This window comes from Schistocerca cancellata, chromosome 2 (genome assembly GCF_023864275.1).
Source record: "Schistocerca cancellata isolate TAMUIC-IGC-003103 chromosome 2, iqSchCanc2.1, whole genome shotgun sequence".
Taxonomy (NCBI): Eukaryota; Metazoa; Arthropoda; class Insecta; order Orthoptera; family Acrididae; genus Schistocerca; species Schistocerca cancellata.
Window position 1 is genome coordinate 641,055,915 of NC_064627.1, and position 72,089 is coordinate 641,128,003.

Consider the following 72,089-nt stretch of genomic DNA (forward strand, 5'->3'; position numbering starts at 1 on the left):
GAAGAAATTTCGCTGTTAGGTTACAACAACATGGGACTAGCGTCACAAAATAAAAGACAAAACACGAAGTTGAAGACAATGGAAAACCTTTTTTCATAATTTCACCTTTCCTCATACGTAATCTCGAAATGTTTAAATGATCGGTACAAGAATTATTTGTGTGCAGCTGGGAGTAGGTTGCCATTGATGTGGCGTCCTACCTTGAATTGCTAATTTCTGACACTGCCTCGCTGGATTCGGGATATGGTTTGCAGCTATATCATCCATCAAAGAAACTAGATTTGCATCATAGATAGGACTGATAATCCCGTCAGTGAGCGTGTGTAACTGTAAACGCCTCTGCTACTGCAAGGACAGAATTTGGGAAGTGGAGCAGGAGGCTAACGCCGATTATCGCAGGTGTAACAGAAAGAGACAGCATGGCACTTGCCCCCCGCCCCCCTTTCCCAGTGGCCAAAAAGTGACGTGGGTGAAACCTAAAAAAGAGGACTGGTAGGTCTTAACGTCCCATTGACGAGTTCATAAGAGAGGGAGCACAAGATCTGAACAGATCCGGAAGGGAAAGAAAACCTAACGGGTCCTTTACAAGTACACACCGAGACATTCGCCTTAAGAGAATCAGTTAAGCATTGAAAAATCGATGTCTGCGTACGTGACAGGGATTTGAGCCCCGATATTTACGAGTGTGAGTCTCTTGTTGCATCCACTGTGCCATCTCGAAGGATGGGCATCAATAAGGATCGTCGTCACTCCACAAGGAAGTCCAGGTTGTTGGCGGAACTGGTGGTTATAGCTCTGTCGTTAAGAAGATGAGGCGTGACCGTGAGAAGCCGATTAAGAATTTCAGTGCTAGTATTGGTCTTGTACAAAAATGACTCCTCAAAATAATATTGGACTTCTTATTGAAAATTTAAAGTGATATATATATATATATACCCCTGTATCTATATTATTCCGTGATTTATTCAGTTTTCAAATTTATACTGGCTTTTTGATCACCCGATATATACACCGTGAGTCACCTAACCTTACCGCTGGATATATTTCGTAAACCACATCAAATACTGACGAACCGATTCCACAGACCGAACGTGAGGAGAGGGGCTAGTGTAATTGATTAATACAAATCATTAAAAAATGTACGGAAGTATGTTTTTTTACACAAACCTAGGTTTTTTTTAATGGAACCCCGTTAGTTTGGATAGCACATCTGAACATATAAACAAATACGTAATCAGTGCCGTTTGTTGCATTATAAAATGTTAATTACATCCGGAAATATTGTAACCTAAAGATGACGCTTGAGTACCATTCCTCCACTGTTCGATCGTGTGTATCGGAGAGCACCGAATTACGTACGGATCCAAAGGGAACGGTGATGGACCTTAGGTACAGAAGAGACTGGAACAGCACATTACGTCCACATGCTAACACCTTTTTATTGGTCTTTTTCACTGACGCACGTGTACATTACCATGAGGGGTGAGGTACACGTACACACTTGATTGACGTTTTCAATTACAGAGTGGAATAGTGTGTGTCCCGACACGTCAGGCCAACAGATGTTCAATGTGGTGGCTATCATTTGCTGCACACAATTGCAATCTCTGGCGTTATGAATGTCGTACATGCCGCAGCACATCTGGTGTATTGTCGCCGCCGGCTGCCACAATACGTTGTTTCATATCCTCTGGGGTTGTAGGCCCATCACAGTACACATTCTCCTTTAACGTACCCCACAGAAAGAAGTCCAGAGCTGTAAGATCAGGAGAACGGGCTGGCCAATTTATGCGTCCTCCACGTCCTATGAAACGCCCATCGAACATCCTGTCAAGGGTCAGCCTAGTGTTAATTGCGGAATGTGCAGGTGCACCATCATGCTGATACCACACACGTCGACGCGTTTCCAGTGGGACATTTTCGAGAAACATTGGCAGATCATTCTGTTGCAGCTGTTTGGGCCCCTGCAATGAAGTGAGGACCAATGAGGTGGTCGCCAATGAGTCCGCACCATACATTTACAGTCCACGGTCGCTGTCGCTCTACGTGTTTGAGCCAGCGAGGATTGTCCACGGACCAGTAATTCGTGTTCCGTAGATTCCCTGCCCCGTGGTTGGTGAAACCCGCTTCATCGGTAAACAGGTAGAACTGCAACGCATTCTCTGTTAATGCCCATTGACAGAATTGCACTCGATGATTAATGTCATCACCATATAACTGCTGATGTAGCGACACATGAAACGGGTGAAAGCGGTGACGATGCAGTATGCGCATGACACTACTTTGACTCAGTCCACCGGCTCTCGCAATGTCCCGTGTACTCATGTGTGGGTTCACAACAACTAACACACCAACTGCACCCGCTTCTCCTGTGACGGGCCTGTTACGGACCCGTTTGCGTGCTGCGACCATACCTGTTGCATACAGTTGGCGATAGATGTTTTGCAATGTGCGGCACGTTGGATGGTCTCTGTCCGGGTACCGTTCTGCATACACCCTGCAGGCTTCAGCTGCGTTTCGTCGACACTCGCCATAGATGAGTATCATCTCCGCCTTTTCAGAGTTCGAATACACCATGGTCACAGTTCCTACAACACTACACTATCACAGACGTGTGGTAACACTGTAAACTCCCCCTCACTTATCGACCTTAATGACAGTGAAAAATTAAACCGCGTGTACCTAATGGAAATTTGGGAAAAGCAATCGTCACCGAAGTTAATTTGTCGGGAAAGAGGGAGGAAAGGGTTACATCTAAATGAAAGGAAAAATGCTAATTAAACTGGTGGAAATTAATTTTGAAAAGGGGTAAAGTTAATAAAGAATGTAAATGTGCGGCCGTTACGTTAACAATTAACTATCGGTAATTAGATATTTGAGATTTGGGGAAAATTACGGTCGCCAGTCCTAAGGACAATTAGTATAGTAACTGAAAAAGAAAGGTTATTACACATATAATTAGGACTAGAAGCGTGGCAACTGAAGGTTGACACGAGTAGTGTGAAAACTGAAAGTTTGTCAGACGTAATAAATTTCGCTACACTTTGAATTAATTTAGCAAAAGAATTAATAAAACAGGAAAATCGAAAGTTAATTTAGTGACTGAAGTTAATAGTGAGCTTTCTTTCTGAAGCACATCGAAATTCAGTAAAATACGGTTAGTCTTGGACTACCTCAACAATCATTTCAAATGCTACTTGAATCTACGCAATTTAGAAAGAAGAGATTTAACTTTGAACTTGAATTAAATGATTCTGAACAATTAACAATAGTAAAATTTAGTACGTACGAAGCTGAGCTGCAGTCACAGGTAAGCTAAAATACTGTAACAAAACTCGCACTCTTAATTTGTGCTTGTGTAATCTAAATACTGTAGCCAGCTATGTATACCTTAACTGAACTTTGAAATTAAAGCATTGAAATAAAATGATGCTAGCGTTTGAATTTCAACGACACTCAGGTTCATTCCGGAAAAGGAAGGGACCCTGCTTGGTAATGCAACTGGGACAATGAGCAACAAAGGTTCATGCTAAGTTGCTGTAATTTTGCGAAACAATTTTAAAAGTTTGAAAAGCTGAGGTCTACCATACAGTTCTAACACTTTACGTGCTTCCAGTCTTCTTTGATGGTTGATGGAAGGTTTGAAGCCGTCGATCGAGGAGGTGGCGACAGTCACTCATTGCCGGCCGTCGCTGTTGCAGAAGCTGGATGTTGGCGCGCCTTCTTCTCGACACGGTGACCAGGCGAAACGGGGTCTTGATGTGCGCCATCTAATGCTTCCCGTCCGCGACACCATGTCAGAAACTATCATCGCAAGTCGAGCGCAATTACATGCTGCCAAACTCCGGAAGCGCGGCAACTCCCGGGAGCTTCACACCACCCTGCTCCACTCGCTACTCCCGCCAGACTCTCTCTGCCTGCGCTCCACGCGGCAGAGTTAACACTACCAAAGATCCTACACACTTTGATTCTTCACAAGACCTATCGATGGAATCGTTCGATAGCAGTTTTCCCTAGGCAAGACCCAGCGTAAAAATACAAATAATATTTACGAAACAAACCAATCATACATCGACATAAATGCATAAATATATATATATATATATATATATATATATATATATATATATATATATATATATATATATATATATATATATATATATATATACAAATAGTAAAACAATTACAATATATAAAGACACAGAAACGTCATATATTCAGGTAACAAAAATAAGGAAAAAAATTATAGTAAAATAGATGGAAATAGGAGGATATGCATTTCCGGCGGTACAACACGGTGTACTACAGTTGGTTTGCGTGCGGAGACGAATGCGGAAAAACAATAGCAGCAAGCGCTACATGCGGACACTGGGACAGCTAGACCAAACCACAACAGTGCACTACAGCCACACTCGTAAATACGGTCGTCATCGTAAACATGTCCCCGCAGATGCTGCTCGCCGACCGTGGCCAGTGTTTGTTACAACACGCAACTGAACGTCGGAGGTTTTAAGCGTCAACTTTACAATATCTCCGGATGTAATTAACATTTTACAATGCAACAAACGGCACTGATTATGTATTTGTTTATATGTTCAGATGTGCTAACAAAACTAACGGGGTTTCATTTAAAAAAAACGTAGGTTTGTGTTAAGAAACATACTTCCGTGCATTTTTTGTGGTATGTATTAACCAATTACACTAGCCCCTCTCCTGACGTTCGGTCTGTGGAATCGATTCATCAGTATTTGATGTTGTTTACGAAATATATCCAGCGGTAAGGTTAGGTGACTCACCCTGTATATATATATATATGCCTGTGTGTTTACATATATAACGAAATGACACTTCACATGTTGATTGAGATTAAATGTTATGTTATTTCCGTGATTACAACTCTGGCCTGGATGCATGCACTGATTCCACTGGGAAGGGTGTCATAAAGCCGTTGTATGCTCTCCTGAAGGAAATAAAGTGCTTCTTCGGCTCCATATTTTGTGAGAATGAGCAGCTATCTCTTTCACACAGTATTTCTTTTCTATATGTTTACAGTTTTGTAGTTCATCACACTTAATGTAGAACACATTCTAAGAGGTTCCTGAGTAATTTTAACAATCTATGAGGCACTGATGTTAATAAAAACAATATTAAGAAAGAGATGCACAAAATTTTCTGAAATACTTCTTCAAATGCAGGTATTGATCAATCCAATAATACTTGTGGAAGGAGGCCGAAATTTTTACCAGGTATGTACACGTTGGCTGAGACAGTAGATCTGTTTAATTCAACGCATGAAGTGTATTAACCAGAATGAAATTTATTAAATATTATGTTTTAATGTTTATAAAATTTTTCGAAGCTAAAAATTATTTCTCTATAATGTACTTGAACTTTTAATAATGGTTAGGTCCAGTACACTGGTGTGCGCAATTACAAGTTGCGGAAATATATTTAGTGCATTGCTTTATAAAATGGAGGAGTTACGTTTAGATCTGAAAAGTACAACGTGCAGTAAATTGTGTGTTATAATTTCAGTGATATTAAAATGTGCCTGAGAACATTGCTGATGCCTAGTCTTCATCGTGTTGTATTTCTTCATTTCCAATTTAGTACTTATTGGTTCACTGATGTATGTATATTAGGCCTATTATACGTATTTTTATCCACAGTCTACAACCAAAATAACTACTAAATTCGTTTTGTAGCATGAGGTTACTAGGGAGATAAATGGATATACTTAAAAATAATTATAACTCCCTTGCAATAGAATTCTACGTATAATTCACCGCCATCTGTAAAATTCTGTGGGAAGGATCTACAGTATATTTTGTAACCAGTTATTGATTGTAAAGCATCATCTTTGATTAAGGAAATGGCGAAATGTAAACAAGGGATAGTTTAGATTGCCTGAAAGTAACAAACTAGTATAAATTATTTAGTATCCATTACAACCAGGATCATAATTAACAAAAAATCTGAATCATCCATGAAAAACTGACACATAGGTACCTCTCAAGAGTATAGACTACCCTGTTTCCAAACTAGTTACCCTGGAATCTTCTTTTATCGAATTTCTTGAGGTGTGGTAATTTTAGTATTTATAGCTTGCTAATTAACAACTAGACTCACAAACATCTCCAGCACTTATGCAGTAAACTTCAAGTAGGACGAAAACAAAACACTTCACCAAAGCGAAAATAAACTACAGCTAAAACTGTCATTTGCAGACGCTGGAAACCAGCAGTGTTACCAATATGAACAATTACATCCCAAACGGAATCGCTGAAAGCAAACATTTACCACTTGTTTCTCGAGGTACTAACAGTTGAATATAATTTAAATAGCGGCGGCGAGGGTAGAATACACGAAGGTAACTCTATAATTTAGTATATATAGCAGTCATTTTTCACTCTTAACACAGTAACGTATTTATCAACGTTATCAGGAAAGTCACTAGAATTTAATTACGCAATAAAGAAAATTCTATTTTTCCAACATTCAGAAGTAGCCTTCGTCGTTGTATTCTCTTCCAAATGAAGGTGGTCCACAATATTTCTAACGGGACCATGATATCCTGTATACTGGCAATGGAACAGAGTTGACGATCGAGGACATATCTCGGAATTTTTATGATCAGAGAAGAACCTCGAGAATACGCAGTCAGTTCATAAAGCGACGTGCCGTGTGTGGAAGAGCATTGTTCAGCTGAAAATTCGCCCCACGGTTCCGTCGCATGAGCGGTATATCACGAGGATACAGGATGTCCGTGACGTACCGTTGTATCGTCAGAGTTCGACCAATCAGTACCCAATGTCTCTCCAAACGATGACGCTAGGAGGAACTGTATTACGCACATCAGAAACGTTGTAAGAATGGGACCCCTCCCCCCCCCCCCACGGCCCCTCCCACCACCACCTAACTTGTCATCAACGACGATAATTAGCCGCAGAAGTGCAGAAACGCGGTGCATAGCATTTGTCTTGTAACTGAGCGAAATGTGCTGGAACCGAGGGTGGGATACATAATTTAATATTTCGAGCGATATATCACAAACAAAAATTGGAAGCCTACAGTCTGCTTCGAAGTAGTTGGCTTCTGACATTTAAAGGCCACTGTCTGTAGGCAAATGTCTGCTCTCCGTGGTGATGGAAAATCACTTTGAAGTTTTTATCTTCTACAGACGTGATGTGAAAAATCTGAAAGTGCATATGATATAGGGATGGCAAAATCTACCGGTTAAAATTGATACACGTAATTTAGTTTGGAATATCCGTTATTTTACGGATTTTGTTTGTTCTCGGTTATAACGGGTGCTTTTTCTATTTTTTACTGGCAACCTGGTAAAACAACTAAGGATCGATTAGTCATAAGACCAGCACAAAATTTTTTGGTTTTTAAATAAAGTATTCTTTTTAAATGAGGAACCTTTATTCGTAAACTTCCCATTGCTTTGAAATATTGCCTTATTACAAAAAATGGGATGAGCGATCAATGCTATTTTAATAAAAATGCCGAAAAAACGAGCAGCAATTACATGGCATAAAAACTGGTACAGCATTGCTGCGTCAATAATGTACTTGTTACCATGTGGCGTGGTCTATTAGATGGTATGTGTGAACATGCTGTGTGTAAGACTTGTCCCATACGTTCTCCACGGTAGTTTGCCGCTGTCGTCGTTGGGCAATACCTGTGCTACAGAATGGTACCCACGAACTGCTACATTTGTTGCAAAAAAATAAAAGCGGGAGAAGGCCACAACAAACTTCCGACATCATATGAGGAGAAAACTTAAAAATTAACAAATTCATTCACAGTTTACCAGAAAAATACAAAGTATCTGATCTGCTGCGTGTACATGCTTTTATCTACATGCAGTTCTTGAAAATGGCAAAAACAGAGTTATTCCATCTCAGTTTTCATCCTTTAGCACTGACTATATGTAATGTCCAAATAGTGGCATGATTCCAGATTAGAACACACGTTGTGAGCAGAGTTTAAGAAAATATGAATTAACAGAACACTACCGCTAATTTTTAGTGCCGTTCAACCACTTTTCAGTTATGGAGAAAAGTACAAAACAGGGGACCGATTTAGTATTAATTTACTTGTTTATTTAATTTAATAGTTTGATTCTATGTATCTTGAAACTGAGGGAGTTAAAATTTTTCAGTCGTTCTTAGATTTCTGCTTTTCTTCTTCTCGTTTTAAAGCCCCATTGGACCACTTCAGTAAATCATTTTCTGGTCGTCTTCTTCAGTAAATTCTCTTTACGAATTTCCCAGTACCTTTTCATTTGTTCTGATCTTTTTTATCATTCATCATCTGTAAATACCATTCTTATTGTACATCGGTTGTCTATTTTTGGTTTATATTTTATTTTTATAGTTTTCAGTTTCTTTAAATTCATCCGTTTTATTTTGAAAATTGTCCAAAGTTAATTCTAGCCCTTTCATATCCTTCCTGATTTCCTTTATCCAGTCTGCTTGTTACATCATGGTCCCAAGTTCATCTATGATTTTTCTTGGTAAACTTGTTTCTGGTGTCTTCATGTAACCAAGAAAGAGATCCTTTCTTTCCATATAGTATCTATAATGTGCTGCAGTTCGTTTTACGCCACTTCACTTGACAGTATCCATCACTCTCCATCTTTTTGATATTTGATATTTATGCATTTTCTAGCTTTTAGAATTTTGTCGATCCTATTTCTTTGAGTGTCTTTGAAAAGTCATCTCTGGTTGAACAATCATCTTATAATATTGTAATTTAGATCTTTCTTTATTTAACGTAGACCACACTAATTTTTGAGCTTTTATCATTTTTTAGGTATTTTCTTGTCATTCAAGTTTTTCATCCGAGTTATAGTTTCTCCTAATCATATTAACTGTTTCACTATGTTATTTTCCTGTTACTTATTGTTATGTGGGCCTGCCATCATTATATCAGTCTTTTCGAATCGTATCATAAGTCCTATTTTTTGTGCTGTATTTTGTGGGCTTGATATTTGATATCAAGTGTTTGAGTGTTATTAAGTAGTAACACGACTCTATTTTAAATATGTTTGATCTTTCTTGGTTCCAGTTCTTATTCCCTCATCACGTAATCCAGATAGCAATAAACCATCTCCCTGTCTTAACTGAGCTTTGATTGTAAACAGCTCAGATATTTCTCCTCTGAACTTAAGTACCAACCTGGCTTTTGTTAGTTGTTTTTATTGATTTGGGATGGAATCTGGAACTCCTCACTGCCTTTTCATTGATGATCTGTGGGTACAATCATCAGCTTTCTTGAGGCCTACAAAGGTTTTCACATGTTGTCTGATTTTGTAATAATCCATTACCAATTTCAAAGTGGTTTTCTGTTTTGGGCAGCTTTTCCAGAGCCAAAATCGCTTATGGTGTTCTCCTAATTCTATTTCAAATTGATCTTTACAAAGATTGTGTGTAATTCTTAACATCACTTTATATGTGGCATCGAAAAGGGAATTTAGTCTGAAGCTGTTTTGGTTTGATGATTCTTCAGTTTTATGTTGTCCAGTGTTGTGGTAGTTCTTTTATAATCAAGATGCATTGCTGCAAATGATACCTTTGCTGGTTCTGCTGAATATTTTCAAAGTTCTGCTACTTTCGAACATTGGCAGCCTTGTACGGAGCAAACTTCGAGTTATCATCTTACGGTTGTTAACCTTGTTTCAATACCTATTACATGAATTAGTAGCAACAAAAAACTGAAAATCAGTTATTTCAGGAACAGTTTATTTTTGGGACGTTTTCCCAGATGGCACGGGTGTTGAAAAAAAACGTTATAACCGAAAACCGGTTGTTTCAGCGATAAGCATCATCCCTAATGTGGTAAAAAATTCTATGGAGTCCCTAGGTCTGTCAAAATCTGTTTTCGTGTCCTTGATTTTCACGAAATGCAGAGTTTTTTATGGAAGGGTAAAACTTTTCCGCCCGTAAACAAGACAAAATTTGTCACGTCATATCTCAAAAACTATAGCAGTCACTGAAATATCTTTGTTCAGGTGATTGGCAAATTATCTCGCTCGAAAACGGATATTTCGACAGCTATGAATGACATTGCGTTTCACCTATACAGGCTGGATCACCTAAAACTTGCACCACAAATATATCGGAAATGGGAAGTGCTACTGATGTTCGGTTTTCACAGAATTGATTAGTAGTCAGGGAGTCGTATTTTTAACTAATAAACCGATTCAGTAACACTTAGAAACAGTGTTTTTGTGCAAACATACAATTTCCTAAATAGAACAATGCCTACTGACACCAACAAACTGAAAGTAGGGTAAATTAGAATGTCAGTGGTATTTGTTGCACGATTCATGTGCGAGTCGTTGATAAGTTATGGTATTTTCAAAAGTTCCCACACTGATTCTCGTACAACACTTGAGGTAGCATACACTAAAGAACGATACAACTGCATACAGTAATTACGTGGAATCTGACTAGTAACAAGAGAATTGACTATCACAGATTGTGTTGAAAATGGCCACTGCACTCTTCCATTGTGGTATGAAACGACTGTTGCGTACGTGCCAGCATTTCACCGAAAATGTCCGAGCAGCCTGCAGTAATACTTCGTTACATATCGTCGAGTGTAGTTGGTGTGACCTTGTACACGGTGTCTTTCAGCTTTCCTTACAGAAAGAAGTCCACAGGCATCAAATCTGCGGAACAGGTCGGCCAGGGTCCTCTGTATGCAGTCCAATTATTTGGAAACAATCCATGAAGATATCATGTAGTACTTCGTGCACTATGGGCTGGACAGTCCTCATGTTTTGTACCACAAGTGCCTCCTTGTCTGGAGAGGAACCTTTTCTAGCATCTGTGCAAGATGGTCTGTTAGGAAGCTGCGATATTTGGGCGCGTTCAGTGTTCCGTCTCTGGAAGATGAGCGTACGAGCTGATGGTTCACTATCCCACACCACACGCTTACACTCCATGGACATTGACGTTCCACTTGACGAAGGTCACAGGGATTGTCAATAGACCATTTGTGCATGTTTCGGTGTTTACCTGGCTATGATCGGTAAATGTGGCTTCATCACAAAACAAGATACATGATACATCTGGAGTTGTTGCTGTTGTGGTCTTCATTCCGAAGACTGGTTTGATGCAGCTCTCCATGCTGCTCTATCGAGTGCAAGCCTCTTCATCCCCCATCTAACGATGTTAAATCGATTCTTGCGATCGCTTTCACGCAGCTCTTGATGGAGAGAGATGTGATAGGGATAGAACCTATGCGTAGGTACTTACCTGGATCTTTTCCTTGTGGGATTGCGCGGTGGCTAACTTGCGGATCAACTGCAGCAGCAGCGAGAACTTTATTTTCCCCTTATGTCGTCACTTGTTTCCTTCTGTTACATTTCTAGGTCTTGCACTATCACTTTCCCCTAACTAGTTGAAGAGGATGACAGATTATTGCCGAAATGGTTGCGCATGCATCGTACAAGAACGAACTGCGTTCTTCCTGCAGCCTCATACCACGAGCATGTTGGCTTTTTCTGAATTGGTAAATCTCATCGTCTTCTCACGACCTAGTGCAAGGACTGCCGCACAACGTCTGATTAGTAAGTCGCAATACAATCAAGGAACACACAAGTGAACCGTAAGCAGACATAACAACATCGTGCATAGCAACTACGCAGATTAAATGGCACTAACAAGTGTCGGTGTGGAAACTATTGATAATACGATATCTCCTAAATCGACTAGCACCAGAATCTTGAAATAAACACCAGTGACTGTAATTTACCCAACTTTTAGTCTGTTGATAACAAGAGGCATTGTTCAGTTTAAAAAAGTGTACTTTTGTATAAAAAAATACACTCCCTAAGTATTATTACAACCTGCACATTGGCCACAAATATGACCCCCGACTACCAATCCATTCCTTAACCGCACGTCAATAGCATTTTCTATTTCCGCAATATTTGCAGCTCAAGTCTTAGGTGATCCAATCCTGTATTAGCTTCGGAAAATAGCGTTTCCTTTCATTTGTTTCAATATTTAACTAGCAACGAATGTTATTCTTAAAATCTCTATCTAATACGAAAATATCCTAAATATTCTGAAATTCAATCTCTATAGTGTCAGTCTTTAACAGTCTTCAATCTGCCCCCCTTTCGACTAGTTTCATCGCACATCGTAATTCCTCTGTCAAGCTAAACACCATCAATTGTTTGCTGAAACTGGCAGCGACAGTGCTTTGAGCACCGGAGGTGACAAATCAGTCGAAGCCGACAATGCGAGGACTCAATTGTTGTATTGCTCGTGGGGATACAATAGCCCGTTGTCAAAGGACAACTTGTTTAAATAAGACTATAGTGAATGAAAATGTAATCGTAGACGATTGTACAGGGTAAATCCATTGAATCATTCCACATTCCCAGTATTTTTCGACATATCTACCCCCTCTTCCCCCTCCCCCCACCCCACACATTTACGTAAGAACGCAAGAATATCGGAGCTGCGGTAAGGGTGAGATTAAGCTATGCGGACGGTCGTCCACACTACTTCTGATGAACTCCATATCACCAGGCCTGAGTAGCTCGTCATACTTCTGGAGGTAGTTCACAGATTGATGTACGTTAGCTACAAAAATTATCTTTGATTCATTTTTATATTTCTTTCTGTGCAATTAATAATGTTTGCTCTTTTTCAGTTAAGTTGTCGCTAGTCCAAAAAGCGGCGTTCGTTGTGTTAGCGTGCGTAAAGTAACCGGTGCGTCTCTCTTGCTGTTTCTTCTGCCACCAACCGCTGGAACCAATAACAGCGACAGTTCACTCTCTTAAACGCTCTGTATCTCGTCTTTCTACAAATAAAGTAAATTAATATGTAACATGCACAGATTTCTGCATTAACAACAACATTATGGACATAGAACGAACGCAGGGGTAACACGACTGTGCCTCGCCAAAACGCTGGAAGAATGGCAGCTCTTCCCGAGTTGCCACCACAGCCGCCAACGAATGTCGACGGGAATAGTAATTTAAAATATGAATCATGGCTAACTTTTGCGTAAAACGTATCTCAATCCGTAACAAACCTACTGACGAAGAAATTAAAGATGCGTAACTACGTAAATGGACACTTCACAAAGTGACTCGTAAATGTCGTCGTTGCCCATGCAGATAATTGATATGAAATATAGAAGTAAAAACATCAGCAGCGAAGATCGGTAATTATTATTAGATTATTCGATTTTTTATGACCGCTTTCGGCAAATCTAAGTTGTCATCATCCGAACTTAGGCAAATACATCTCAATACATCTGTATCGTATGTACAACACATGGTGTCAAGTCGTGACACGTCTATTATGTGTAATCTACCTATGACAGCGACGTATTGAGACTTACCGATGATGGCGGCTTAGGTTTGTCGAAACCGCTCATCAAAAATAAAATTATAGTCATCGATCTCTGCTGATTAAGTTTTTACTTCTATATTTCATATTGTACCCTATATCGCCTTCACTCTTGACCCATGTCAAGCGTATGTAAGATAACTGAAGTCAAATCGACGTATTGACACGCCGATGAACGGGGAAGAAGGAGGCGGCATCCCATCTCTCTGTGAAGAACCGGGAATAGCAAGTGAAGTGGTGGTCTTGTTTCCGCAGACCAGTCTGTCACAATCGAGATGACAATGGAAAACGTGAAACTCATGGATCGTTTTTCAACGTCTTCGAAGACCTTCTGAACATGGAAAAGGTTGCTTGACCTGGGTCAAGCGGTTACTCACGTCATTTCATGAAACTCGTCGAAGTGAAGGAGTAGCGGAAATTAGCAACTGTGTGTCATGCCATTCCAAGTTACTTCTTTTGGTCACTATTCGCCGTGGACAAGGGTTTATAATTGTGATATCAACACGAAGGAACAAAGAAAATAGTGGAAACACGTGGATTTACAGCAGTCAAAAAAATGGTTCAAATGGCTCTGAGCACTATGGGACTCAACTGCTGAGGTCATTAGTCCCCTAGAACTTAGAACTAGTTAAACTAACTAACCTAAGGACATCACAAACATCCATGCCCGAGGCAGGATTCGAACCTGCGACCGTAGCGGTCTTGCGGTTCCAGACTGCAGCGCCTTTAACCGCACGGCCACTTCGGCCGGCTTTTACAGCAGTCGAAACATAGGCTAGGCGACGCTCAGTGTTTCTTGGGTCTACCACGGTTATGGTGCAACAGATTATGCTCGTAAGGGGTATGCCGCCACACAAGGAAAGCATGGAAATCTCAGGAACTTATGATAGGATATAAAGACGGAGTGTCGTGGGTAGCTGTCCAAGGAGGTAAAAACTCCATAACAACGACTGGTTGATATAAAAAAACACAGTCACACGTGCTGCTTTTCTGGGCTATCAAATTTTGCGTCAGAGCCGTATTCCCTTGACATGACACCTAGTAGCTTCTTCCACCTGCGCCCGATAAAGAGCCGTTGTGTGGCGGGAATTTCTTAAGTGACGACGAGGTGATTTTCGAAGTGGGAGGTTTCCTAAACGGCAAAATACAACACTCAGTTTTTTAGCTGGCCTTCTTCTTTCGACAACCTCAATTCTCTTTTTATCTAAACTGTTTATTGTCCATGTTTCAGTTCAATACGTGGCTTCACTCCAGACAAATACCTTCAGTAAAGTCTCCCTAACAATTAAATCTATATTCGATATTAACAGATTTCTCTTCTTCATAAATGCTGTTCTTGCCGTTGGTGGTCTGCATTTCATACTCGCTCTATTGCGGCGACCACTAATTATTTGGCTCCCCAAACAGCAACACTCATCTACTACTTTAAGTGTATCGTTTCCTAATCCGATTCCCTTAGTATCATCCGATTTTATTCGACTACATTTTACTATCATTTTTTGCTGTTGTTGATGTTCATCTTATACCCTCGTTTAAAAACATTGTCCATTCCGTTCAACTGCTCTTCCAGAACTGCTCTCTAACAGAATTATAAAGACGTCGTCAAACCTGGAAGTTTTTATTTCTTCTCCCTGGACTTTAATTCCTGCTCCATATTTTTCTTTGGTTTCACTTACTGTTTCTTCAATGTACAAGGAGTAGGCTACAACCACTGAGACGTGGTACTTTGTGAAAGGCAGATTTCGGTGTGGCCGGGGCCTTACTCAGTTACTGTTGGTTGCTTAGTTTTTTTTTTTTAAGTCACGTACACTTTATTTGGAACCAATTGCATATAAGGATGACAATAAGGAACAATTATCAAATTTGACTGTTAAGACAATATCTAATTAAAAATTCTTTAGACAAATTGCTTTCGTGGCTGAAGGTCTTATTGGCCAGAAATTAAACTTATTTGTCGGCTGAAGGCCCCAATAGTAATTACTCAAAACAATTCGACATCTGAAGACCAAGATAGCAAATTCATACTAAAATACTGTAAAAAAAGAAGACAATCATATTAAGAGACAATGTCTAATTAAAAATTGAGACGCCCTGCTAAACCAGCAGGACAGGACAGGTAGTTTAAATTGTGGAAAGGGCCCAAAATAAGCGGTTGTCAGTTACACTCGAGCACACAAATTAAAAAGAAACACAGTATTAATTTTTGGAACTTAATTTACCAGCTGAATGCGCCATACAATCTCAAGCCTTAAGGGCAAGACCTCTTTAATTGAAAATCGGCTAAAAGCCAATAACTTAAGACTCAAACCAAAATCAGAAGTGTAAAAGGCAGAAGGCCTTATCTTACATAAGTTCTTTCAAATAGGCTGAAGGCCGAAACAATCTGACACCTTAAGAGCAAAACAAAATTAATTTAAAAATCGCATCAAGGCCCATCACTTAAGATTGAAACCAAAATAAATTTTTAAAAGACCAAAGGCCTTACCTTATATCAGTTCTTCAAATTAGGCTGAAGGTCCGAACAATCTTACGCCTTAAGTGCAAAACAACCTTAATTTAAAAATCGGCTAGAATCCATACAAATACAAAAAACAAGAACAAATAATAAAAGCAGTACACCCAACGACGCTCAGAAGTTTTCGAGGGTCGGCCGGGAATTCAAACATTAACGCTCGCTTAGGTGGGACAGTCAGTCGGCCCAACCATTTTCGATGTCACGGCAACCCAGCCGACAGACAGTCAACTGACTCACCGAGAAGATAACATCCGCTCCACTCGACCAGCACACAATATGGAATTCAATGGAACAACGTAGAAGGTATTGGCGCCCACAACCAATTATACATTGAGCTGTCAAATTACACACTGTGCTGGACAGCCACAACATGATGAGAAAAATTCACTGCGTGAATTTACGTCAACAACCAGGGCACGTAACCGGAGCGTTAACGGCCACAATGCAGAAGATTCCACTGGTTCAATTCAAAATAACCAAGTACAGTTAAACTCCACCGGAGGGTGGCTAAAATTTGCCAACTTGAAAACAAACGTTGTTCCTCGTGGTAATGTCCCAACAGCCGACAGCGAAATCGAAACGACACAATGTGAACAGTTGTCACCTGCTGGTAGATTAAGTCAAAACTAAACCTTCTTGTCCAGGATCAGTGAGCCACGGACCTCGTAGCAATGGGAACAGTCCCACACCCTCCGACAGCGCGTGGACGCCGCCAGCGACGTCGGCCAAACCGACCAACTCTTGGCACAAAGCACAGCCGGAACTATAAGCGCCAGGCCAAAGATAGTACAAGGTGCGAATATCGATACACACCGCTGCTGCCACTTGCGGAGAGAGAGGATAACAGCATAATCATGATTACCGCGGGAGACTAAACACAAAATAGCAACCAAGGTTTAATCCAATGCATAACATGAGCCAGCCATGGCTCAAAATTCTTAAGACAAATTGCATTCATGACTGAAGGTCTTATTGAGAAGAAATTCAAATTATTTGTTGGATGAAGGCCCCAATAGTAATTACTCAAAACAATTCGAATTAAAAGGTTGAATTCCTATTGGACGTCATAATATTCCTAGTTCAATTGTTGGTTCTAGTCTTCTTCTAAAGAAGGCTCAGAAGAATGATACAAAGAATACAGCTGAAAGCCAAGATAGCAAATTCGTTCTAAAATACTATAAAAAAGAAGACAATCATATTAAGAGACAATATATAATTAAAAATTCTTAAGACAATCGTCACAATCTGACCAAATCAAGAGAGAAGTGGGCCTCAGACAATGTTGCAAGGATCGGCATGGGAAAAGTCGCTCACCTTCGTAACCTAGGAAACAGGCAGCCAAGAGTTGTAATCATTTAACCGGATGGCAACTCGAACTATTGGCAGTTTAAACGCAGACCAACACAATTGCAAAATCTACCTAACTTGTGGTAACCAACAAAATGATGGAATAACCTAGGCGAGGCTGAACCGGCGGAAAACACTGCGTCTTCAGAATTCGGTGTTTAGAACATCCAGAAGCAGAAGGAACCACTACAACCAAGGTAGTCCAAATGAACAAAATATGCGAACCACAATCAAGGAGGCTGTCGAACTACACGGCTTACCAGACAGCGGCCGGTAGGCGAGGAAAAGTACACTGCCCGCGAAATACGCTAACCTCCAGGGCAGGTAACTGGGGCGTTAGCCGCCACAAGGCAGAAAAATACCGCTGGTAGAACTTCATCAATAAACACAAGGAATTCAATGATTAATAATAAGAAATGGAGGACGGCTAATTAATTTTGCCAACTCCAAACACTCCACTCGTTGCTCTTCGACTCAGCGACCGTGCGAGCAGCAACGAGCGAACAAACGGCGTGATCTCAAAATAGTGGACGTTTCACTACTGGGTTAATGTTCACTCAACTCAAACGTCCTGAGTCCGGTGGAGAACGACGTTGTTGCCCTCCCAACTACAGCCCCTCGATCGGGCAGTGGGTGCGTGCAACCAGCGATCCCAGCATGTCCTCGCGCTGCCGGACCTCCCCCCAGCTCCGACCCAACCGGACTATCGACACATCCGGTCACGAAAACATTTGACGTCCGGAAAACACTTGACGTCCTTCCAAAGATAGTACCACCGTACTAGATATCGATAAACGCTGCTGCTGCGACTCACGGGCAGAAAACGCTAGCAAACGTAGCGGCGCCAGTAAAAGAAAACGAGACACTACTAGCTAATTTACACGATGCCAACCTACCAACGGCACCAACGGGAGCCGCACACGGCTCAACCACTGCTTCTCTTTCATGCCCCTCGACCCATATTACTGCCGTCTGGCTTCTGTACAACTTGTAAATCGTCTATCCTTCCCTGTATTTTACCCCTGATACCTTCAGAATTTCAAAAAGTATTTTCCTGTCAACGTTTTTAAAATCTTTCTACAAATGCTATAAATGTAGGTTGCCTATCTTATCTTCCTTCTGAGATGAGCCGTAGGGTCAGTATTGCCTCGCGTGTTCCTACAGTTCTCTGGATTTCAAGCTCATCTTCCCCTGGCCTGCTTCTACCAGTTTCTTCTATAAAGAATTCATGTTAGCATCTTCCAACCGTAACTTATTAGTCTGATAATTTGCTAATATTCACAGATCTCATCAACTGCTTTCTTTAGATTTGGAATTACCATTTCTTCTTGAAGTTTGTTTCATACACCTTGCACGTAAGAGGGAAAAGTTTTGTCATGGCTGGTTCCCCCACGGCAATCAGTAGTTCTGATGAAATGTCGGCTTCTCCCGGGTCCCTGTTTCGACTTCCCTGTTTCGACTAAGATTTTTCTGAGCTTTGTCTAATTCTGCTCGCAGTATCATATCTCCCGTCTCAATTTCGTCTATGTCCACTGCCCTCTCCATAATACTGCTTTCATCTCCCTTGTATAGACCATATAGTCCTTCCACGTTTCAGCTTTCTCTTCTTTGCTTAGGACTGGTTTAATACCTGAGCTCTTGGTATCCATACTGCTGCTTCTCTTTTCCCCAAAGGCCTCTTTAATTTTCCTGTAGGTGGTACCTATCTTTCTCATAATTAAGTATGCTTCTAAATCCTTACATTTGTCCTCCAGCCGTTCCTGCTTCGCAATTTGGCACTCTCAATGAATCTCATTTCTTAGACTTTGTGTTCCCCTTCTCTCGCTTCATTTACTGAAATTTTACATTTTTCCTTTCACCAATTAAATTCAATGTCTCTTGTGTTATCCAGGGATTCATACAAGGACTTTCTATCTATTTGATCATCTCCTGCTATCACTATTTCATCTCTTAAAGCTACCCATTCGTCATCTACTGTATTTCGTTTGCCTGTTCTAGTCAAACGTTGCCTGATACTCCCCTGAAGCTCTCAATAACCTCCGGCTCTATCAACTTATCCAGGTCCCATCTCTTTAATTAACTACTTTTTCCAAATTTCTTTAGTTTTAATCTACAGTTTATAACCAATAAATTGTGTTCAGAGTCCACATCTGCCCTTGAAATGTCAAATTTAAAATCTGGTTCCTAAATCTCTGTCTAACCATTACGTAATCAATTTGAAACCTGACGGTGTCTGAAGGCCTTTTCCATGTATACAACCTTCTTCACCCAAGTGTTAGTGATGATTAAATTACACTCTGTGCAAAACTCTCCCAGATGGCTCTCCCTCTTTCATTCCTTCCCTCTCGCCCCCCCCCCCCCCCAGTAGGTATTCAATTCACCTACTATTTTTCCTTTTCTTCCTTTTCCTTATTATCGTATTCCAGCCCCCATCACAATTCAATTTGTCTCCTTTAACTATCTGAATAATTTCTCATCATAGATATCTTCAGGATCATCTGCGAAGCCAGTTGGCATGTAAACTGGTACTATTGTGGTAGGCTTACGTCTCCATCTTGGCTACGATAATGCGTTGGCTATGCTGTTCATAGCAGCTTACCTAAATTCCATTTTCTTATTAATTTTTAAACCCACTCCCTCACTACCTCTATTTATATTTATAGCCCTGTAATCAACCGATCAGAAGTCCTTTTCCTCCTGCCACCAAACCTCACTAATTCCCACTATATCTAACTTCAACCTATCCATTTCCCATTTTAAAGTTTCTAACCTACCTGCCCGATTAATGGATTTAAATTCCACTCTATGATCTGTGGAATGCCAGTTTTATATCTCCTGATGACGACAGCCTCATGAGTTGTCTCCGCCTGGAGATCCGAATGGCGGATTATTTTGCCTCCGGAGTATTTTACCCATCATCCTTTAACCATACAGTAGAACGCATGCCGTCGGAAAAAATCACGGCTGTAGGTTCCCCTGGTTTCAGACGTTCGCAGTACCAGCACAGTAAAACCGTTTTGGTTGAAGATACAAGGCCTGTTCAGTTAATTATCCAGATTGTTGCCCCTGCAACTAATGAAAAGGCTGCTGCCCCTCTTCAGGAACAATACCGCTCCACTGTCGTTGTACATACGGTACGGCTATCAGTGTCACTGAGGCACGCAAGCTACTCCACCGACGGCACGGTCCATAACAAACATACAAATAAAACAATAACAAAAAGTTGTTAATGAAGCAAAATATGAAGCTTATGTAATAATTCTCACCAAGCAGGAAGTATTGAAGTAAGGAAAAGTTAAAAACGCACATTAACATGAAAGAGAGGAGCCTGCAGGCAGGCAGGTGTTTGGCTAGCTGGTACATCAAACTATAAACGATGAAGTAAGCCTAAAGAAGAGTACTGCAACACATACAGATTATATCAGAAGTACATTCATTTTAATCAGAACAACCAAAACAACATGATGGTTAATGGTACAGTACATGACGAGTGTTGGTTTTCACGAGCCTACACTCTTATTATTTGACATGGTTATATTGTTTATATTGTTCACCTGTAGCTCTTATGCCTTGATAATACCCAATATAGTGTTTTGGTATAATCATTGACATCCATAATCGAATTTTAACACTTACTCATGGAGGAACCGACTGATATATTATATATTGGGTTGTATACAGGTACTTGTCTGATGACATAGAAGAAGAAGCAGGAGTCAATAAAGAAGAGATAGGGGATGCAGTATTAGAAACAGAGTTTAAAAGATCTTTGGAAGACTTTAGTTCGAATAACGCAGAAGAGATAGATAACATTCCTTCAGAATTTCTAAAGTCATTGGGGGGAAGTGGCAACAAAACGGCTGTTCACATTGGTGTGTGGAATGTGTGAGTCTGACGATATACCATCGGACGTTCTGGAAAACATCATCCAGACAATTCCAAAGATCGCAAGAGCTGACAACTGTGAGAATTATTGCACAATCAGCTTAACAGCTCATGCATCCAACTTGCTAATAAGAATAATGTGCAGACGAATGGAAAAGAAAGCTGAGGAAGCGTCAGATGACGATCGGTTTCGCTTTAGGGAAGTAAAGGCACCAGATACGCCGTTTTGACGTTGCAGCTGATAATGAAAGCAAACCTAAAGAAAAAGCAAGATACTTTCATATGATTCATCTACCGGGAAAAGCCTTCGACTGTGTCCAATGGGGCAAGATGTTTGGAATTTTGAGGAAAAAAGAGCAAGCTATAGGGAAAGACAGGTAATATACAATATGCACGAGAGCAAAGAGGAAACAATATGAGTGGAAGACCAAGAACGATGCGCTCGGATTAAAAAGGGTGTAAGACAGGGCTGCAGCTGTAGCGTCAAATTGAATTTGTTGTATACTTGACGTTGTCCTATTGTTGTGCAATTTTGTGTTTGATTATTCTCGTTCTACCTACGTTTTTTGGGCTACAGTGAAGTATATTTCTTTTACAGTAAGTGTGTTCTGTTTTGCTAATAGAAAAATTTTGATGCTAAATAAATTAACGTTCAATTGAGGACAACGACTGCACAACCAATAGACCGAACCCCACTCCACGTAACCCGACGCTACAAGGGTCAGTAGAGCGATAAGCTTGTGGTCAAAATAGGCACCGCATTGCAAACTGTATTTCAACGTAACATAGCCTACGCTTTCCACGTATTCTGCCTAACCATTCATGCGTATTATATATATTGGAGTTTCCGAAAGGTTTCCGACACATTTCCAAATCGTAGTTTACTGCAGACGATGTAAGGAATTTGATGTCTTGCTAGGGTTCTAAACGAAAGTTTAAATTATTATGATATTGTTATGGAGAATTATTAGAATACATCTTTCAACAAACTGTAATCCACACTACACATTCCCTAAACTTACGCTAGTAGATGACGTTACCGTCATTTTTAAGCCATATCATTCAGGAGATCATTAAGAGATAAGGTTACTTGCCAGTTTTGATACTCGTTTAGTAACAGCCACGGGATACGTGCAGCTTAAGGTATTCTGCGGGCTCGAGGATATGAAGCCGTTTAAGCCATTGAATAAAGCTTTTAGAAAGAGACATCCTAAACGAAATTGGTTCAACGATCCATGAAATTACTCTCATCGCACAAACAGTTGTGATACTCAACAGAAGCTGTATAGAGCAAGTACTTGCTTAACCACACACATAGAAGCTGAATTTCAACAACGGCTTAAACCATCTATGACTCTTGTGATCTTACAGCTGTCTATGATACAGTATCGAAACGAGGATTTCTATACAAACTCACAAGTGTTGTACAATAATGAGACTCATAAACAACAATTATGTTACCTGAGAAATACTTCCTAGTGGTTTTAGGTGATACGTAGCGCCGTTGGCGCCAGTCGCTTCTCTGTAATGATGTAAGATCTCTGCGATCGACTCTTTGTGCGTGGCCTCGGTTTTCCTCTTTGGTCGCTTCTCGGCTATTTAAGCGCATGGTGCTTTGGGGAGAGGGCTGGTTTTGGTCGGTTGGTTGGCGCCTCGGTGTGCAGTATGGTTATCGGCGGTCGCTCTTTGCGCATGCTCTGCTCTTTCTGTCCCGTGGGCAGTGGAGCTGGGGACGGAGTCGTGCGTGCGGTTGGGAGTGTGTACTGCGTCTAGTGAGAGGGCGCTGGTCTCGTCTGTGCTGCTTAACAATGTGAACACGTGAATGTGGCTCTGGAATGTATCTGCCTGCAACCGAATACAGAATCAAACGGTGGGAATTATTCAGGTTCTCAAAATCCTGCTGTATATGTATGTTGAATTTCGTGCTGTTTGCAGTTAACGGCTCTCCCAGTGTTTGGACGCCCATGTTATCTGTCGACCACTAGTGGAGAACTTATTGAACAGTGGTTACCCGTGTAAATAAGGTTGCCTCTGTTTGGACGCAAGGAGTGTATATCTAAGTGCGCTTCTGTGCACTCCGTAATAACCACAGGTTCGATTTTCTGGCACATATTCTGCTTTTGCTGTTAAGTGTAATCCACCTATAGTAGCATTCTTTTGTAAAATTAAGATATTTATGACATTGTTATTCTTCTTGTATGTAATTATTATTTAGGATTATGAGACAGAGTATGTGTTCCGGTTTCTTCACATTCTCTATTGTTCTCATCGTGAATTCTTATGTATCTTGGTTCCTGTGCAAAGGGAGTGTGAACTGTTGAAGACAGTGATTGCAAGAGATTTAATTCGGTTCCAAAGAGTAATTTTATTCCTGTTTTCAAATGTTTCTAATGTTTTAAGGATTGTGTTACTCTGGACACTCCCCAGTTGCTGTGGGGTTTTGAGTTTTTTCAGTGGTGTAATCAGCGGTGCGCTTCGTCCGTTGTAGCTGGTCATTCAACAGGGGGACGACGCCTTGCGGGCGGCCAGCTGGAATTGTAACCGATAGCGCGGTCGCTGTGTTTATCAACAGACTCCAGTTCTCCGGCCAATTTGAGTATTTTATTATGTGTTCCTGTTGACGCCTAGGCGTCCTTCGTTCCTTCTTCACCGTTCCTTTCAGCTGTCATTCAGGCTATATCTGAGTTGTAGTTTCCGCGCACCTCTGATGTGCCATTACTTGTCACTGAAATTTCGTAATACCTTAAAGATGCCTTTCATTGTACTAGATTGTTAATATTTTATTCAGAAAGAGAAATTGTGTGTGTATGTGGATTCCTAAGGGGCCAACCTTCTGAGGTCATCAGTTCCTAGACTTATACACTACTTAAACTATCTTAAACTAACTCATGCTAAGAACAACACACACACACCCTTGCCCGAGGAAGCACTCCAACCTCCGGCTGGAGGGGCCGCGCAATCCGTGACATGGTGCCTCTAACCGCGAGGCCACTCCGCGCGGCGAGAAATGGTGAATTGTTTCTGCTATTATATCTTAACACGTGTCCTGCTTTGAGTTTTCCTCAGTAAACCATTTCCTGTTTGTATGGTTCTGAAGAATTATGTAAAGAGGGCTTTAAATTTATTTATTGTTTGGGGTGGACTTTGACGCCCGTAGACATTTTGTCTGTTCAGTAATGTTTCAAATTCTACGACTGTTATGTACATTATTCTGGAGTAACAGCAGTTTGCTGTTGGCATACAATTGCTAAATAAAATCTGCTGTAAATCAAATGCCTTAGTTAGCGTTTGACTGGTAATTATTGTCTTGTCCTTATTGAACTGAAGTATCTTTGAGGGTGTGTCGCACGTCTCACTCGGCAATCGAGTAAGCAGAGAGACGAAATGTTCTTCACCAGGGTTCAGTTCTGACACCAGTCCTGTTCAATTTATCTACATCTCATGTTCCTCAAACAAAATCAAAGAAATTCATTTATGTGAGAATCTGGCTTTGGTCTCTCAAAACACAAGCCTTGAAACTGGTGGAAAGATAATCTCTACAATGCATGAATGCATCGAAAAGTGGAGACCATCACCAAATTTATCGAAGACCGAAGTTAGATTCCTTTTACATCTACGAGGTGCATTCAAGTTCTAAGGCCTCCGATTTTTTTTTTCTAATTAACTACTCACCCGAAATCGATGAAACTGGCGTTACTTCTCGACGTAATCGCCCTGCAGACGTACACATTTTTCACAACGCTGACGCCATGATTCCATGCCAGCGGCGAAGACTTCTTTAGGAGTCTGTTTTGACCACTGGAAAATCGTTGTTGAGGCAATAGCAGCACGGCTGGTGAATGTGCGGCCACGGAAAGTGTCTTTCATTGTTGGAAAAAGCCAAAAGTCACTAGGAGCCAGGTCAGGTGAGTAGGGAGCATGAGGAATCACTTCAAAGTTGTTATCACGAAGAAACTGTTGTGTAACGTTAGCTCGATGTGCGGGTGCATTGTCTTGGTGAAACAGCACACACGCAGCCCTTCCCGGACGTTTTTGTTGCAGTGCAGGAAGGAATTTGTTCTTCAAAACATTTTCGTAGGATGCACCTGTGACCGTAGTGCCCTTTGGAACGCAATGGGTAAGGATTACGCCCTCGCTGTCCCAGAACATGGACACCATCATTTTTTCAGCACTGGCGGTTACCTGAAATTTTTTTGGTAGCGGTGAATCTGTGTGCTTCCATTGAGCTGACTGGCGCTTTGTTTCTGGATTGAAAAATGGCATCCACGTCTCATCCATTGTCACAACCGACGAAAAGGAAGTCCCATTCATGCTGTCGTTGCGCATCAACATTGCTTGGCAACATGCCACACGTGCAGCCGTGTGGTCGTCTGTCAGCATTCGTGGCACCCACCTGGATGACACTTTTCGCATTTTCAGGTCGTCATGCAGGATTGTGTGCACAGAACTCACAGAAACGCCAACTCTGGAGGCGATCTATTCAACAGTCATTCGGCGATCCCCCAAAACAATTCTCTCCACTTTCTCGATCATATCGTCAGACCGGCTTGTGCGAGCCCGAGGTTGTTTCGGTTTGTTGTCACACGATGTTCTTGGTTGGTTGGCTTGGGAAAGGAGACCAGAGAGCGAGGTCATCGGTCTCATCGGGTTAGGGAAGGATGGGGAAGGAAGTCGGCCATGCCCTTTGAAAGGAACCATCCCGGCATTTGCCTGGAGCGATTTAGGGAAATCACACACACGATGTTCTGCCTTCACTAAACTGTCGCACCCACGAACGCACTTTCGACACATCCATAACTCCATCACCACATGTCTCCTTCAACTGTCGATGAATTTCAATTGGTTTCACACCACGCAAATTAAGAAAACGAATGATTGCACGCTGTTCAAGTAAGGAAAACGTCGCCATTTTAAGTATTTAAAACAGTTCTCATTCTTGCCGCTGGCGGTAAAATTCCATCTGCCGTACGGTGCTGCCGTCTCTGGGACGTGTTGACAATGAACGCGGCCTCATTTTAAAACAATGCGCATGTTTCTATCTCTTTCCAGTCCTGAGAATAAAAATCGGAGGCCTTGGAACTTGAATGCACCTCGTACATCTACATAAATATTCCGGAAGCCACCGTAAGGTACAAGGCGTTGGGTCCCCTGTACCAGTACCAGTCATATCCTTTTCTATTCCACTCGCAAATACAGCAAGGCAAAGACGAATATCTCTATGCCTCAATATGAGCCGTAATTTCTCGTATCTTGAATTCGTTTTCCTCGCACAAAATGTACAACACTGTCAGAAGAATGATCCTGCAGTTAGCTTCAACTTCCGGTTGACTAAATTTTTTAGTGGTGTTTCGCGAAAAGAATTCGTCTTCGTTCTAGTGATTTTCGTTTGAGTTACTGAAGCATCATTGAAATACTAACATGTTGTTCAAACCTACCGGTAACAAACCTAACAGCCAATTGCTTCGATGTCTTCCTTTAATCCGACCTGGTGCTGGTCCAAATCTCTTGAGCAGAGCTACAATGTAAGTCGCACTAGCGCTCTATATACGATCTCCTTTATAGATGATCAGCATTTTCCCAAAGTTCTCCCAATAAACCGAGGTCGTTCATGCGCCTTCCCTAACACAAGCTCCACGTGCCCGTTCCATTTCATATCATTTTTTAATGTTAAACCCAGATATTTAAAACAACGCGACTGTGTCAAGTAATCCTGTATTCAAACAGTACGGGTTTGCTTTTCCTATTCATCTGCATTAACATACTTTTTTTTTAACGTTTACAGCTAGTTGTCTTCTTCACACCAACTAGAAATATTGTAGAACTCATCTGGTGTCCTCGTACAGTCGCTCAACGAGGCCACCTTACCGCACACCACTGCACCATCAGCAAAAAGCCGCAGATTGCTGCCAACCCTGTCCGCCAGATAATTTATGTGTATAGAAAATAATAGCGGTCCTATCAGTCTTCCCTTAGGTACCCCTGACAATATCCTTGTCTCCGGTGAACAGTCGCCGTCTAGGACAACGTACCGGTTTCTATTACTTAAGAAATATTCGAGCCACGCGTTCATCTTAAGAATGTAATTGCCAATACAAAGCTACATCTCACGATACCAACACCAAGACTTCCAAATATATGTAGGAGTAACTCCTGATAGAACCTTGTCCTACAAGAAACACACAGAAAACATCGCAGCAAAGCTGAGATCGTGAAAAATTCAGAACTTATGTGGTATCTCTTTGGACGAACGAGCTACAACACTACCGTGTTCGTTCTTAAAACACCTGTATTGCGTTGGGCAATATTGAGCTCCGGTGTGTCTCAATAATTCGCATGTGAAAAAAATCGAAATTCAGCTACATGCAGCAATGAAGACAATAACGGTTTGCATAAAATCTGCACCTCTTCGCTGGTTACCACGTCTAAGTCGCATTTCGCTACCACAGCTTCGGATATAGAATTCGATTTTCAAGGAATATGAAAAGTTAATTCAAATTCCTCAGTTGTCCATCCTCCAATTTGATGAGCAGATTAAAATCCAGTCAGTCACGTATAGTATTGGCAGAAGTTCAACATGAGGAGTAAGTGGCCAGAGTATTACCTATGAGGTACAGGGTGGTTATAATTAAACATTCCCTGTTTAACTCGATATAACACGAAACTTATTACCGTACTAGTACCAAACTTCTTGCCATTTATGTCAAAGGCATGGATAGAGAAATGGTGCAGAATCAATTCAATTGAAACATTTTAATGTGCTGCTACGATACCATTACATACCGGTACCATTACTGCTCCAAAAGGGGCTCAATATGGCGCCCATTTGTGTCCAGAAGAAAGTGCAGGATTGCATTCTGCACAGCGTGTGTTTCGGACAAGCAGGTGAACTTACAGAGGGATATGCGATGGAGCCCCATTTTGTATGAAAACTGTTGAGTTCAATGCATGTCTCTCCCGTAGGGCGGATGTGGCATGCTGGCGAAGCGTATCGCAGTAACACTGGCCAGTCACACTACACGTCTTTTTTGTTCCTTGAGCGCCAAACTGTTAAAAAAAGAATGGGTCAATGATGAACGTAGCTGAGAAGATACTCCATACGGTGACACGTTCACCATACAGAGGAACTTCATGCACAGCGACTGAAGTTGATATCCTCACACTCGGCAATTCTCCGTGTTCACCTCATCTGTAAGAGGAAAATGAGCTTCTTCTGTCCATAGGATGGTCCAAGGCCAGACCTCATCAACTTCAATCACAGCGAGAAAGTGGAGAGCGAAGTCAACACGTCGCTGTGCGTCCTGTTGTGCAAGCGACTGTACGATATGAATCTTGTTGGGATATGATTTGAGAATGTTTCGAAACACCTTCCGTATAGTGGGCCACAGGATGTTCAACTGTCGTGACACACCATGTGCACTACCTGACCATCGGTAACTGCGAGCAGTATTGTCTGCCATAGCAACAGCGATTTCATCAACCACCTATGATGCAATCGGTCGGCGGCCTCTTCCCGGACGCCCAGTTCTCCAGTTGATTCGCACTTCTTCATCATGCTCCTCCCAGCAGGTGGAGAAAGAGGACCCTTTCGAAACCCTTTCAGCCGGCTATATTCTCGAAGTGCAGCTGCAGAAATACTGTTGTTTCGATAATACAGCTTCACCAAAAACGCCCTGTCCCTTTTATCCAAGCTCATGTTGACACGTCAACTGACTGTCACTAATCACGGCATCTGGTCGCCATAGTTGGAACTGGACGGTGGGGCTGTGACACATGGAAATCATACACCCCTTACTCTGGACATTAATACTACCAAATTTGGTACTTGTACGGTAATTAGTTTTCGTGTTATAATGCGTGAAACAGCGAGAGTTTAATTACAACCACCCGGTACATCAATCCCTCATATGACCTGGAATAGGACCATTCGGCACTGAATTACCACGATGTGCACGGGAAACAATGAGTAGGGCTAGTACAGGACAATCCATCGCTGTAGAAATCCTTCATCAATGGTGAAGGACTTCATCTTCTCGATGTGAATGTGGCAATGAACACCACACCTTAAAACAAATTGTGGCAAGCTATAGCAAGCGAGCCTACCCTGGAAATCTACAACATCTCTTAGACAAAAGCAGCCCCTAAATTTATTGAAAATTTTGATAATAGCTTGTAGATTTAGTTGTTCAGTTCTATTTATTTTGCAAGACTGTGCAATTCATGTATGTTAGTTGCAGTTCATCTTGTCTTACTATGCACTAGATAAATAAATAAATAAATAGGCGAGATTGACTACAAAGTGTACATTTATTTAACGGTATCGAGATTTCGCAGAAAGAAGCACTGTGACTTCGTAAGTGAGAAAATATTACTAAATAACAAACAGTGACGTCCACTGAATAAGTATCGTACAACTGAACGAGTTTGCTTTTCAATGTGTGATGTCAAAGTACCTTGCAAAACGAGACGTGGCAATGAGGTGGAAAATAGTGCAATTAATATGCCACAGTAATTATACCGTTACGAAGAACCAATGCTAATCTGCTCTTCAATTTCGAAGAAGTTTTTTCTCGATAGGTCAGGGCGATAAATCTGCTCAACACAAAGCCATCGTCCGTATTTGGTAAGGGCGTCTATGTACTGAGTAAATATGCTGTAATCGTACTCGAAAGCCTGAATATCTACCATTTGCAGCGAGACGTATTGGAATGTACCGACAGGGATACTGAGCCATGTTGATTCCACTGCCGTGGTCAATTACGCTAGGTTTCTCGGCTGAGGGTCTTTGGTACAAACAGCCCCATCGAGGCGTCCCCACAGAATTTTTATGGGGTTTATACCCAGGCAACCTGGTGGTCAGGGGAGTACGATAAACTGATCTTGGTGCCATTCGAACTAGGCAACAACATTTCTAGATGTATGACACGCCGCCGGCCGGAGTGGCCGAGCGGTTGTAGGCGTTACAGTCTGGAACCGCGCGACCGCTACGGTCGCAGGTTCGAATCCTCCCTTGGGCATGGAAGTGTGTGATATCCTTAGGTTGGTTAGGTTTAAGTAGTTCTAAGTTCTAGGGGACTGATGACCTCAGAAGTTAAGTTCCATAGCGCTCGGAGCCATTTGAACCATTTTGTATGACACGTCGTATAGTTCTGCTGGTAGATGGAATTGCGCAGAGGAGAAACAAATTGCATTTATGTTTGGAAAAGGTTTCAAAAACAGATGCATACTTATGTCGATCCATTGTGCCTTCTAGAATGACGAGATACCCATTCAATGCCCTCCGGCCTGGACCCTTCCGACGATTATTGCAGATTGTCTTCTTTTAGACATTTCACACCGTACACGCCAACGGCTACCTGTCCCGCGGAACATGATACGTGATTCATCTGAAAAGATCACTTATCGGCACTCTGTGAATGTTCAGTTGTTGTATTGGCGAGAAAATCTAGCCTTTGTCGGCGATGAACAGCAGTCAACATGGGTGCCTGAACAAGCACCTGCTGCGGAGGCCCATACGCAGCAACGTTTGCTGAATGGTCGTTGCGGAGACACTGATGGTAGCCCCTTGTTTCATATGGGAGATGAGTTGCTCCTTTAACTATGGCGGTACACAAATCATCTACAAAATTAGCCGTTTTGGAAACACCTCCATCATTGGTCTGAAAGCCAATGTTCATGGCATTTTGGGCGTCCCATAAACCATAAATCGTTCCGTTTCTGCATCAAGAGAACGACTCTATTACTTTCCTTCCCCCCCCCCCCCCCCCCATCCACATCTTTGATGTACCCTCCACTGCTAGTGCTGCCACCTGTAGTGTGTGAGTGGCCATTGCTTGTTGACGTCGAAGATAGGCAGTTGTCACACTGAAGAGACTTGATAGTGTGCTTCTGTTTGTTCAGAAATGATATTTGCACATTTTCTAAAACCCTTGAGGAGAATTGTGTTTCATCGGCATACACTAGTACACCAAAGTATTTCGATTTTTGGAAGAATGCTAACTGACGTCCCTATTTCTGGAGGATGTGCAAAATACACAAATGGAAGTCTTAAGCAAGACTTAAAATTTGTCGAAAACAATTTCGCCGCAGTCTGATCGCTGCAGGTCGTTGATGCACTGATCACCGATGGCTCCTCAGTAGTGGAGCGCGTCCGGCTGCGGTATCCTGTGCAGTAAGTGTATTTCTCGGCCGCTTTGTTAGTTTACTTTTCAGAGTGCACGTAATCTAGTGGAAGGGCCCAACTTCTTCTAGGAATTTCTTAAATAGTGTTTATTTTCCAGAACAGTATATTGTGAGCACGACGTTAGACATTCTACTGCAAGGATTACTACAAGCGTTGTATAAAAGTATACGAACTACTTTCTACAAATTGTCCACTCTGGGAACATTTTTCTGATTAATCTGTAAACTGCAATATTGCATTTCATTTCTCTGTTGCTGAAGATCATCACGGGAAATGTTCAGTAATAGCAGTACGTCCGTCACTGCGTACATGGGTCCTTAGGTGACGAAAGTCATTGGACAGCAGTATGCAGATGGCGGTAGTACAGCGTACAAAAGGTATAAAAGGGCAGTGCATTGGCTGAGCTGTCATTTGTACTCAGATAATTCATGTGAAAAGGTTTCCGACATGATTACGGCCGCACGACGGAATTGTACACGGAATTGTAAATGGGGACATTCCACTTCGGAAATTAGGCAATTAAGTATTCCGAGATCCACAGTGTCAAGAGTGTGCCGACATTACCTCTCACCACTGACAACATTATGTTACATTACATCTACATCTACATCTACATCTACATTACACTAATACCGTACCCGACGGCATTCATTTAACAGCCGAGAGTAGCGGCTTTTGCTTAGAGTTTACAGTGCTAACAGACAAGCAACACTGCCTGAAATAACTGTAGAAATCAATATGGGACTACAACGAACGTATCCGTTAGGACAGCGCGACAAAATTCGGCTGTAAGGAGCTATGGAAGTAGACGACAGACGCGAGTACCTCTGCTAATAGCACGACATCGCCTGCAGTGCCTCTCATGGGCTCACGATCATGTCGGTTGGATCCTAGACCACCGGAATTACGCGGCCTGATCACATGAGTTCCGACTGCAGATGGTAGGAGCTGATGGTTGGGTTAGACTGTGGCGCAGACCCCACGAATCCATGGACTCAGTTGTCAACAAGACACTGTGCAAGCTGACGTTGGCCCCATAATGGTGTGGTTTGTGTTTATATGAAACAGGATGGGTCCTTTGTTCCAATTGGACCAATCATTGACAGTAAATTGTTATGTTCCGCTGGCTGCAGGCCATTTTCTATCATTCATGGACTTCATGAAACAACGATGAAATTTTTATGGAAGCCAATGCGCCATGTCACTGGGCCACAGTTGTTTGCTATTCGTTTGAAGACCATTCTGGACAATTCGAGGGAATGATTCGGTCACCCACCGAACATTTATGGATCATAATCCTGCACCGACATCTCTTTTGTAATTACGGACGACTATAGGCAACATAGCTCAAAATTTCTGCAGCGGATTTTTAGTGACTTCTTGAGTCCAAGAACGTAGAGTTGCTGCATTACACAGGGCAAAAGGACATCCGACGATCTACTTGGAGGTATTCCTTGACTTCCGTTGCCTCAGTGCCTTCGCCAGCACATACTTTCAACGACGGGAAATTGTAGCGTCCGTTTAGGTGGTGCATCGGCGACGACAGTTGTAAATTGGTATTCTGTATTTCGAGCAACTATATAGTGTAGAGTACATTGGTAAAATTTCTTTGGTAAACATAGCAACAGAATAAATAGTAAACATACTGACTTAAGTGAAAGAGTGTTAAAGCTAACCACAAGTACCATTCTGTGAAGTGACGGGTTTAATGTTAGAAAACATTCATTTCACGTAGAAGGAATATTGATTTTGTGACATCCAATTAAACATTTTCCTTTTTCTGACAGACACACGTCCAGATCGTCCGCTCTCAAAACTCTTGCATCTCTCTCCCCACGTCCAACTGCCCAACGCTACGCGCTGTTCATATCCAACCGCCCAACACTACACAAGTGAATATTCCAACAATGAGTCCAACCAGCCACCGACTGCACACAGCGCACTCAGCAATTTTGATACAGAGCACTACATGACATTACCAACACAAAAACCTAAACAGCCTACTCAAAGGGGCAATAAAATAAGTTTTCTCATTGTACACGATATATTACACAGCCCAGTTTACTTGGGCGACGGTTTTAACGTGTTTTTTAGACCCGAGATTATGTTATTAATTTCGCGATCAACAAGCTATCTTAATGCCTCCCATTGTTTTCTTTATTCCATGAACATATGACTCTATGAAAAGATGTACTGGAGATTTAGGTGAAATCTTTCCGGTTCAATGTGATTATAAGACTTTTACTTTTCGTGTGAACAGAGTAACTTCTCAAACACATGCACCACGATCTTGAGAAAGGGCGCTGGTGGCCATGCTGTTCAGCGCTCAACTATTTTAAATCAGTCCATGCTTTCTGGTGTATTTTAAAAGCGACAACCATTTCCCTCTAGACTGTTATTAATTATATGTATTCTGACCTGCCATTTCTGCTTATCATGGTATTTTCAAGTGATAGCTCACTATGAAGTGCGTCAGGATATATAATAAGTATTTTGCAGAGGACAGTCTACTCGCTTCAACAAAGGTTATACTCCATTAGCACAAATCGTATTACATAAAGTATGTAAATGACGGAGACTTCTGTCTCATTATACATATGGAACATGCAAACATGGCACGAGTACAGTGTCCTCTTGAAAGGAGCGATTACTCATTTTGATGGACTTCACCTGTCACTTGAGAAGTAATAGGACAAAATCGCTGTTTTGACTGAACACAGCGAATAACAGCTGAGACCGGTGCTGTTATTCTTATTATGTTCTAGCTTTCTTCAAAATCATATTGAATCGCTACGTCTCTTTGAGTGTCGGAGAAGGGTAGTAGTTCAGTTAGCCGCGCTCTGTTGTTGCTTTTTGTTCACTTCTTGCAGGAGGACGTCGCCTCTCCTACTACCACTACCACACCTGAAGATGTCGAACATGAGATGGTTGATCACGTGAGACAAATAACACATCCTTCCTCGGCTAACCATTCCCACATATTACTTGCATCGAAGCATTGTAATTAGCACTGAGAAAATTATTTAGATCTTCTTACTTTCGTCCGGATGTCTTAAGAAGCTGAACGGTTGTACTGCGAGTAATGGTCTAAAATCCCATTGATCAATGTTCATAGTTTACAGCTTTCAATCGTACGACAATTTTGAGTGATTAGGATGTCAAACGTGCCCTAATGTCATATAACAGGAGGGCGTGCTGGAAAGTAATGTCACCGAAATAATTATGTGAAATCTCTTAAAAATATCTTAAATAAAACAAAATGTAACACGCCCAGGGGTACAAATGGAGGGGTCCCTTAATTGGTTCTAGCTTCTACCGTGCGCCCTGTCCACACCACGTACCTGATAGTCCCGCGGCGGTCGTATTGTTCTGCTCCACACTGCTGCTGGCTTGCCGGAAATGATGTATCTAAATATGCAAGCGGGTTTAGGGGAGCAACTCAACGTTAAGCACAACACTGTCCTACGTCTGGCATGAACAACTATATGAACAAAACGTTCTCGGTTTTCCAGCCGCGTCAATTCAAATAAAATGGTCGAGCTTTCGATGGCCATCTCCGCCATCGTCGTCAGGAGTTCACTGACAGTCAGTGAACTCCTGACGACGATAGCGGAGATGGCCATCGAAAGCTCGAGCATTTTATTTGAATTGACGCGGCTGGAAAACCGAGAACGTTTTATTCATGTATGCCGTCGCGAAAGACTCCGAGGACACATGAACAACTATAATCCGAGACGATAAGAAAATCGTAGGTTGCACTGTTTACATTCTGTCATAAGTATTTATGCCAATTAACATTTTATGATTATCTGTCACACAATATCACTTGGACGAACATATGCGTAACCGATACCAGGCGGGTGATTTTTGATGATGCGGAAGCCGAAAATCGAACGGAAGTTCTTACTATCGTCACGCGTACACGATATCTGGTACCAGTTCTCCTTGACATTAGTAATACTATTACATTGTTCATAAAGTTAAATTTTCAGTTCTCGGTTGTCACTTGTATGAGCGTGCGCATAACCGTTACGGCGCGGCTGATTGTCGAGATGTGGAATGCGATGACCGAACGCAGGTTCTCACGTTCGCTGCAAGACACTGGCACTTGAATGCTCTTTTTTGTGGTAAACTATTTTATTGATTCACATTAGTTCATTCTGGGAGACCGAACATGATGCGGACGATTTATGCTGTACTGTACGACACGCAACGAGCGGACACACAAATACATTGTCGGCGGCACTGCTCATATTAAATTACATCTTTGCGACCCTTTTTACTGAACTCACCTCCATATCTCATTGCTTTGCTGTAATAGCACGTGTAACATTACTTGAACTTCCACAATAAGCCTACGACATGCAGAGCTACCCACAGCACAACATAACAGCAACATAACGTAACTCTGCAAAAACGCGGCAGCCCGCAAAGATACTTAGCAACCAACCCAGTGATATGACAATACGCTTACATTCCCACACGAAAAAGTTTTCGAATTGTCGAAGAGAATATCGAAATCTAGATAATTCCCTCTCACAGGAGATTAAAGAGATTTTTTTTTTGGGGAGGGGGGGGGGGGTGTATACTGCCCACCCCACAGGTATAGACCCATTGCCACATTGTGGACCAGACATGACTTACAATCATAGATACAAACGGAACATTAAACCGTTGTCCATAGAGAAAAAATACAATAAAATAATCCTACCTACACTGCAACCTGTATAGCAAAACTCAGTTACAATACAGAGGATAAACGAAGAGTTAATACAATAATACACAGGAATATTAAGTCCCTTATATAGAGAGGTTTACAAATACAAGACGTTAGATATGATAGACAGGTGCCTGAAAGAAAGAGAAAAAATGAAATAGTAGAAAAAACACGCGTTCACTGCTGCTTCAGAAAGACATTACCACTGGTGACACTATTAGGCATTAAAAAAAAAAAAAACTGGAAAACCCCCATCAGCACAGGGCCGTCAAAACACAGAAAAAAAATTATTTCACTGCTCAGAAAACTGCGTACAAGGTAGCATTCCTTACACTGAAATGGGGTGGGGAGCTGCTGCAGCATCGATGCTGCGCTGGCAGGCAGATGTGCAGTATATTCGTCTGCTCCCCACTTTCGTCTCGCGTAATCCGTCAGTTGGCGTACATGAAACAGCTTAATGACGCTCTCAGTGTTGTCCTAACAATGCCTATTCAACTTACTCATAGTCTGTTACTACTACAGAGGATATTAAAATGTTCTGTCTGACATAATAAACACATAGGCTAATGAAAAAAATATATAGAACTCCTCTAAGTTAAATTCAGTTAATGAGGGAATAATACAAAAAATAATAGTGGGGGCACAATCATTAAGCATGAGCAGTAAGAAACTTTTAAATGAAAAGCTTTTTGTGTAGCACAACCTATAGATACTAGTAATCACTCAAACCTTATCACTGTATGGGCAAAAAAGGGAAACATAATAAATAATTATAGTCTCGAATGACCAGATAAAAAGTGAAAAGAAAAAAAAATTGTTTATGTTGGTAACACATCCTAGTTCAATCTCACTCGATTAAGTGTCCACATAAAACCTCTTAATAATCAGAAATGAATGTTTGTACTTAAGGACAATAACAGTTGACATATATACAGATTCAGACGCTTCACATGTAACAATCAGTCATTAATCTTGCTCACTCTGATATGGTTTAATGTTTTCCACGTGGTGTTTGCCCTCATGTCTACCCGACTTCACACGAACCAGTTCAACAGTATTAGGACATTTGATATCAATAATGATATGGACCTTGGTATTCCTGATGGAACTTCTTAATTTCTTCATCCAGATTGCTAGAAAGTGTGTGTGGTTTGATTAACACAAGGGCACCAACTTCATATTTAAATGTTCGCATGATCTTATCATGTCTTTCTTTCCACCGTTCAGCCTCATCAAGTAAATGCTCCATGGCCAATTCAACTTTCCTGTCCCACGATTGATCCACAGTGGGAGAATCATTCAAGATGTTGGAAACTATGCTCTCAGGAGGTTGGTTCAGCAGGATTTCACATGGTGCAAAAGTTGTCGCGGCCAGAGGTGCGCTATTGATTACACCCTCAAAATCTGTTATATGATCATCCCATTTGCTGTGTTTCCAACTGCAGAATGTCCTGCACATGCGGTTCACCTCTCACATGACTCTCGCAGCTGGATTTGAGGTTGGTCTATGTATGGCCAACAGAACCTGTTCCACACAATGCCTCTGCAACTTCTCCTTCCATTCCTTTGATGTGAATTGCGATCCATTGTCTGATAGCACTTGCTTTGGCTTGCACATGTGCATAAAGTAGCCTTTTTCAATTTTGGCCGATATTGCCTTCCCGGTTGCCTTCCTTAGGGGGTAGAGCTTTACATATTTTGAACACATTTCTAACACCACCATGAGCTGCGTGAAATTGGCACTGGACGTAGGCAGTGGACCAAGTAAATCGATGGCCACAATGTCTTTGATTTCATCAGGAATTATGGGGAGCATAGGTCCCTCATGGCTAACAGTAGTTGTCTTAGTCTTCTGGCACTTATGACAGGTCCGTAATATCTTCCTAATATTTTTGCTTATGCCAAAGAAAATACACTCCTTCCATAGATTTTCTAGACATTTGTTTGCGCCAAAGTGGGCATGACTGAAATGCGTGTACCACACCAGCTTCTCAATAGAATGTTCCGGAATGTACAACTTCCAGTCCTGCAACGAGTCATCCACACGACGGTATAGTATGTTTCGATGAATTAAATAATATTTTCACAATTTATCTTCTCCAGCACACCCGTATCTCATCTTCACACTCTTCAATGCAGGTTCTTCATTTTGCTCTCGTCGGATATCCTGGATCAAATTAATGCTGAATTCCTACCCTTGTGGTCCATTAACATTTACATCATAAACGCCAGGTGGCATCCTCGAATGTGCATCAGGTATGATGTTTTGGTTTCCAGTTCGGTAGACAACACTACATTGATCTTCTTGTAAGGCAAGCGCCCATCTGATGAGACGTCTATGGTATAATTTTCTGTCAAGTAGAAAGGTCAATGCCTTATGGTCTGTGACTACCATGATGGTTCTACCAGCCAGGTAATATCTGAATTTTGTGAAACCCCCACAGGATAGCTAGTGCCTCTCTCTCCCTGTGACTGTATATTGCCGTTCCCATTTAGTCAGAGCCCTGCTTGCAAATGCGATTGTTTTAACATCATCCAAGTCCATTTCATCCAACTAGTATGTAAGTGCACTCCTAATCCACAGTTTGAGCTGTCACAAGCCAAGTAAAACTCATTGCTCAAGTCTGGGTGCGAAAGAACCTTAGAATCGCACAGCGCAAAGCGTTTTAACAAGCTCTTCCCAGTCTGCAGTTGCTATCAGGATGTCGTCAACCTACCCAGTGACCTTCTTAATCAAATGCTCACCTAATACCATATCCAATGCTCTAAAAAAGGCAGAGTATGAAAAATTAAATCCAAATGGTAGTACAGGATACTGGTAGCTTCTTCCTCCAAAGAGGAATGCAGTGAAGGGTCTTGAATCCCTATGTAGGGGACGTACCAGTACCCCGATCTGAGGTCAGTACTACTGAATACTCTTGCCCCATGAAATTTTTGGGCTAACTCTTCAAAATTCTCAGGTCTGTCTCTTTCTGGAATAATAATTTTATTCACTGGACGTGCATTCAATACTACTCTGACATCGCCATTCCTTTTGTTGTGGCGTAGCAAGACAGCCACGCCACTCGGAAGTAGCCGAAATGCACTCGTACACACACGCCGGCTGGCGTGAGGTCTGAAACAGGATACGATATGAATGCTATAAAGAAAAGTACGTAGCTGCGGTAATACTTAACTTTACTCCATCATTTGTATACAGCATTCTTGATGATACAAGTGAGACTCTCTATAGAAATGGTTAATGGCGCCTTGCTAGGTCGTTGCCATGGACTTAGCTGAAGGCTATTCTAACTGTCTCTCGGCAAATGAGAGAAAGGCTTCGTCAGTGTAGTCGCTAGCAAAGTCGTCGTACAACTGGGCCGAGTACTAGTACGTCTCTCTATACCTGCCGTGTGGTGGCGCTCGGACTGCAATTACTGACAGTGGCGACACTCGGGTCCAACATGTACTAATGGACCGCGGCCGATTTAAAGCTACCACCTAGCAAGTGTGGTGTCTGGCGGTGACACCACACCTTTTCTCCACAACGAACAACGGGCTGTTATGTTGGCTAGTAGACCTTTCTACACTCCTGGAAATTGAAATAAGAACACCAGGAATTCATTGTCCCAGGAAGGGGAAACTTAATTGACACATTCCTGGGGTCAGATACATCACATGATCACATTGACAGAACCACAGGCACATAGACACAGGCAACAGAGCATGCACAATGTCGGCACTAGTACAGTGTATATCCACCTTTCGCAGCAATGCAGGCTGCTATTCTCCCATGGAGACGATCGTAGAGATGCTGGATGTAGTCCTGTGGAACGGCTTGCCATGCCATTTCCACCTGGCGCCTCAGTTGGACCAGCGTTCGTGCTGGACGTGCAGACCGCGTGAGACGACGCTTCATCCAGTCCCAAACATGCTCAATGGGGGACAGATCCGGAGATCTTGCTGGCCAGGGTAGTTGACTTACACCTTCTAGAGCACGTTGGGTGGCACGGGATACATGCGGACGTGCATTGTCCTGTTGGAACAGCAAGTTCCCTTGCCGGTCTAGGAATGGTAGAACGATGGGTTCGATGACGGTTTGGATGTACCGTGAACTATTCAGTGTCCCCTCTACGATCACCAGTGGTGTACGGCCAGTGCAGGAGATCGCTCCCCACACCATGATGCCGGGTGTTGACCTTGTGTGCCTCGGTCGTATGCAGTCCTGATTGTGGCGCTCACCTGCACGGCGCCAAACACGCATACGACCATCATTGGCACCAAGGCAGAAGCGACTCTCATCGCTGAAGACGACACGTCTCCATTCGTCCCTCAATTCACGCCTGTCGCAACACCACTGGAGGCGGGCTGCACGATGTTGGGGCGTGAGCGGAAGACGGCCTAACGGTGTGCGGGACCGTAGCCCAGCTTCATGCAGACGGTTGCGAATGGTCCTCGCCGATACCCCAGGAGCAACAGTGTCCCTAATTTGCTGGGAAGTGGCGGTGCTGTCCCCTACGGCACTGCGTAGGATCCTACGGTCTTGGCGTGCATCCGTGCGTCGCTGCGGTCCGGTCCCAGGTCGACGGGCACGTGCACCTTCCGCCGACCACTGGCGACAACGTCGATGTACTGTGGAGACCTCACGCCCCCCGTGTTGAGCATTTCGGCGGTACGTCCACCCGGCCTCCCGCATGCCCACTATACGCCCTCGCTCAAAGTCCGTAAACTGCACATACGGTTCACGTCCACGCTGTCGCGGCATGCTACCAGTGTTAAAGACTGCGATGGAGCTCCGTATGCCACGGCAAACTGGCTGACACTGACGGCGGCGGTGCACAAATGCTGCGCAGCTAGCGCCATTCGACGGCCAACACCGCGGTTCCTGGTGTGTCCGCTGTGCCGTGCGTGTGAGCATTGCTTGTACAGCCCTCTCGCAGTGTCCGGAGCAAGTATGGTGGGTCTGACACACCGGTGTCAATGTGTTCTTTTTTCCATTTCCAGGAGTGTATTATTCCCATTCGGAACATTCTCTGGAGCTCTTCTTCCACTGCTTCACGTTTCGATTGCGGTTTTGCATAAGGCCGTACAAAAAATATCTCATGCTCCTTCGCTTGTAGTTTTCACTCAACTGTCTTGATTGTACCAGGTTCACTTGAAAAAAACCTGCCTGTACCTTCACAGGACCCTTATCAATTTTTCTATGATCTCACGGTCTTGATGTTCTAACAACTGGAGTTTCCGTTCGAATACAAGTTCAATGTCTTCTGTGCTGGTCTTGCCTTCCCATCTCCACTGCTTCTTGCTCAGAGCTCTCGAATCTCCTTTCATCACGTATCGTTAGTCTCAGATCGATATCACAGCATATCTTAGTCGTTGCAACTACTTCTTTGACACTGATCCTCTCTTTAAAGGCAATAAAAACTTCCGTTCCTCCTTTCTGTACTTCCACACATCCTTTTCCAACAAAACGTTATTAACATTCTGAACCTTTATTGTTCATGTCTACATATTTACTTCTCAGCATAGTCATCCTGGCGACGAACACGTTTCTCCTAACGAGAGACTAGTTTGTCGATACCGTCACTGTCGAATGCTTGACTATGTTGAAGGATGCAATCTCGTCTCTGCTTGCTCACCTTCGTCACTTTCAAAGTGAGGTCCTGTAAGGTGTTCCTTTAGTTCTGGAAATACATTATGTCGTATGGGACCATTTCGGCAGTGCACGGGGGATGATCAAAGATGATGAACACAAGACGTCGGATTGTTGCAGATGTCGAAACTCTCGTGTATGGTCTGGCATTGTTATGTTGAAGGAGGGGGGGGGTGTTCCTTGTGTGGACGAACTCTTAGAATCCAGAACTCGCTTACAGCACCCTGTTTCTCATGTACCAACACAGTTACGTTACAGATCGTCATGTTACGGGTTACAGTGGGAGCCCTTTAGTGATAGAGGGCTCCAAATACGTGGACATGAAGGATAAAGCTGTAAAATGTTAATAATACTTGTTTTACTTAAAACGATTTAAGGGTTTTGACATAAAAAATCGAGGCATTACTTTTCAGCACGCCCTCGCATGTTTGACACATGCATATGGATAGCTTTTCTATATTATCTACCGGGTGATCAAAAAGTCAGTATAAATTTGAAAACTTAATAAACCACGGAATAATGTAGATAGAGAGGTAAAAATTGACACACATGCTTGTAATGACATGGAGTTTTATTAGAACCAAAAAAAAGTTCACAAAATGTCCGACGGATGGCGCTGGACAGCAAAACGTCAGCGACTGCGCATGACAATCGTGTATAAAAGAAGCTGTAATGAGAGAGAGAATCTGATACCCCAGCAGTCGCAGCATGTTGAAGTTACCTGAGAAGGTGCTTTTAGTGAAGCTGTATTATCAGAATTGGGAATGTGCTAGTTCAGCGTTACAATCCTATAGCCCTAGGAAGGGGATTCGATCGGGTAAAGGTCCGTTGACAAATGCAGCTGTGGCGAGAATGATTTCGAAGTTCGAAGCCAAGGGTTGTTTAGACGATAGAGCCCCTAGTGGCCGACCGAGCATAAGGCATAATGCTGCTGAGACAGTTCAGGAAGAAATGGAGACTGTAGTGGGTTCGTCTATGCACGGGGAAGTCAGCGCTCGTGCAGTCGCACGTCGCACCGACATTCCATACACTACAGTTTGGTTGGCACTGAGGCGTACCCTCCGATGCTATCTGTATAAAATCTATCGGCATCATGAACTGTTACCTGGCGATTTAGTGAAGCGGAGGGCACATGACGTGCGGGCGTTTCAAAAGATGGCGGATGATGACGATTAGTTGAGTAACGTGATCTGGACCGACGAAGCTCATTTCACGCTCCGAGGGTCTGTCAACGCCCACAACTGCAGAATTTAGGCTACCGAAAATCCTAGAACTGTCGTGGAAACTCCACTGCACGACGAGAAAGTCACGGTATGGGTTGGATTTACCACATTTATCGTTATCGGGCCTTTTTTCTTCGAGGAAATTCGTGATTCTGGTTTTGTAACTGCTACGGTGACGGGTGAGAGGTACGCCGATATGTTACAGAATCGCATCATCCCCAACCTGGCTGATAAACACCTGCTGGAACGTACGATGTTCATGCAGGATGGCGCTCCACCCCATATTGCTAGATGCGTGAAAGATCTCTTGCGCGCGTCGTTTGGTGATGACCGTGTGCTCAGCCGCCACTTTCGTCATGCTTGGCCTCCCAGGTCCCCAGACCTCAGTCCGTGCGAGTATTGGCTTTGGAGTTAGCTGATGTCGCAAGTGTATCGTGATCGACCGACATCTCTAGGGATGCCGAAAGACAACATCCGACGCCAATGCCTCACCATAGCTCCGGACATGCTTTACAGTGCTGTTCACAACATTATGCCTCGACTACAGCTATTGTTGAGGAAAGATGGTAGACATATTGAGCATTTCCAGTAAAGAACATCATCTTTGCTTTGTCTTACTTTGTTATGCTAATTATTGCTATTCTGATCAGATGAAGCTCCATCTGTCGGACATTTTTAAACTTTTGTATTTTTTTGGTTCTAATACAACCTTATGTCATTCCAAGCATGTGTGTCAATTTGTACCTCTGTATCTACATCATTCCGTGATTTATTCAATTTTCAAATTTATACTGACTTTTTGATCACCTGGTATATTCCTCAGTTCCAGTAATTACGTAAGGGTATCGCAAAGAATTTCGAAACTTTTAATTTACTTGCCCTGTGCAAGGTCCCAACAAGATTCCATAGAATTTTGCTACAGCGCTAACGACGGCCTAAGAGCACGCAAAACCTATGTAAGTGACCAGGCAGGGTTCCCTGCGGTAACATTCGCTATCGGGAGACCGCGATGATGAGATCGCACGACATAGTGCAGGAGGACACGCCTCGGTCGGCCAGAGTCGGTGTCGCTCGGTATGGGGCAGCGGCGGCAGCGACGCCTGCGGGGGCGGGCCGTGGCGGCGCTCGGCGCCGACCGCCAGTGTGGCGTCGGACGTGGCCGTGTGCGCCACGCGGAGCGGACCTCCTGCCGGCCGGTGAGTAGACGCCAGAGGCGGGAGCGCGCAGTAGACGCTGGTGCGTCGCGGGCAGCCGACTCGCAGGCGCCGCTGCTCTCGATGCACTGTCTACAATAACTGTGGACTGCCACAGATCTTGGCGCCTATTTGTTTTCTCCCTTTTTAGCCTTTTTATTACTTTCTGTGAATACAAACAATACCAATGCAGTTCTCAAATCGTGTTTCCAGTGTCGTAGTCGATTAGAAATTTCATGTAATTAACATTTGCCCAAAGCATACATATTTTTAAATTAACAACGCAGAGTCGGCACTAAAATACTGCTGAAACTTAGTGCTATTGTTAATTAAAATTTTGAGCAAGTGGATGAAAGGTTACCTTTTAAACAACTGATTTGTGTTGAAATGAGTGACTAAGCCTAGTTACATATTTTATCATATGTACTGTGTAACACCAGTATAGAGGGAGGAGTTCCAACTTACAGGAAATAACTTCTTACTCAACAGTTATGATGGGTTAACCAAAGCAGTTACGTAGTTATCCCCTGCAGTAAACAATTACTATGGTAATGTCCATCATTGCTTTGCTTTAATTCTACCTCTTGTTTCTGTAGTATGGGAGGCATTACATCAGTTGTACTACAATGAAAGTATTCTGTCAGCATATTACAATAATGAAATGTAGTATATCTTTCTTTACTTAATTTTCTGTTTGGAAGTACCGTATAAGTTTCCATTACGGTCCTTAGATACAGGAATTTCACCTTATACTTTGAGCAAATTCAATGTTTAATAATTTTGTGTGAACTGTTATGTAGAAATAACATATAAAGCTCACGCCATCGCAAATTTAATAATGCCTGAAACGCACATAATTGGTCTATAAGCTTTATAAATGAAGGGTATAGTTCAAACTGAATAGCTTAAATACATATACTTAACACGTGCACTATTGTGTGAAGGACACAGTAATTAATTTTTGAAATTATTTAGGTGCTCTTTGATAGAGTAAGTGAAAAATTTGATGAACTACAGTGAAAGCCATTTGACAGTACCTGTATTTCACTCAGTTTTCTCCTTTTTCTCATTGTTTGAAATACTGTCAGTGTTAATGAAATTAACAAGTCGATAACAGACAACATTTGACTGATTCTATTATGAACTTAACAATTTTAAAATTTTATTCGCAATAGTCCCTACTACGCACTGTTACAACCTCGATTATTTACCTCTACAACAGTTCTTTAAAAAATCTGATTACCGTATATCAATTAACCAATACACTTGTTTCGAATCCGAGTGAGATGTATTAATAGTAAGATATTTGATAGACATCACCACGCAGGGCGTCCATGAAAGAAAATTTGATTAATTACCTGCACTTTTAACGAGAACTATCAGCAATGATATATCACAGTGGAACAAATATTTTCCGTTCGTAGCGCTCGGGTTAGTCATAATGGATCCTGCGTTAAGGACTTGTGACTAATTCTTGCCTTCAGCGGTCGTTGTTGCTGTTTCATTTTGATTATAATTTGACAGCGTTTTCCACCAATCTATAATTTTCTAGAAAACTAAGAGCGTTCCCCATTTGAAGAATCATGTCTCTCATTCATAGAACACTGTCTTTTGATGGACGTCTAGTGCCTGCTGACGGAGTAAAACGCTAACCGTGCACCAAGCGGATAATGCTATCCAAGCGACTCGCTCTAAATCACGTAGACACTCTTTAAATTAAATAATTAAGGCCAGAATTTAATAGTTGACTGCTGGAGCATTATGCCTTCGTCATCCGTAAGACAGATATTGCATTCGGTGCGTTTAGAAAATTGCATTTATGCATTACAGAAATTTCTGTAAGAAACAACAGAACATGTAAGGTGTTCTTTCCGTCATCTTAGAACAATTATTCAAATGGTTCATGATTCGTAACTCGGAAATACAGATGGCTGATTTACACACTCAAGTTAACCTCAGAACTGACCGTACGCCATGTGGAAGAGCTGCTTTACCTGTTGCGAATTCAAATGAGAGCCGTTGTCATTTATAACTGCACACAATATGGAGCTTTAAGAAGATGATACCATATTACGAGTATTTATTATGCACACAGGTCACGGGGCTCCGTTAATGAATAAAACAAAAATTATTTGAACTTTGAATATATTTCCCATCAGCAAACGACACATAATATTTCATTCTAGTGACATTGTCACTTACAGTGGTAGCATTCCATAATTCCTCTATTTAACTCCTAAAAAATAGAATTTAGTGCATAGAACATGTGATTTATCACGTTATTAACGTCACTAACTTTTAAGCGTGGACTGAAATAGTAAAAATGAAGAGGACTCAAATTTTTGGTAACACTTGTGTATTACCATGTCTGTGGAAAACAGTTCTCTTGTAACTGTAAGATACTTTATTGTCCTACATTTTCATTGAGTGGGCTATTTACTAGCGAAATATTCGCTCAATGGAAGTTCAGAGTCGGTACATTTTTTAAGTACCGCATATGATCTGCTTATAAACGTTTTTGCGTCATTTTACTGAATCCCACACTGAAAAATTGTTGCAGTTACAAATTAAAGTCCTTACATACTAATCAGCACTTCCAACGAGCTAGTTTTCATCTTCCTTTTTATCAATAATGAAATGAATCACTCTGCAAAGGGACATTACGCAGAGTTGGTGCTTCGTCACACGTTCTGATTCCGTTTCAGCGCTGAGGAACGTGTTACAGAGCAAGAGAACGCCGTCTCTCTCTCATTTACTACTTCAGCGAAAACGGTTGACCGAGAAGTCACTGTATATTATTTTCGAATATACACACACATAAAGGGCATAAAATTACTTTCCTGTAACAGACTTTCAGTTGCTAAGCCATTCTTTCTTCATAACAGCTGATTGTCTAGAAAACAGAAACGCACAATTTTTCATCGTGAAAAGACTTACACCAATTACGAATTTCTGTTTGAAATTGTCTTTAGCAACAGAAGTGTATGGGTAGTTTACCTGTATGAATTTAAAATCTAGCACATCATCTCATTCTATCGGCAGCACAGCAGTGTGTAGTCAATGAATTTTCCACTGAAACTACAAAGTCATACGCGACAATTTACCGTCTCCATTGAATGGGAAACGTCGGGCGTCCATCCTTCAAACAAAACGTCCTGTCACTCGGTAACAAATAAGATGTTCCCCCAAAAACTTCTCTTTTAAATACGATAGCATACCGCATATTTAAAATTCTCTCCGTAAGGTACTTTCTGATAATTCGTTCATTACTACAGGTTTCCACTCAAAATGAAATCGGATTGACGCTTCATGTTCGAGGAAGAGCGATAAATAAGACTGAATGTGAAATCAATGCATCTCTCTTACTGTTGGAACGGCAAAAAGTATCCATAGACCAACATGTTTTGCTACACAGTCACAAAATACTGGAGAGTGATGTGTTGCTCATAAGTGCTATTTTTGGGGTCACGTCGTAGACATAAGCTGATCAGCCTTAAAAACCATTCAGAGTTTAGAAGGAAGAGTATAAAAAATTTCGAGTATTTCACTGTATTTAAGGCAGATGAAGTATTCCAGAATCCAAGCTGAAAGCACAGTGTTAGCTCCAGGTTATATCTGCTTATGCTACGTTTACTGAGATGACTTAGCGCTATGGATTCAGCTTGGTCTCTTCCTGCTAAGCCGTCTTCTAGTTAAGCCCTCTTCCCAATTGGTTTGGCAAAACATTTGCACTAAAAATATTAATAAATGTTGTAATGCTGCCCTTTTGTTTCCATGTGATCTGAAAAACCATTATGGTCATAAATTATCTGCAGCCAGTATGTGTATTTGGAACAGACCTACTTAATATATCCGCGTTATTATTGTCTTTCTTCTTCATTTCTAAATAATCTATATTTTTTTCTGAAAGATTTCATGATTTATTGTCTATCAGTTAATAAAAATACAATAGTCAAGATCGGACAGTGATGGAAGGAGTATGTGGCCTAAATTTCTTCACTGGATACTCTCCCATTCCCTTCAATTGCTTCGAAAATCCAAATCAACATAGTCGCATCACCTTTTGCGGAAAAAACAAATCCACTCGAAATGAAAAAGTGTTTTCCTTGTTAAATATTTTCTGTACACATTTCTCCGTTAAGCTCTTCACCACCTTGTACAAGTACCGTCAATCCTATGAAACAGCGACCAAGAAGATGCATAGACTAGCTAGTTGTTTGGTCATCTCACCTCAATTATCCCGTAGTTTATTCAGTTCACTACGTCAATATTGAATTCTATTCCCTCAAGGCAGTTTGACAGGCAAAGCAAATTGAGCTGTTCCTCTTCACTATAACATCACTGATCACAAATATTGTGATTAAACCGACGTAATGGCTTTATCAAAGTTATATACGTCATAAGAGGCTGCGCATCAGATGGACATATTGTATGACAAGCAATAACTGATAATCAAACAGTACATTATCCCTCTCATTTCCCCTAATAACTCTAATCGTGGTTCCCAATCGTTCTATCCTTCAAACTGTGGTAACCTTATTATAATACCGCACTTGTGGAGGACGTACTGTGTAAAGTGGAATCTGAAATTTGGTGTAATTTCGACTATCGCTTAAACTACTGTCGGAATTCTCGTTAAGTAAATCAAGGACATTGAAAACTAACCGAAGACAGAATTACAAATCTTTGGAAATTTTATGTGATACTTACTCACGGAGAAATGAGACAAGTAAAGAAAAGAGACAAGTCACTTTGTAGGTGAGATTGTTCTTGTAATTTTCACCATTTATATCTTTAGACTGTCATCTTTCTTATTTTTGCTGAGTTTATTCACATCACATGCTACACTACTCACAAAGATCGGAACGTTTACTTTGAAAGTTCTGTAAGCATCGCGATAATTACACCCGAATCTCAAGCTAAGATGACCCGAAATGGAGAAAAGAAATTCTGTTGGTTTTTCGAAGTGCAAAAAGCAACAAATCATAATTTGGTCTATCGTGGAATGAAGATCAGTTTGTAAAACTAAGCAGGTAGATTCGAGAGCGACACACTGAGTTGCATACACAGAAGCGATCAACATTCAGTAGTTTCGTTTCCAAAACGACACAAGGCACTTTCCAACACACTCGAAGCTTGTTTGCCAGTGGTTGTCTCACAACTTCTTTTTCCCGTCTCAGAGATTGATCTTGTTGGTTTTCACTATTTAAATATGTAGACTTTTATCGTCTTGCTGAGTTTATACAGATAACAAGCCTCACTACTCCCCTTTAGCGCGATAGAAGGTAGAGCTATGGAGTTCAGTTGTTTCAATCTCTCATAATTTTCACCCTCATCTTTATACCTTCTGTTATAAGCGCCATTACAGCTGCATCTGCTGCTAAAACAATAACAACAAAACAGTGACATATACGAGTAGGCCCTGTTACTACCAGCTCAAACAAGGATTTTCTGCTGAAACTAAATTTATGTTACAAGTACTTGCTACCAATTCTAGTGTTTCAGCTACGATTACTTATAAAAATATTAGGGTCTTTAACCCTCGGAGTACAGTGTAAAGACCTGTGCAATTCGTCCTTGTAATAGTCTGAGATAAATGCACAAACTTTACGAAAATTGGAATGCAATTACTTTGACCACGCCCGATCGTCCGTGCTGTAGGATCCGGCAATATCTTATTGCTTCCAGATAACATGTCGACTGTACCATCGGAGCAAGCGATCGTTCAGCTATCGGCCTTCGTTCTCTTACTCTAGACTCGTCTATTGGATCTGATTGTCTTTGCTAAATATAGTTACGTCTTGCTTTTTCTGGCGCAACATCAGCCTGTGAAACTCTTCTTTTGCTCTAAATTATGTTGTAAACAGATTTACCTCTTAAAGCCTGCCTAACGGTCCCTGCAATATCTTGAACTAGAAAACATTCCCATAGGACATGCTGCGGTGTGTTCTTACTTCGCCACAGTAACAGCTGGTCGCTGTCTTCTTATATATTATGTTCAGATATATCACCTATACATTCTACAGATCAAAGAGAGAAAGAATGTTTAATATTGTACTTGAAAAGTAAATACCTTACAGCATTATGTTGTAAACGTAATTAATAAAATTCTTTCTCCAGGGAAACTTTTGCGTGGACATTTGTATATTTGTGATTCACTTTGTGATTGTAGTAAATCTTCTTATGTAAATTCCGAAGAAAAGGAAGTGCTGAGTCGTCACCTATCAATGGAGACTGAGGACAGTTTTTAGTATCGAACGAACAAAAATAAACGCTTTCACTTTGAAAAGCAGTAGATGAATGCTTATAAGAGAAGTTGCTTTCGTTTCCTAAAGTAACTGACGAGTTTGTAAACATTGTTTTTGGCTCGCACGGGACGAAAGCCTAGAAGACGTGGTGCGTTTCTGTGCATAACGGAGTTTGTTATTAAAGGAAAGAGAAATATCTGTTGCACCACAGTGTGAATCGTGAGCTGTAAATCTGCTTACCTCCCGCGGCACCAGCGAAATTAACCTCTCTCTGATTGTTCGGAGTTAGTTCCCCTGAGTCAATGCAGTAGGCACATACAAATTTACGCTTGTCAGTACAATTTCATGATAAGATGAAAATCAGTTTTTGCATAGCTTAATAAACTAATATACGAGAAGTCTGTAAACTGTCTGTGTGGACCAACTCGTTGCCTACCGTCTGTCGGGACAACGGCAGTAATGGAATACAACGATCCGCAATCACGTAGCACCGAAACAAATCTTTCTTTACAATTTGCAAGTCTGCAACGGAGAGGCACACTAAAAGGAGTGCATTCAAGGGTAGCGTTCTACCAGTTGAAGTAGCTGAAACGCTCCTCGGAGATCGATTCAAAGCTCCAATTGACGAGTACCCTTTTGCTAATTGAGAACGGTAAAGATCTCTTGAGGACAGATTCGTTTCATTAACAGACATTAGTTATTCTCGTTTTTCTCATAGTGTTTGCTGTTTCAATACTTCGATTCAGTGTTATTCGCCATTGGCGAACAACATCAGTTCTGATACGTTGCAAGCTGAAATAAATTCCTACGTATTTCCACAGAAAAGTGCAGTGTTTCATAAAATATGTTCCACGGTCATGATTCTTATGAAATTAAAGCTAAGCACGTATTTAACAACTGCGTGCTAAATAATAATGATTTGACATTAAATACGCTAGCTAGTCCGATAAGCCACCGTCTTTGCACGTATGCACTTAAAGCACGTTGGTAACTCTAACACAGCAGCTTTCTAGTGTCACAAGAATATTGAATTCGATTCCTTGAAATAATTTTCTTATTTTACGATAGCCATTATCACTCAAATTAAACCACTGTCATGTCAGGAAAAACATGAGCAATGCTAACTGGTGAGCTATATGACCACGTTCAGTGAAGAGAGCATCCAATGTTATTCCCTTCGGTCAATTCGGCAGGTAACGTAAATGCAGCTGTACCTGTTAGCTACTACAACTATTATCACAAACATTGTGACTAGCCCTTTTCTCCGGATACGACACTCCTGTGTAGATTGAGTATCACAGGTGTGTGAAACAGGAGGTAACTAGTGCGTTTCGTTTCCTAAACAATTCCAATTATTTAGTATACATTCTTGTAGACAGAATTCGACACCTTTAGTGCAATTGTTGTGAGGAGTCGTAAATTTCCACCAATTAAGGAAGATTTACAGTGTGTGTTGCCTGTCACTGTCTTGTGCGTTTTAGCTTACGGCCGAACTTCCAATTATACGAGTACAAAGGCAAGATTAAGAAAGTTTGAGAACTTTGAAACTAACGCAGATTGCCTTTCATTGTAAATATTTTCTATTTTTTCATCAAGAGGCCTCAAACATTAGCTGCTTTTGTGCATCAGCTAGTTTTCTACTTACTCACGTTAGGTTCTTATGTTCTATCCTGTAGTCTGTTTTTCTGTTCTTTAATATTAATATGCAAACATTCATTTTCTAACCACTGGCGTATACCGGTGCAACTCCTGTTAAAATGTTATTAAAGTGTAACGCGGATGAACAAGGTATTTGTATGTGAACAATACTAAAGACGGTGCATCACAAAACAAGTCAGCAGAAAATAACTGTACAGTTTGCAACAATATGTCTAAAGATTTCTTGCTGGATAAGATCGCAGTGTGAACGTGGTGTTTCAGAAAGGATACTCCCTCTTTCCATTTTCGTCACAAACTGAGCTATACAACAAGTCGATTGATATACTGTACTGTTGGGTCTGTGAAGAATTTCGTGGCGCGTCATTTCTGTAAATATAGTATATGAGTCCACTTGCTATATAACTCAGTGGTTGAGACAGTGAATACGTATTTGTGTGTAGCGGGCTTTAAATTGCCGATACCACATTTAGACAGTCTGTGGTTTCCCTACCGACCCACTACGACAAACGCAATAACATCAACGGCTACGGGCATTCACTTGTAGCATCCTTTCATCTTCATTCTTGGACGTGGAGTACGTCATCTTCTACATCTACATCTACATCTACATCCATACTCCGCAAGCCACCTGATGGTGTGTGGCGGAGGGTACCTTGAGTACCTCTATCGGTTCTCTTCTCTATTCCAGTCTCGTATTGTTCGTGGAAAGAAGGATTGTCGGTATGCTTCTGTGTGGGCTCTAATATCTCTGATTTTATCCTCATGGTCTCTTCGCGAGATATACGTAGGAGGGAGCAATATACTGCTTGACTCTTCGGTGAAGGTATGTTCTTGAAACTTTAACAAAAGCCCGTACCGAACTACTGAGCGTCTCTCCTACAGAGTCTTCCACTGGAGTTGATAGATAAATTCATCTCCGTAACACTTTCGCGATTACTAAATGATCCTGTAACGGTTGTATTCTCTCCGTCGAGTCGGCTTTGATACAGCATTTTTCCGGAAGACTGTTATATGGCTTGGACGATGTCTGGTGTGTGGGAATTATAGAGTCTGACTCGAAAACGCGATGTTTCTGAGCAGCAGCTGAACGGTTGTATTCTTTGTATGGCTCGGTCTGCGATAGTAGACGTATGCAAAGTCGTGCGTGTCTTACTGAAGCAGTAGGCAGTAGGACGTATTAATATTCATTACCATATTAAGATGACAATCTGGAGCCGAGCGCTGTATGAATATAATTAAAGTGAAGGTACTAAATAATAATCGGGGAATTTTACTTGTATGTTACATGAATTAATTGTTGTAAATGGTCGCGTGTCATTGATTCAGTGAGTTGTTAGTATATATTCAGTTTTCTGACTGGTCTATTTCCAGAAAAGAAGTATGGCTCAAGATGGAGTTCAGAAATGTAGCTGGACGAATTGATATGGCAGTAAATTACTGTGACTGGGCTAAATATGTATAACACAATTGGCTTAGAAGGCCTCCGGTTTATTTCCAAGAAAGGGGCAAAGCTCAGGAAAAGGAGCTAGAGGAAGGCATACGGTTTGGGAATGGTGGAAGGCGTAGGGGAGAGGGCAGGGCAGGGTAAGGTAGAGGAAGAGTGGAAGGGGAAATAAAGGGCATGTTAGGAAGGTGACGGGAGAGAGATGTTGAGAGTTCAGTTTGGAATTTTATCGAAAATCCTCTTTGCATTATAAAACTGACAGTAAAGTTCAGCGTTCTTAAGCATGTCACGGTTTTAAGGCACGTGGTTTGTAACATCAACCCAGTCATAACCAATGAAAATCGTCGCAACAGTCCAGTAGTTGCAGACATTAAATAATTCAGATAAAAGAAGCGATTCAGTATAGTTTTACATCGTACACGTAAAATTGTGTAATAAAAAAATAACACCAGTCCTACGTAAGTGATCCGACAGTCTCGCAACGGCATACTTTCAAAGAAGATGCTTACACCAAATAGGGTCCGTAACAATGAAGATTGTTTTTGCCTACTCAGAGCATATTTTGTGAGGGACGTAAAAGCACATTAACAGCGTTCTCACACGTTACTGTTCGAGTGGACCATTAACGTCAAAACGTAAAGCAGCCGTAGCCACACACATTTTAATACCATATACTATATTAATAAACTAACGTACAGAGTTCTATCAATGGCTTTGAAAATTACATTTTGGTGTCATACCTAAAAATTTAAGGATTTCTCTGCAACAGTAAGGTAGTTCTGAGGAGGCCCACGTAGAAAACTCCGCTCATATTAGTGCCAAAGTTATAAATACTGAATATCCTAGACAAGGATGTTACTGTTGCTGTCTAGCAGAGGAATCAAGTTTTAAGATGCCTTATCGCTTACTAAGGTGTGAGATTAGAGATTTCTTCTCCCCTTTCCTACAATAGCAAACAGACCTTGGCACATGGACGATGAGCTAAACGTCAAGCACGGAGCATTACAAATAAAGTCAATGGGCCAACAGAACCTCTAGAAGGTAAGGCCGCCACTCGAACACAATTCGCTAAAGTCACTCACAGTCTTCTTCCAGTACAGTCCCTGCAGTTTCACTACATTGTACAGGGGGCAGGTTCATAGTTCCACAAATTATGAACACAACTGCATACCTCCGAAAGTGCTTCATCCAATACACTGAGTTACACTTGAAGCTAACGTATACTGTTTGTTTAGTAATGGCCATGGCAGGCAATTAATTAATTTATTACTTTTTACCCTTTTATCTATAATTTAAACACAGGTTGTATTCATTCTTACACAGATTATTGCTATCAACAGTATTATTTTGCTTATACAATATGTTGTGTCTAGACAAGACAGTCTAGACACAAGGCGAGGAAACCGAAAGGGCAAGCGTCAACTCACGCCGACTGGCGTGAAGTCTGGAACAGGATACGTAATGAATGCTATAAAGAAAAGTACGTAGCTGCGGTTATACTTAACTTTAATCCATCATTTGTATACAGCATTCTTGATGATACAATTGAGACTCTCTATAGAAATGGTTAATGGCGCCTTGCTAGGTCGTAGCCATGGACTTAGCTGAAGGCTATTCTAACTATCTCTCGGCAAATGAGAGAAAGGCTTCGTCAGTGTAGTCGCTAGCAAAGTCGTCGTACCACTGGGGCGAGTGCTAGTACGTCTCTCTAGACCTGCCGTGTGGTGGCGCTCGGTCTGCAATTACTGACAGTGGCGACACGCGGGTCCGACATGTACTAATGGACCGCGGCCGATTTAAAGCTACCACCTAGCAAGTGTGGTGTCTGGCGGTGACACCACACAATATATATTATTACACCCCACAAAATACTACTTTTTATCACCACAATTATTTATAATCTTAATAAAAACTACATCTCTACCAAATCTAACTACGTCTATCACTACTTTAGTATCCTTAGTTCTTGTCTACCATATTCTACAACGCACTCCAACGTTGTCCGGTCTGTAGCCACAGTTGCCAGTACTCTGAGGGCAGAGAAGGGTGTTGCGTTCGCGGCTGCCTCTTCCCGATGACTGTCGGCCTCATGGTTGCAGGGGACGACTGCCCTACCCCTGGGGAGCAGCGTTGCTGCTGGTGAAGAACGTAGCAAAATTCCGGCCCACGTCTACATCTACATCTTCACTCCACAAGCGGAGGGTACGTTATGTACATCGTTTCCTTCTCTTCCAGTTACACTCGCGAATGGTTCGCGGGACGCCGGTTCTTGATCCTTCGGTAGCGAGATACTGACCACGGTTGAGTGTCCACTCCGGTATTGTCATTACAATCGCCTTGCATGAGACGCTCGCTGTTCGATTGTCTGCAGCTGTTCACCTCAGCTCTCTTCGCTTTTTTGCTTCTCGACCTTCTCTCGCAACCACGGGTAGTGCAGTGCATGGGAGTTAACCGATAAGCTAACGCGTTACCCAAGGCCTTTTTTTGAAACAGCGTCCCCAGTATTGTCCGAGGTTCACCATTTTATTCAGCAACCCATTCTCTCCTTGACATCGATTCTTCGTGCAGCCGATTAGCAGCAGCAACACCGGCATACAGTGGACATTCGCAGATAGTATGTACTGACGTGAAATGATAATTAAATGGACACCCTAGCTGCAAACAGGCGTTGATGAACTTCATTGGGGACATGTTGAAAATGTGTGTCCCGACCGGGACCCGAACCCGGGATCTCCTGCTTACATGGCAGACGCTCTATCCATCTGAGCCACCGCGGGCACAGAGGATAGTGCGTCTGCAGGGACTTATCTCTTGCACGCTCCCCGTGAGATCCACATTCCCAACATGTCCACACCACTACATTCGTAGTGTGCCTAATACACTCCTGGAAATGGAAAAAAGAACACATTGACACCGGTGTGTCAGACCCACCATACTTGCTCCGGACACTGCGAGAGGGCTGTACAAGCAATGATCACACGCACGGCACAGCGGACACACCAGGAACCGCGGTGTTGGCCGTCGAATGGCGCTAGCTGCGCAGCATTTGTGCACCGCCGCCGTCAGTGTCAGCCAGTTTGCCGTGGCATACGGAGCTCCATCGCAGTCTTTAACACTGGTAGCATGCCGCGATAGCGTGGACGTGAACCGTATGTGCAGTTGACGGACTTTGAGCGAGGGCGTATAGTGGGCATGCGGGAGGCCGGGTGGACGTACCGCCGAATTGCTCAACACGTGGGGCGTGAGGTCTCCACAGTACATCGATGTTGTCGCCAGTGGTCGGCGGAAGGTGCACGTGCCCGTCGACCTGGGACCGGACCGCAGCGACGCACGGATGCACGCCAAGACCGTAGGATCCTACGCAGTGCCGTAGGGGACCGCACCGCCACTTCCCAGCAAATTAGGGACACTGTTGCTCCTGGGGTATCGGCGAGGACCATTCGCAACCGTCTCCATGAAGCTGGGCTACGGTCTCGCACACCGTTAGGCCGTCTTCCGCTCACGCCCCAACATCGTGCAGCCCGCCTCCAGTGGTGTCGCGACAGGCGTGAATGGAGGGACGAATGGAGACGTGTCGTCTTCAGCGATGTGAGTCGCTTCTGCCTTGGTGCCAATGATGGTCGTATGCGTGTTTGGCGCCGTGCAGGTGAGCGCCACAATCAGGACTGCATACGACCGAGGCACACAGGGCCAACACCCGGCATCATGGTGTGGGGAGCGATCTCTTACACTGGCCGTACACCACTGGTGATCGTCGAGGGGACACTGAATAGTGCACGGTACATCCAAACCGTCATCGAACCCATCGTTCTACCATTCCTAGACCGTCAAGGGAACTTGCTGTTCCAACAGGACAATGCACGTCCGCATGTATCCCGTGCCACCCAACGTGCTCTAGAAGGTGTAAGTCAACTACCCTGGCCAGCAAGATCTCCGAATCTGTCCCCCATTGAGCATGTTTGGGACTGGATGAAGCGTCGTCTCACGCGGTCTGCACGTCCAGCACGACTGCTGGTCCAACTGAGGCGCCAGGTGGAAATGGCACGGCAAGCCGTTCCACAGGACTACATCCAGCATCTCTACGATCGTCTCCATGGGAGAATAGCAGCCTGCATTGCTGCGAAAGGTGAATATACACTGTACTAGTGCCGACATTGCGCATGCTCTGTTGCCTGTGTCTATGTGCCTGTGGTTCTGTCAGTGTGATCATGTGATGTATCTGACCCCAGGAATGTGTCAATAAAGTTTCCCCTTCCTGGGACAATGAATTCACGGTGTTCTTATTTCAATTTCGAGTGTAGATGTTTGCCCATCATGTACTGACGTGCCTTCTTCTCCACAGGCACTTTCGGAGATTTGACTTCGACCAGTTCAGTGCCAGTAGGTAGGTGTAAGGGCCGTGACCCGTCAAGAAGTGTGTCTCGACTCTTCACGGTTTCAGGTGCCTCATTTCCAGTCTCTGTTTTATATTTGGTAGAAATCGTTAGGTGTGCCACGCTGTTTGGACATTAGTCCATGATCTGTAACACAGGTAGAGGATCTGAACGTGAATTTTCTCCTTGCTTGTAGCCCATATTGCTTTTAATTTCAGCATCTGCATCTCATGAGGCCGCCTTTTTACCTATCTGGTGATCGAGTGGACATATTCCTAGAATTACCTGCAGCGACTCAATAGACACAATACTGAAAGCTTCCGTCAAATGAAGTAGTATTCCGCGTTGCAACCTATTAAACTAACCGTGCTGCCTACTGGCTGCCTATTGCACTTAGAAGCTCCGTTCATTTCTCGATACTTACTTGATGTTTCGTTTCTTATTATCAAATTCGAACCCGACGTAGTTAAATGCATAATTTTTGTTTCGCTGATCGTATTACGACAATATTTCAGAGTTATTGTTGTTCTGGCAGTATCCCATGAGTCCATGGATATTGCTGCCATTGTCAGTCATTTGCTTTTCACTAGATACTGCTGGAGTGCACTTATCTAAAATACATCGCAAGCTTTTACATTATGAAATCCACATATAAATCATAACAGTAAAACAACGGAACTTGTATCCTGCGGCTATTCTTCGACAAGCCGAATACGTAATCGGTAAAAAAAAAAAAAAGAACAACGCGATCCGGTCGGAATTGCTCAGGTGCCCACAAAAGGTACGGCTACGTCGGAACCATCACATGGTATTATACGTAAGCTCTAGAAACATCGTTTTTCATCGTTTCCTAGCTTATATTAGGTACTGATATTTTTCATGGAGGTAATTTGAATCCGTTTATAGCCGTTGTTGTATTTTTTCATTATTTCTTAAATTGTTTTAGTGTTTCTCTGGTAACTCGATGCTGAAAATAATTAGCTCAAATGGCTCAAGCTACCTTCAAATGTATACAACTAGCTATGAGAACACCGGTGTCACCTCACAACAGTTCTCGTCCGACCTGTTCGCCTATCTTCAAATATGCTTCCTCAGCCCTCAGCAGCTGTTCAGCAGGACAATACTGCCACCATTGCTGTTGGTCCGTACATTCGGTATAAATGGCTTAGTAACGAGGTTTCTGAACCGATAGTTTCTTAATTTTCTTATTCGTAAGGGTACCTCAATTATAATACAGCCATTACTTAGGGTGCGCTGTACCTCAATAGACGAGAGAGAAACACAACATATTCATTTCTTCAGCACTCTCATGATATATTTAGTGTATACTAATTACACAGATTTTATGAACATGTTATTTTTCAACATTGTTGCTTTCCTTTCTTTGCTTCAAGCAACAAAATAAATGAAAATGATTCATGAGGCTTACATATTAAATGGTCAAATTTGCCCGTGTGTATAACCGAATCCCGACCAGAAAACAGATGTTTATCTCCTACTTCGATTATCACAGTTTTGTGCCTTGATAAGACAGATCCGCTACAGTTACTAATATCAAAGAATTACATGCACAAACAGGTTCTGGTAAACTCACATTCGTATTGTGAGTACACAACTTGTAACGTCCCCTTAGAAAAATTATACATGACTGTGCTTAACTGACAGACAATATTTTTAGCGCAACGCAATCTGACTTTCAAAAATCCCTACAAAAGAATGGCCCTGACTAACATTAACCTTTACCTTTCACAAATCACTTACCTCACCAAAAATCTTCGTTACTCGAACTACTGCAATACAGCGAACGCCATTACTGCCAACAAAATAAAAGATTCAAACTACTGAAGGCACTAACTACTAATAGGCATAGTTAGCAAATGAAAGATTTTGTTAGAGAATAAACAATGTATTTACCTCAATAGTGTTCAAAAGTCATAATGTATATATCAGTTCATGACATCCAGACTTACAAATTTCAAAACTCCGCCGCTCTCAAAATTCCATCTCTCTCCCCACATCCACCACTGCTGGCGGCTCACCTCCAACTGCCCAGCGCAACGCGCTGTTAACATCCAACTGCCCAACACTACAATGGCAGACAACAATGCAAACTAGCCACAGACCGCACACAGCACAGCCAGTGATTTACATACAGAGCGCTACGTGGCGTTACCTATATAAAAACCTAAACAGCCCACTTACATAGCCCCCATGCTCCCCACAAAAAATTTTACAAATTGTTTTGGGCAGTGGCTAATACAGATTTGAAAAATTTTTCATAATTACAATAACAAAGAAATCAAATGCACAAGCTTATTGATACAATGTTGGTCAAAAGCTAAAATTTTCTCACAGTCCATAAAGACAGTCCTGATCGTTCATCACAGTAAAATTGCAGTGTTTTTCTCAAAGTCTGAGCAGTAAAAGAAAATGCACACGGAAGTAGTGGATTTCCATGCAGTCTTGAAGAAGTAGTGTTGTCCTTCCAACGGAAAGACAGTGCTGACTCTTGACATGCTGACAGGTAATAGGCCACAACAGAGCAAACCCACAGCAGAGTCATTCGACGTTTTGAAGAATATTGGTAGGTAGGTCATCACAGAGCAGACCCACTGTAGTCCTGGTAGAGAGTATGGTATTGGTGGGCCACCAGAGGTGCAGACCCACTGCAGTCCTTGTAGAGATAATGGTATTGGTGGGCCATCAAACATGCAGATCCACTGTACTCCTTGTAGGAATAATGGTATTGGTGGGCCATCAAAGATGCAGACCCACTGTACTCCTTGTAGAAATAATGGTATTGGTGGGCCATCAAAGACGCAGACCCGCTGTAGTCCTTGTAGAGATGGCCAGCAGCCATCTATTTGACTGTGCAGGTGCACAATCACCATTGAAGAGTCTTGCAGATAATATAGCAAGTCCATGAACCATCACGTGTGCACTCACAAAAATTTTTTTCGGAGTTGTCCTTAGAACCAGCAATGCTGTTAATCAGTCCCTTGCTGAATTATTAACACACGTCCAAACCCTAACAGTCATATTTTTTTCACATCTTGTGCGTGTACTATGACCAACAGAAATATGTGCAGTGAAATGAATGCTTACAAGTTACTTAATTTGATGAACTGGTGTCAATTACAATTTTATAACATGAGAATACAATAACAAAGGTACAAAATACATCATTAAAGAACATAAAAATACAGATAAATTTGTAGTAGTACAGGCTTTACAAAAGAATAGAAATAAACAGATACATCAGTGTTACAGGAATTATGACATAAGTGAATATATAAAATAATGAGAATAGTTTTCGAAACATTAATTTCACACATGAGCATTAAAACAAAACAGAATAAATAATGTCTAAGCATATTTACAAGGTAATTAACATATTATTAGAAAAATTCTACAACATAAATTTTATTAGCTAAACACATACAGACAGGAATAACACAAATTCACATAGTGTAATAACACAAGGAAAGGACAGGGTTTGTTTTCAGTGTGACATTTGGTACTGCAGTCCACCCAAAACTTCATTCCATAGATCTTTCGTCTTATTTCAACATTTGTTTCCACAAAAAAGAATCCAATCCAAGCATCCCTTCTGTATTTATATGTTCACATATTTCTTACCTCACTATTTATTTTCCATTATCTTACCTCATCATTTATTTCCAAGAAAATCCTACCTAAACCTGTTGTCCCTAAACCCTACTTTTTTGTTCATATCCTCTTTCAAAATACTGTTTTGGCCAAACCATTTTTTATTTCTTCTCAATGCATTTCTTCCAATTCATCATAGTTAGTTTCTTATATAGTCTACCCCCTCTTAAGCTAACTTAAATCTACTGAGCTCAGATGCTAAACTAAGGGACGAGGCAATGCAGCAGCACAAAACAATTAATACAAACAGCAATGAAAAAAAATGGAAATTGTCAAAGCAAGCTACAGTAAATGTAAATTACCAAGCAAATGGAACATTACAACTAAGATGAGCCAATGTGCAGCAACAAGAAAAATAAATCAGTAGTAAAACTGGCTGAACAGAGTAATACAAAGTGCTGGCAAACGGCAGCAGCAAATGCAATAACTTATATCTAAACATGACAAAGCTCAAGCAGAAAGAATATTATAGTAAAATTGGCCATGTTTAATACCTATGTCACATCTTAACACTAGGGTGATGCATCACCTTAACTTACACTACTAAATAAGTTACCCAGTCATAGACAAAAATTATGTATGCAATTCCTGTGAAAGGAACTGTCTTTTTGTGCTCCCTCGTTTTTTTGAAGTAGATTATAAAATGGTTATTTACTGGCTCTGTAAGTATAAAATATCTATATTAGTACATCTATTAAATTTTATTTTAACCAATGCTGCAGTGCAGCTAGAAACTAGATATCAAACAAAATGAGCAATCTCTCAACTAGAAAGACAATATATGTAAGATGTTTCTCATCATTTCATTAGGCAGTTTAGTAAATATAATAAATTAAGAGCTCCACAGTGTAATCATATATTTTCAAGTTTGAGCGTGTCGTATTTAGTATGCTTTCTACAAAGAAATGTCAATAGCGAGGATAATGGCCTCCTTTTTTCTCCACCTGTGCCTCTGAAAGGCACACACTAATGGATAGGAAAGCAGAATGCTGTCAGACTATGTTACAACCGGCGTTTCCTGCGGTAGCAATCGTATGATCTACAACCAAGTGCGAAATATTTGTTAAAAAAAACAATGTTTCAAAACAAAAAATATCTCGTATTATTTTCCGGGATAGCATTTGTGAAGTGCAGATTATCAACCTCATTTGTTCAGCAGCTGTTCAAGTGGAAAAGGTAAGCACCATATTGCATTATTTCGAGAATACTGTCAAAGTATTGCAGCGCTTGTTTCACTAATGTAATGAGATCGACCAGGCATAATTTGGGTAGAGGTCAGTAGCATTCGATTCGAGGGTGGAAGTGGTATTTTGTTAGAAACTCCTATTCTCATCTAATGCGGAGAAAATGGCTCGCTAAAAGTTCAAAAATGGTTCAAATGGGTCTGAGCACTATTGGACTTAACTGCAGATGTCATCAGTCCCTTGAACTTAGAACTACTTAAACCTAACTAACCTAAGGACGTTACATACATCCATGCCCGAGACAGGATTCAAACCTCCGACCGTAGCGGTAGTGCGGTTCTAGACTGTAGTGCGTAGAACCGCTCGGCCACCTGGACCGGCTCTCGCTAAAAGTCTTAAATGCAAGTGGCAGATGCTGAAGTAGACGGAGGATATCGACCTCTCCATTCAGATAACTTTAATCCGGTTTCCACAAGCGAAGAGCAATAGATTTTTAATGTTGCTGATATTCAATTCATTACTTCTTACCAAAAAATTCAGTGATTGGTCTCTTATACTACAACCTACAAGGGAGAAATTGATTAAGAACACAGAATAAAAGCAAGAAAGTAAAGTTGTTTTCGAGTGTCTTGCCAGTGTGTCAATTCACCAGCCGTTACAGGTCCTCAGTTTACATGGCATGCAATCCCAGTTGCGAATGTGGACAACCGTCAACTGTGTAATGGAATGACGACAAGGAAAATTTCTGCCTTACCTGGTTCAAATCGTTGAAATGGCTCTGAGCACTATGGGACTTAACATCTGTGGTCATCAGTACCCTAGAACGTAGAACTACCTACACCTAACTAACCTAAGGACATCACACACATTCATGCCCGAGGCAAGATTCGAACCTGCGGCCGTAGAGGTCATGCGGTTCCAGACTGAAGCGCCTAGAACCGCACGGCCACACTGGCCGGCACCTTACCTGGATCCGAACCCGGGTTTTCTGTTTATTGTGAGCGATCACCTTACCATTTTGTTCGTTAACCCCTTTTTTTTCGAGGGCAACTGCTCTGCCGACTTTCTTATTTTTTTGTAGTTATTTATTTTCCTCGTATTTTTTTTTTACTGAGAACGGAAGGAAGAAACAACGCAAAGAAACATTCCTAGAGCTCACCACATTCGGTGGTCGTTACTGCACGAGCGCCGCAGCCTGCCAAGGTTTCTTTTTCTTCTTTCTTTTTTTATATTGACGAGTGCAGTCAGCAGCAGGCTGGAGGAGACAAGCCGGGCAGGGGTCGACTTCCGAGGCCTGGCACCGTTAGGCTCTCCGACCACGACTCAGAGGCAGACGCAAACTTCCGTAAGCATGTCTGTCGCAAGGAGCATTGTATTGCACTCTTCAACAACACAGGAACTAAAATATCATAATTAGCCGTCGAAACCGGGCAAGCGACTTTCAATTAAATTATCTGCCCTGTACGGTAATATAAAGTACGAGCGCAGGTCATAGACACATGCCTCAAGACATGTGGAAGTTTTGGTGCGGCCATGAGTCGTGATCGGATATCCGACTGCTCACGACACAAAGCAAATCCTGGTCCGAGTGACAGTGCGGCACAGCACAGATTTTCACTGTCGTCCTTCTGTGATACGGATGATGGTTGTCCACGTTCGCAACTGCGAATTCATTTCATGCGTTTCATAATATCTGTAGCCGCATCAGTGCCTGTTTCTTTGGGCATGCATGCATATCCGAAGGAACATTGCGTGGTACTTCTTAGCTACACAGGTACTGCAACATCGAATCGTCCTAAGTTTTACTGTGCAGAACTCGTCCAAAATCATTTCAAGCCGTTTTCCGAAAGTATTAATGCAGACTTATGAGTACTGCGACATTTTTAAATTCTTTATATTTGTACTGTTTTGCATTTATTTCATACTGAACAGCAGCCGGATGATATTTAAAAAATAACGAACAAGAGCAAATATACACAGGGTGGTCCATTGATAGTGACCGGGCCAAATATCTCACGAAATAAGCATCAAACGAAAAAAACTAGAAAGAACGAAACTCATCTAGCTTGTAGGGGGAAGCCAGATGGCGCTATAGTTGGCCCGCTAGATGTCGCTGCCATTGGTCAAACGGATATCAACTGCGTTTTTTTAATTAGGAACCCCCATTTTTTATCACAAATTCGTGTAGTACGTAAAGAAATATGAATCACAAGCTGCGACGTCGTCGCGAAAAAACACAGTGACCCGCATATGTAATAAGTTTCCTTTAATTTACGTCTATGGTCACAATCTTTTTTGTTCAACAGATTACCGGTTTCGGTCTTTAATCACCACCATCAGATCTGTTTCATAAAAAAATGATGAAACACATCCGAAACCGGTAATCTATTAAACAGAAAAGATTGTGACCACAGACGTAAATTAAAGGAAAAGAAATATGAATGTTGTAGTTGGACCACTTTTTTCGCTTTGTGATAGATGGCGCTGTAATAGTCACAAACGTATTAGTACGTGGTATGACGTAAGATTCCGCCAGTGCGGACGGTATTTGCTTCGTGATACATTAGCCGTGTTAAAATGGACCGTTTACCAATTGCGGAAAAGGTCGATATCGTGTTGATGTATGGCTATTGTGATCAAAATGCCTAACGGGCGTGTGTGCTATGTATGCTGCTCGGTATCCAAGTGTTCGGACTGTTCGCCGGATAGTTACGTTATTTAAGGAAACAGGAAGTGTTCAGCCACATGCGAAACGTAAACCGCAACCTGCAACAAATCATGATGCCCAAGTAGGTGTTTTAGCTGCTGTCGCGGCTAATCCGCACATCAGAATCGAGAATTTAAAAAACGTTGGTGTTGATAATGCTACGTCAACACCGATTGCACCCGTACCATGTTTCTATGTACCAGGAATTGTACATCGACGACGTTGAACGTCGTGTACAGTTCTGCCACTGGGCACAAGAGAAATTACGGGACGATGACAGATTTTTTTGCACGCATTCTATTTAGCGACGAAGCGTCGTTCACCAACAGCGGTAACGTAAACTGGCATAATATGCACTATTGGGCAACGGAAAATCCACGATGGTTGCGACGAGTCGAATATCAACGACCTTGTCGGGTTAATCTATGGTGCGATATTATGGGAGGAAGGATAATTGGCCCCCATTTTATCGATGGCAATCTAAATTGTGCAATGTATGCTGATTTCCTACGTGATGTTCTACCGATGTTACTACAAGATATTTCACTGCATGACAGAATGGCAATGTACTTCCAACATGATGGATGTCTGGCACATAGCTCGCGTGTGGTTGAAGTGGTATTGAATAGTATATTTCATGACAGGCCGATTGGTCGTCGAAACACCATACCATGGCCCGCACGTTCACCGGATCTGACGTCCCCGGATTTCTTTCTGTGGGGAAAGTTGAAGGATATTTGCTGCTATCGTGATCCACCGACAACGCCTGACAACATGCGTCATCGCATTGTCAATGCATGTGCGAACATTACGGAAGGCGGGCTACTCGGTGTTGAGAGAAATGGCCTTACACGTATTGCCAACTGCAGTGAGGTTGACGGACATCATTTTGACCATTTACTGCATTAATCTGGTATTTACAGGTAATCACGCTGTAACAGCATGCGTTCTCAGAAACGATAAGTTGACAGAGGTACATGTATCGCATTGAACAACCGAAATAAAATGTTCAAAGTGCCTACGTTCTGTATTTTAATTTAAAAAACCTACCTGTTACCAACTGTTCGTCTAAAATTGTGAGCCATATGTTTGTGACTATTACAGCGCCATCTAGCACAAAGCGAAACATGTGGTCCGATTAAAACATTCATATTTCTTTACGTACTAAACGAATATTTAATAAAAAATGAGGGTTCATATTGAAAAAACGCAGTTGATATCCGATTGACTATGGCAGCGCCATCTAGCAGGCCAACTTTAGCGCCATCTGGTTTCCCCCTTCAAGCTAGACAGGTTTCGTTCTTTGTAGTTTTTTTCGTTTGACACTCATTTAGTGAGACATTTGGTCCGGTCACGATCAATGGACCACCGTGTATACTTGGTTGGACCCCAGTTTTACATGTTTTATTCATCACAATATAAGATTTCAACTAACACGATAAAGACTAGTTTGTTAATTTTGATTATACCAGTAGAAGGCTCACTAGCTCATTAAGAAGGTAATGCTAGTTTATGACTTATAACCTGAACTGCCATTATGTCTATATGTGGTGATACGGATCCCTTTTGAACTATAAACATTGATTAGCAAACAAAGGAAAGTTCCTTGTAAGGTTACTGTCGTAAAATTCATTCTCCATTATTCAAACAATCAGCAATGTTGTTTCAACGGACGCTGAACCAAATTAGTGAATATTTTTGTGCTCTAGCAATAAAATCTGAATCAGTAGTTTTCAACGTTACCATAGTATTATTTCTCAGGCTGTTGGTTTGTGTGATTTTCACAGTTTTGTGCTCTTTCATATCTTTGAAACACCAAAATATTCATTTGTAAATGTACTTGGTGTGAAGATGTAGTTTTGACTTTAAGCATTTCCAAAGGTCGCCATACACGACCAACGGATCGCAGGTATTTGTGGCGTTCGATATTGCTGCAGTCGGTCACTCGTCTCAACCCAGCTCTGCCATGAAACTTCAACAAATACTACAACACCACCTCCTAGTCCAGATGTTCTGTTATGGAAAATGTGCTGCTATGTTTAGCAGCAGCTTGGGGAGAAGAGAAGTTTGTGGCACAACTTGACCAGAAGAAGGGATCGGTTGGTAGGACATGTTCTGAGGCATCAAGGGATCACCAGTTTAGTATTGGAGGGCAGCGTGGAGGGTAAAAATCATAGAGGGAGACCAAGAGATGAATACACTAAGCAGATTCAGGAGGATGTAGGTTGCAGTAGGTACTGGGAGATGAAGCAGCTTGCACAGGATAGAGTAGCATGGAGAGCTGCATCAAACCCGTCTCAGGACTGAAGACCACAACAAAAACAACAACAGCAGTTGATCTCTGTATTCCCAAGGACACTTGCAAAAGATAAATAATAAAACGGATATCGCAATTTTTATCCAGTCCTGGTTGACTCTCAAAGAAAAAGAAAATGCTTGGTTTATGTACAGCTGAAGGCAGTGCGAAGAATTTGTGATTTATTCTGTTAGTGCACCATTTTGGCTGTAAGGGTTGACCATTATGAGACCTTGTGCAAGTGTCCGGGAAATGTCCGTGAATAAGACAGTCTCATAGTGTTGGCTGTTGTTCATCATCTTGATAAGGAACAGCTGTAAACCTACGTAGCTCTTAACTCTTGTTTTATGAACGTCATTTAATTCCATCTGCCGCGAAACATTTAATAAAATTTGTAGAGAAGAAGTGATCTTCTAGTGTCTATGGCATTGTCAGTTCATGGCAAAACTTGGCTCTTTTTTCCTCAGTGCGTTGTTAGTACCTACAATTCTTTGCATAGCACACAAATAACCTCAGATTTACATTGCGGTTTTTTGGTGGCATTGCTGGTGTTTCCAAAAGGGCGTTTGTGGAAAAGGAAGCATAGTTCCAACGTGTATGCGGAAGTTGTTATATGCACAATACGAGCTATTATGGGGAAAGATATTACTGTTGCCTTTTTTAAAGCATCTGTAGGTTTGACATTTGAAGGGTATACAAAATTATTGTACATTTCTAAAGTGCCATTAATTAATCATATACTCTCATCTTATGATCGCGACGTTTTGAAAACTACTGTTTGTTTGAATAACAACATCTTACGTTCCCATTTGCATCAGTTGCACTACCTAACTGTGCTCATTAAACCTTTAATCACTCATTAGTATTCACTCGTTTTCTGAGTGGTTGGGGTTGTACGCTTGTTTGTTTCTTAATGGATTAGAGTCACAGAGCTGTAATACATGATCGTAAAAGACGTTGCACAGAATTGGTTTTCCTAGTCGCCTACACCAACATATGCGATAGACTGTGGACCCAGCTTTCTTGTACATAGTGGGTTTCGTTTCATGTTATGTGAGTCTAGCAAACACGACAAGAGACACACAGGCAGGGGCTAGCACAGTGAATGCATTTCGAACCTGACAGACATTCAGTCGAGAAAATATAGGACTGTCACAATTAAAGTCATATAGACCAGAAGAAAAACAAATGTTGGTAGCACTGTTTCCCAACCTTGGAGAAATTCCAACAAACATTTGGCGGCAGTATGGGTCACGCTAACCACATACTAAAACCCACCGCCTGGATCGTGGCCAAGCCTAAGTACTCTAAGACGGATAACCAGGATAGTATTTGAGCTTGGTAGATACCACCCACAGGCAGCCGATAGTCCCTAAATGTACGTCAGACATCATATTGTTCATCTACGGTTACATCTACAATTATACTCCGCAAGCCACCAAACGGTGTGTGGCAGAGGGCACTTTACGTGCCACTGTCATTACCTCCCTTTCCTATTCCTGTCGCGTATGGTTCGCGGGAAGAACGACTGCCGAAAAGCCTCAGTGCGCGCTCGAATCTCTCTGATTTTACATTCGTGATCTCCTCGGGAGGTATAAATTGGGGGAAGAAATATGTTCGATACCTCATCCAGAAACGCACCCTTTCGAAACCTGGACAGCAAGCTACACAGCGATGCAGAGCGTCTCTCTTGCAGAATCTGCCACTTGAGTTTACTAAACATCTCCGTAACGCTATCACGCTTACCAAATAACCCTGTGACGAAACGTGCCGCTCTTCTTTGGATCTTCTCTATCTCCTCTGTCAACCCGATCTGTTTCGTGTACTCGACGACCAAAAAGATGCACTTCCTTCATGCACTCCGCTAAATGTGTTTTCTATGGATAATGTGAAGAGTGTGGCCTACAGTACACTTACGTCTTCTCTGCGGTGCATACGGACCTTGTTCCCACCTGCAGGATGTCAATGCTCCAACGTTTGCGGCTGACTTGGGACAACGAGTATTTTTAAAATGAGGACATCATTCACTCTTCTCGAGTGGGCCGTTTGCAAACTAGATTGCTGTTACATGGCAAGTGTTCATCAGAGACGAGGTTATCGTGAGGAGTGCCACAGGGAAGTGTGATAGGCCCACTTCACTCGCCGGCCGCGGTGGCCGTGCGGTTATAGTCGCTTCAGTCCGGAACCGCGAGACTGCTACGGTCGCAGGTTCGAATCCTGCTTCGGGCATGGATGTGTGTGATGTCCTTAGGTTAGTTAGGTTTAAGTAGTTCTAAGTTCTAGGGGAGTGATGACCTCAGCTGTTAAGTCCCATAGTGCTCAGAGCCATTTGAACCATTTGAACCACTTCACTCGCGGTCAGGGTGAGCATCAATCTGCGGTTGCTACGGTGCAACGGAAGATGTCGAATGTTCAAATGCGTGTGAATTCCTAAGAGACCAAACTGCTGAGGTCATCGGTCCCAAGACTTACAAACAATTTAAACTAGCTTACGCTAAGAACAACACACACACACCCATGCCAGAGGGAGGACTCGAACCTCCAGCGGGAGGGGCTGCGCAATCCATGACACAACGCCTCAAACCACGCGGCCATTCTGTGCGGTGAAGGTGTCGAAATTGAGTGATTGTAGGAGGATACAAGATGACTTAGAAAAAAAATTGTGGTTGGTTTAATGATAGCAGCTAGCTCTAAGTATAGAACAATATACGTTAATGGTGATCTTTAGGAAAAACACACCCGTAATGGTTCAAATGGCTCTGAGCACTATGGGACTTAACATCTTAGGTCATCAGTCCCCTAGAACTTAGAACTACTTAAACCTAACTAACCTAAGGACATCAAACACATCCATGCCCGAGGCAGGATTCGAACCTGCGACCGTAGCAGTGCCGCCACACCCGTAATGTTTGGGTACAGCATTAGTAGGATCCAAAAAAACATAGCATTAGTAGTGTCCTGCTTGATACAGTCACATCGTTTAAACGTCTGGGTGCAACGCTGCTAAGCGATATGAAATGGAACGAGTATATGATACTTGTAGTAACGAAGGCGAATGGTTGACTTCGGTACGGGAGACGCGTATAGGACGCTAGTGCGACCTATTCTTGAATACTGCTGGAGTGTTTTGGATCCTTACCAAGTCGGATTAAAGGAAGACATCGAAGCAATTCAGAAGCAGGCTGCTAGATCTGTTAACGGGAGGTTCGAACGACATGTAAGTGGTACGGAGACGCTTCGAGAACTCAAATGGGTACTCCTGGGAGGAAGGCGACGTTATTTTCGAGGATCACTATTGAGGGAGTTTAGAGAAACCTCATCTGAAGCTGACTGCCGATCGTTTCTACTGCCTCCAAAATACAAGGACCACGAAGATAAGGTACGAGAAATCAGGGTTCATACGGAGGCTTATAGGTAGTCAACTTTTCCTCGATCTGTGAGTCAAACAGGAAAGGAAATGTGCAGTTATGGCACAGGGTACCCTCCACCACGCACAGTACTGGAAGGCGGGTGTTTATAAAATTTCCTGTGAGTGTGTTTCTGCATATATAATTCAGACAACATAAACGGTCCAGGAATGCTGTGTAGAACACGAAAGACACACCCGTCTGCGGCAACCTTTAAAATCAGCAGCAGCAGAACTTTGCATTTCCATAGGACATCCAATGGAATACAATAATACCAAAATTTTTGCACCGGTTACCAGCTTCTGGGACTCTGTGATTAAAGAATCCGTGGAAATACGTCTTGCTGATAATTTAATGAATCATGAGAATGGCTTTCAGCTGGATAAAAATTGGAATCCAATTATTAAAATTATGCGGTCACAACGGAATCGACATGCTCAGTCGATACTCAGCGATTACATTGTTCATACTTCACCACTGAGGGCAGCACACACAACTTGGCTGTCTTTCACATGTCACCTCCTAATGCCTGCGCCGTAAACCACCAGTACGACTCGCATGCGCGGAATTCCCTATAAATACCATGACTGCATCGTCCCCCTCAACACGACCATATACAACAACGCGAGGCGTCTCTGTGAGAAAGTGGATGCCCTGTGGGACACTGCCCATAGGTTAAGCCACGTTGGGACCACACTGCAACACCACTGGCATCGACATCCGATTCCTCTAACCGTCCTACACAAATCCGATTGCGACCACGGCTAACGATAGGCCTGGCACGGCAATCACGGATGTATCCTTTGGCGGGAGTAGCCCCTCATGCTTCGTCCACTACTTTCCCACCCTACCTGCCCATGCCGGGCTAAGTTTTTCTGCCCGACTGATGTAGTAATGTCACCGTTGGAGGGTTGTTTGAGACTCCAAGTCCACCGCGACACCTCCAAAGTGTATTGCAGTGACGCAGCGTCACTGCCCTGTGGCTAAATGTACTGTCTCACCTACACAGATAGACCGCAAAA